Here is a 72,089-nt window from a genome sequence, read left to right on the forward strand (position 1 = left end):
AGTACACTACCTTTGAGCAAAGTCCTATGGGCCCTGGTCATAAGTAGTGCACTGTATAGGATAAGGTGTCCCCTTTGGAAAACTGGGAGGAACAAAAGAGCTGCTGAAGATGCCGCCATGCTTGCCCTCTTTTTTTCTCTCTTTTTTTTCTAGACACGACGTCAGCGGTGCAAGGGAACATTTTCCCCAGTCGTATCCTGGTATTTACTAAATTACGAGATGTGATCGTAGCATTAGTCCAATCTGATCCTAGGAGAAATGGACTAATGCTGCGATCACATCTTGTAATTTCATAAATACCAGCATACGACTGAGAAAAATCCGCCTGAACGTCCCTCCAATGCACCGCTGACGTTATTTGTCTACAAAAAAGAGGGAAATCATGGCGGCATCTTCAGCAGTTGTTTATGGTGAGAACAAAATACTAATTGTTGACAGAAAATGAATTGTCTTAATCTTCCTTTTGATTTAGATAGTGAACATCTCTGGATATACTTTAAGGGCAAAAAAGAGCAACACAATCACAAGCCTTCTAATGACCTCCATGTTTGATGGTATTCATATGTAAATGCACCCAACTCGTATTTACGACTAAACAACTGGTAATTACCACCTTCTCACTTGGTTATAAACACAGCATTGTACCTCGCAAGCCTAATTATAAATTCTAGTAAACATACAAATTAAATAAACTTTTTTTTGAGGGGAGGAGGATGATTTCAATTAGTGTACAGAACCCACTGGGTCAGTTCAACGTGGATAATTGGGTAATATTTGGTTGAAACTGGTCAACGAGATTAGAACCTTGTCACCCACTCAAAAAGACAGCCAGAAGTTAGTTGAATTTCCTATGTATTATCACTGCGCTTTCAACCATCTAAAAGCACAACCAAAGTTCAAATGGGAATACAATGTGATATTTTGTTTATTTATACAGCATATTAATGTGATGTCACTGTGCTTCATCTAATAGCAGAACCAAATTAACTGGATTGCAGTTGAAATTACGTTAAAAGTTAATTGTGCAAGTGATCAATGACATTTGAGATTCTGCACAGATTACCGCAATTGTGAAGCTCTCCACAGACCTGTGATGACTTAGATGTTGGATCTTGATTTGATCACCTTGTTGCAGGACATTCAAAACTTGTGTATTTAAAAAGGCTTCTGAAGTTTAATTTCCATTTAGACATTTTGGGATTTATCCCAAGATCCCAGATTGGGATTTTTTTTTGAATGGTCATCCAAGTCGGGAGTCTTGTCACGCTACTGAAATGGACAAGTGTAGTGTTTGTAATGCCTGTCTCTTGTCAGAGATTGCATTTATTTTGGGAGATTGCAAAATGACCCTTTCATTCAAGACATGATAAATACACTCAGTGGCCAGTTTAATTAAGTACACCACCCCGTTCACGAAAATGTTTAGCTCCCACAGTCAGTGAGTCACGTTGCCATGGCTTGCTATATAAGGCAGGCAGACAGACAGACATTCAGTAACTGTTAAATCTAACATTAGAATGGGCAAAATGAGTGACCTAAGCGACTTTGAGCGTGCTATGATTGACGGTGCCAGGCGCACTGGTTCCAGTATCTCAGAAAATGTCAGTCTCCTGGGCTTTTCCACACATGAGAGTGTTTAGGGTTTACCGAGGATGGTGCGACAAACAACATCCAGTCAGCTGCAGTCCTTGGGGCAAAAACAGCTCATTGATGAGAGGTCGAAGGAGAATGGCGAGAATCGTGCAAGCTATTAAGCGAGCTGCAAATAGCGGCGCACCACGGAACGCACAACTCGCCGATTCTTGTCACAATGATTGCAAGAACAGCTGCTCACCGATTTGACAGCTCCAATGCATTTCCACCACCAAAGCATCCGCTATGCAGGTGTCTGCTATCGCCTGTTAACGCTTGATCTGATTTTTTTTTAAATTCTAGGCTTTGATTTTCTCTTAGGAAAATGTATAAATGCTTAAACATTTCCATTAATTGTAATCCACATAAATCCATTCCTGTTGCTACAGGATTATAATTTTCCTGCTGTAGCAAACTGACTCAAATTAAGATCCTACATCTGTATCTACTGCTTTCCACATGAGCCGCTGGCTTAATCCCATTTATTTTTGGTTGAGTTGGAGATATGAATCAACATATCATTTGTTGACAAGTTAATTGGCTATTTATCAACATTTGTATCTTCTGCTTGGATAGTTCCATCTGGATAGTTCCACTGACTTAGTCTGGCTTTAATTCCAGTTTGTCTACAAATTAATCAATTGTATTCACGTCTCCATCTCAACAAAAAATCTAAATTATAGAATAGGACTAAATCAAATCAAACTTTAAATGCACTTTTGATTAAACACACAAGATCGCCAGTTCGAATCCCAATGCACCTTTTGTTTTCCAAACTTACTCATCATATTAAAGGGCAGCTGAACTCAACAACTAACTTATCTGGTTGAGAATGGCCTGTTACATCAATATTAGTCAGAAAAATGTATTATAGTGTAGAGATGTACTACTAAGTGTAAATAGCATAAATTTGGTTAGTATCTACCAAAACGGATATTTGAGAGAGATAGGGAAGCTGTTATATTCTTATCTCCATTTCCCGAGCTAAGCTTACACACAGGTGTTCAGAGCATGCTAATTAGCACAGGTGTTCAGAGCATGCTAGATAGCTAATTAGCATAGGTCATCGCCTCGTCTTCTGTCTGTTTTGCCGTAAACAAGTGCTGTAACATGGAGATATGGCTGAGTGGGAACACTAACCCAAACTATGCACTCTATTCAATCATATGGCAAAACCTACAGCCAGTGAAACAGAACTGTCCACATTACGCAGTGCCTCGGCCTTGTTGACATAAGACAACACATAGTCAATGTATTATTTTAGTTAAACTTGGGGAAATGCGCACTTCCATCCCAACTGTCACTTGATAATATTAAATTCAAAACCCATTTCTCTAGCATTGTGTACCGCTGTGACCTGTTTCGTAACATGATTCGCTATGAAACACGGACTCACTCCAGTAATACATAGTGAGAAAGTTGCACCAAAGTACTTTGCCACTCGCCCGTGACTTGTTAAGCTGATTTAGCCTGCTCAATGTGCCTGCTAGCTACGTTGACAAACACAGAGATGGAACTTAGCTAGCTAAGAAGTCATTTAGGTTACTAATAAACACCATGTAGCTTTGCTTTATTTACGATATTTTGACAGCTTGCTGATGACGTTGTAGACATGTTCTTAGAAATCAGTAGAGAGCGCAGCAGCAGCTGACTCGATACTGTCTGCAGTGCACTACTAGCATTCATGCACATCGTTTTACTTGAGAAGTAATACACCAAACACCTTAGCTAAATGTAAAATTGTGCGACAAAGACCTCTGCAAAAACGTCCAAATTACAGATTTCTTGAATTATCATATTCAGAGGTCGAAAGGTTTCTACCGGGACTCAAGAGGGACAAAACAATAACTGCGGGTAAGATATAGCGAATATAAGACACCCTCATCCAATCACACCCCCAAGACGCAAATCCTATTTTTTTGATGAGCAGCAGAAAAACATACGTAATCAGTGAGTTCAGCTGCCCTTTAACTAATCACATTTCTCATCTACTGACGTTCCAATGACTGATTTAACAGCTTTATGTATGTGGAAATAACAATGGTGATGCCCTCACCCCTACTAACTCAGTGGACTAGGCACCGGGATAGGGACCAGAAGGTCACAGGTTCTAACCTTGCCCATGCCCTTCCTCAAAAAATGTATATTTATAGCCCTTTTTACACCTTTAAATTAACACCCGATTCTCTAGATCTGATCAAGATTGTGTTTTAATTTGTTTCTAATCCCTTTAGTCGGTCTGTTCAGTCCATATGGGTTTCCATGATCTAAGCCTTACAATTATTCGTCATCCTTTCGATACTTATTAGATGCAGGGGTGCAACTTTCACTAGGGACGGGGGGGGACAACATGTCCCCTCCACATTCTGAAATTGCATTTTTGTCCCCCGATGTTTTATCATTTGAATGTGATACAAAACAAGGCAATGGTCTGCTTCATGACCATGTGGATGCCTCAATGGAGTGTTTATCCGACTGGATAAAAAATAATAATAATTGTCCCCCCCACTTCTAAAACCAAAGTTGCGCCCCTGATTAGATTTAATATAACATGTCTGGAGCCAAGGCCATTATTATTCAGAGCAGATGTGAAATTGGAGGAAAACCTCCAGACAGAATCATGGGATGAAATTAATTTAATAAAGTGTAGAATCATACATTGCATCAGCCGAGGTCATGGCTTTCTTACATTTATTAAAATATGCAGATCCTGAGTCTAAATAGACGCAAACTAAGCATTCTGAAATCTGTAAATGTGTTGTTTATAGTCAAATAATCTTTCTTATTGCACTTATATCTTGTTGCAATATTTCTTATCCTAAATATATACCAAAATTATAATGTTTTAGGTGTTTTTTCCCTTAAAATAATAGCTTTATCATACTGAATATGTGAGAGAAGCTTTCTCCCCATGCTGTGCTGTAGGGCTATACTCCTGTGTTGTAGGGCTTCTATACTCCTGGGTGAAATGTCCTTTGACCACAGATAACATGTGTTTTTATATTGTGGTCAGCTCTACACCAGTAATGTCAGCAAAAAGACTTCTGCAGCTGTCTTATAAAATCTTGAACACACTCTGATGGACAGAGCTATGGAGGTTCACAAAATGTTGGAGCTCCTTTTCTTCTTAAGCTTGAGAAAAGCGTCCCATCCCTGTTTAGATCCTCCAGCTTTAGTATGAGTTTCCCACAGTGCACTCCACACCCCCAGGCTCTCACGTTGCTCACACACTCAGTCTTGAGTCTGCATGGCCCTCCTCTGTGACGCAAGGGCAATGGACTTCCTGCGTAAAGCAGAGGCGGCGACTTCAGTGATGCCATGTTAACTGTCCGTCTCGGCCGAGTCCTCGCTGTTCTGAGACTTGCTGGAGTCCTGGAAGTCGGGTTTCTGTCTCAGTGTTCTGTTCTGCTCCTCCTTCAGCTCCAGGTAGGACCGAGAGAATGTGTGGAAGATGGAGGTGACGGGGAACGCCATGAGGAGTATCCCACTGAGGATGCTGCTGAGCGCCACCACCTGACCCGGGATGCTACGCGGCACCATGTCCCCGTACCCCACCGTTGTCATGGAGATCACCGCCCACCAGTAGGTGCCGGGGATGCTGGTGAAGTCGTACTTGGCGCCCATCTCGCTCTCCGCCAGGAACACCAGCGGGGAGAACAGTGCCATGGCAACACACAGGAACAGGAGGAGCAGGCCGAACTCGCGGGTGCAGCGTCGGATCGTCAGGCCTAAGGTCTGCAGCCCCAGGGAGTGGCGCGCCAGACGCATCACGTAGAAGATCCTCAAGGCCCGGAGTACCCGCAGCACCAGGCCCACCTTCTCCAGGTAGTTGTTCCCGCCGCTGGGCTTCTCCCCTCCCTCAGACAGAGAGTCTACGATCACAGTGATGTAGTAGGGCAGGATGGCCACCACGTCGATGATGTTGAGAGGCGTCTTCAGGAACACACACTTACTCGGCGTCTGGATGAAGCGCAGCAGGAACTCCAGAGAGAACCAGGCCACACACACCGTCTCCAGGACAAAGATATTGTAGCACCTCTGAGAACACTCACCCTGGAAGACAGAGGAAACAGTGTGAAGAAAAACTCACAGTAGAAGAGAGTGAACACACAGTGTTAAGGCGAGCAACAATTATAATGCAAGACATTGGTAGGAAACGACAATACATTCACTATTATAAAATATTCTGGATAACTGTTTCCTAATCACACAAGTTGTCAGTTGTTCCTATCCGGCTTGAAGGACCAGTTCAACAGCCACCAGTGGCGTCAGACTCCTTTACACCAGCAGGGGGCTCCGGGGGGGGGGGGGGGGGGGGGGGGTGGTGAGGGGGAGGAGAGGGAGGGTCCTAGAGCAATGTTTCGAAGGAGAGCTGGAGAAGCACATAAACCATCTGAACATCCCTGTTAGTTGATTGGGATCATAAGGAAAAGAGATGAGTAACTTTGATCATACAGCCTGAGGGATGTTTTTTTCTTCCTGTGTATTATAAAATAGACAGGCAGTCTGTCAGCAGTACTTTACATGATTTATAAAACTGAGGAGAGGCTTTGATGATTCCTTCCTTTAATTGGCAAGGCTAAGATGGGCTGTACAGTACAATGTATTTATATTATTATAGGCTCTGTTTGCAGACTGTCAACTCCTTTAGACAAATCAACCCTGGTAGCAATATCTGGTCATACATTCAGAATCTTTGTACCCAAAAAATAAATTACTGGTGTCCATCCACAATAAATAAAGTCATACAAGTGTGCCATGAGACAGATCCATAGAACTCATGCAGACACAATGTCAACAGCAACGTGAAGCTGAGGAGAAACCATTGATTCCTTCCCTTTCTCTCCAATCTGACTGTTATTAATGCAACTTCATTAAAGGAAATTAATTTCCTTCCTGGGATCAGCGGGGACTAAGCTAAAGCCAACCTCGACTACATTATAAATATATTATAAATACTTTAATTTACTTCTGGCATGATGAAATATCCTTACTTCCTGTAGTGTAATCAATTTTCTGTCTGCTCTAAATGGGCCCATAAATATTATATAACTGTTTTCACATGTGATTATGAAAACAGACCCAGAAGGAGAATGAGGAGCAAGGGGGGATGTGTAAAGGTTTATACTGTACAAACATCTATAATTTATTTGTATGAAAGAAAGAAGCCAAGCTGTCGGCCTCTTTTTATTGCACTCTCGCTCTGGGGAACCTAGCTACGCTTCATCAACATGTTTAGGAAGAAGTAAGCATGAAATAATGTCTTAATTACTTTTGCCAACTTTTAGTAACTTTCCTCCAGTTAGGACATCCTTCCGTTCCATCATAGTCTCCTAAATAGCTCCTTAAATGTTATTAGGGAACACGTGTTTTTGACCAGCGGTTGAGCTCTAACCTGTTAGAGAATCATCACTTGTGAATAAGATGCTCGAGGTGCTTAAAAAAAACAACCAAGAGAATATGCATCTTAAAAACCACTCCAGTGTATCCTTGGAGACATGCAAAGTATTGGAGTGAGGAGGGAGTGTAAGAACCGGGCTGGGTGACTTTTAGCCTCATTATTCTAGTAAATATACTTTAATCAAAGCAAAGCTGTATTTGAAAGACAAAAGGCAGCACAGAAATCAGCATTCAAAAATATAAACCAGAGGAACATAAACCTTTCTTCCACGTTTACTAATCCAAACAACATGCAACTGCTTCACTATGCTTCCTTATTCACAGAGCACAACAAGCACACAACAACCCACTGGGCCCAGACGTCAGTTCAACATGTAGTTTTGATTTACATTTGGTTGAGTTACCAACTAACGTGAATTCAACGTGAAATCAACAAAAGATGTCACCATATCATCAATTTTCAATTCAGGCTGTAACACAACAAAATGTGGAGTACTGTAAGTCAAGTGGTATGAAAACCTTCTGAAGGCACTGTACATGGCTACAGTGGATCAAATGAACACACACACAATAATCAGATTCAGCAAACACGCTACTCTGACCATATCAGAGCTCCAGACAGGTGTGTAGCAGCCATGTCGCGCGTTGACTAAACAACACGGCCAATCACCACAGGAGGACGCGGACGACCTTTGGTCCCCAAGGTGTGTGTAAGTGGGCATGATTTCAAAAACAGGCTAAGCGTAATGCTGAGCTGGCTGCTATTATAAACACACACACAGTTTTTAAATGGCTTTAGTCAATTTGTTTACCTCAGCCCTTATAACACTCATCTCATTCACCTCACTGGGCAGGGCTGGGCTGGGAGAGGAGTGTGTGAACATAGGAGCTACAGAACATGGCCATATTACATTTCAAGAGTTCCCCATACGAGAACACCCATTTCTTTGGGCTAGATTCTCCAATTGGTGTTAAATATTAGTTACCACAATAACAACACACCACGACTTGTCAGCAGTGTAGAATGTGGTAGATGATCATCTGTTAGTTGTTTCATCAAATTGCTGTTAGAGCTATGGTACATTCTCTGTGTGAAGGAGTAGCCTTCCCTGTCATTTCTATAAATGTATTTATTGTGTCTTTATATAGCTAGGATCCTAAAATGTCAATTCATTATCACATGTAAATCCAGTTAATTGATCTTTTCCAATCAGCTCAACCTCTTCCTGTTTGTTTCAATGTTAGATTGAGTGGAATCCCACTGAGCACACCACGTCATTTCAACGTGGATAAAATTTGGCTGCGACATTGATTAATGATTACAACCTATATTCACCCACTAAAAAAGAGCCAAAAGTTAGTTGAATTTCCAGTGTGTTATCACTATGCTTTCAACCATCTAAAAGCACAACCAAATTCCAATGGAAAAACTATGTCTTTATTTTCGGTTTAGTTGTCATCCAAATGTCTATCCCTACTCGTTCAACCATTTCAAAATGCACCATAATGTACATAGTGCAAGTGATCAATGTCATTCAAGATTTTCTGCAGATTATAACAGCACTTGTGAAGATCTCCACAGACCTGCGATGACCTCTGCATGCTATCCTGAACATACAAGCTTTATATGATTACATAAGTAGAAATGTATAGTTACAGTAACCTCAATGTGGCCATTTTAAGGTTGAATGTTACATTAGTTTGAAAGATAGGCTATTTACGTATTACAAAAGTAATACTGAATTGTGTTTGGTTGACAATGCAACCAAATATCAACATTTAAAGGAGATATATCTACTGCTTGGATATTTCCATCTGAGCCACTGGCTTAATCCCATTCTTTAACTTTAATTTTTGTTTGAGATGTGAATTCAACATATCATTTGTTAACTTGACAACAAGTTAATAGGCTATTTATTGTATTTCAAAAGTGATTCATATTTCCATCTCAACCAAAAATTGAAGTTATACATTAGGACTAGATCAAATCAAACTTTACATGCGCTTTAAATAATGTTAGATTTGATTTAGTCCTCTTCTTTCACTTTTATTTTTGGTTGAGATAGAGACGTGAATCCAACATATCAATTATACATTTTTAGACAAACTGGAATTCAAGCCAGACTAAGTCCGTGGCACAGATGGAACTATACAAGCAGAAGATGAATCTCCTTCAAATGTTGATATTTGGTTGCATTGACAACCAAACAATTCAACATTGCTAAATATCATACAATTTCAAATCAACCAGAGCTTGAAATCATAGGTCTATTTTATTGTCTATTTAGTTGAATTATGGGTTATATTAAAACAATAGCTGTTGTTATATAGGTCTATATAGCATCATTGATGGTATATGATTGATAAAGTATGGTTACGTTTCATTTGCACTGTTTAACCTACCCTTTGGAATGACTTTGATAGTGAATCTATTTAATTTTTAAATGGAGATCTATTAACAATCATTCTCACAATAGCACATTGGTAATAGTTAGTGACAATTTTATAGCTAAGCTGGGCTGGGCTTTGTTAAAACCCTGGATGGGAGACCAAAGGGTAGATAGATCAATTCTCCAGTAGGTGGTGCTGTCCAGCCTATTGTTGTTTTTCCTGATAGTGGATATACCTGACATTGGTTTAAAAGGTACAAATTCAACATATTTTTCTACAAGGTTTCTCTGTTGAAATTGAGTTACCATGATTACATAACCATGTGATGGAAATCTCACCCTCAAAACAATAGTTTAGACTTTTTTTTTTTTTTTGCATTGTAATTTCTGAAAATTTCCATAATATACAGTACCAATCAAAAGTTTGGACACACCTACTCAGAGATACTTTTGATGTCTTTACAATTATTCTACAATGTAGAAAATAGTACAAATAAAGAAAAACCCTTGAATGAGTAGGTGTGTCCAAACCTTTGACAGTTACTGTATATCTGTTGGTAATGATAGTGTTTCACAGTATTACTTGCCCACCAGTGTTGTGAATGGCTGTGATATTCACCTATTGATTTCTACCGCCGGCGCAGCAACTGTTGTCAAAATGGGAAAGCTGTCCTGATTTTGTGGCTGTATTATCTAGTGGAAATTTGTCATTTCCTGGTTGCTTAAATTCTACACTGTTTGCTCAATTTCAGACTGTGGGCTGACACACCGGATTTGTAGACTGCATTGTACTCAGCACTCTATTGTCCCTCTAATCAAACACTTCATGAGAGCCCATGAGCTCATGTTGCGCAACGTTTCAATAGGCGTGAGAAAACAGAGGGATGGCCTCTACTAAAAATAGGAGGCTCAGTTTTCTATAGGATAGGCCTACTATATTTGTTTCTCAACTTTCCTAATATTAAGCACATTGCTTATATTTACAACAGGAGTATAGGCTACCTGGCTGGCATGAGAATAAACCATGGGGAAAAGCGTCCTCCATTCACTATTTAAGTGCGTAGATGACATATGTTTTCCCCGCTGACCCGGTTTCGATACAGGTGCATGATAATGGTCCATTCTAAATCAAAACAAATTTCACACATTTACTAAATAATATATGTAAAGTCAAGATTAAATCAAGAATAGTCTGATGCCTGACAATATTATCCACTCACTTGTGTATTATATATTATCACGTGAATTATGCCCAGCATAAGAAACAAAGTATTTTTTATGTGACTTTAATAAAAGCATTATATGCATAATTGCATTTGCGGTTACTTTTGATAATGGTGTTTTACGCTAATGGAACATTTGTGCTTATAGCCTACTACTATCGCTTATAATGTGAAGAAATAGCTTAATAGTTTATCAACATTTTAAGCTAAACGTTCTAATCTGTTGCATCAGCCACATTGCGTAAAAAAGTTTTTGGGATGCTAGTGGTTGTATTAATGTGGGTGCATTACGGACACACAAATGGGATGTGCCGTGAAATTCTAGGCATTATCAAGTGCTTGTCAAATTGTGAATGAGTGACTGATGTAGTGTGTACAGCCTGCGCAAAAAAAACAAAGCAGAGCTCATGCCTTTCAAGCCACTATTTTCAAATCATCATTAGAGTCACATCATGCAGCCGTACAACGTATTAAAAATCAAAACATATAGCCCAATGTTTGTAGAACAAATAAAGTAAAATTAATAACTCTATATTAAGCATATAGGATTACCTATTTCTTTGTTAACAGCTCAACACAGAATAGCTGCATGTTCACACTCCCTCAAATCATTTGGAGAAAATATCCTTTCTATTTTATTCAGCTTTGTTCAATTGTATTCTTCATTACTATCAAATAACATAAAATAATGTCACGGAATTCTAAGCAAATCTTGTCTGCTAAATGACCTAGTGTCGCCCGCAGCCATTTGGTACAGCCAGATGAGGACCTAACATAGGGACAACTCAGAGTATGCTATTCTGTTCTTCTGAAATAGACTACATGTCATGCTTCTTTAGACCTGTCTAATATAAATAATGGATTTATTGGGAAGGTGTAGGCTATATTACATGGATTTATTATAGATATAGATGTTCCAAAGGTCTGCATCAGTGGCTTGTAATCCATGTGTGGAAGCCAGGAGATGCAAAATGTGTTGATGTTAATTAACGGTCAATTACTGTGAGACAGTTATTTGCTTGACAATTACGTCTGACAAAACTTAATGACCACCACAGCCCTAACCAACACACATCTATTTTTGTAACTACCTGGACCTACCATTCGGTTTCGAAGTATTGAAATTATTTGAATGAAAAGTTTGAATGAAAAGGTGACTAAGAAGTGCTCATCATTTCAAATAGGCTACATGAATGTACTAAACAGCATATAAACATTAAATAAGTCAATAGCCAGACAGGTAGCCTAATTAAATAGGCTATACTATTTAAATGATTTCAAGGTTTTAGTCTACAAATAAATATATTTTGAAGCATTTGTGAGTGTGACACACTAGGCTAGCAGAGATATTAAGCACTCAGCATTTAAACAACATTTCATTGTATTAAATCATTATAGTCTATAAATTGTGCATATAGGCTGTGACTTGCTTCCAATTAAATACAAATTAAACAAAAAATGCCTTATTAGGCTCAGTCTACAGTGTCTTTGAATTAATTTTTAGAAACACGAGTTTGACCAGAGTCTGTGGTTTCAGGCTCATGCGATGGTGCCTGGAGAGCAGGCCAGCAGTGGAGAATATTCTCTCCACACTTGCAGAGCCACTGGGATGCTAAACACCCTTCGGACTACTCTTGCCAGGCTGGGCAGGATGCGTAGTTTTTTTTCTTTCTGTAGGTAAGCCCAAAAGATTTTAGGTAAAATAACCAAATCAAAATGGAAAGCTCCTTGAAAGAGGTAACATGCCAGGACTATTGGGCCAAAATCTATGATGGCCTATTGTATAAGAGGTCAGATTTTTTTTCATAAATACTTTGCTACAATGACACATTTAGCTATCTACCCACCTCATTCCTTTCTGTTAGCATGTGCACGTAGTAAGTACACTATCCTGCCTTTGGGATATGTGTCTTTTCAGATTCCACAATGATTCTTTAGTTGTGGACACTACATCACCACACTTCGTCTCTTGCTCTTGGTCCTCCTCATATTGGTAAGTCACCTTGATCTGTCACCTGTGTGTTTTATTCGTTTCTTTATGAAAATATTTAGGATACTTGATGACAGTAGCGAAAGCAAGGGGCTATAGCAGCACACAAGTAGACTACAAATGCATGCCCTGAGCTCGTGAAGTGAGCGCTACTGGAGTGAAATTGAAGCGGACTAGAAGGCCAACGCTCCAAATTTTGGGAAACTCGCTCCACACTCCAGTCAAATTGGGCACGCTCCAGCTCCACTCCGTTCACATACTCTGACACCTGGAAGCATTTTTCCACAGCTGGCCATGCTTTCCACCTGGCTACCTCTACCCTGGCCAACATCTCAGCACCCCTTGCTATCAATGACTGGAACGAATTGTAGAAATCTCTGAAGCTGGAGTCTTATATCTCCCTCTCTAATTTTAAGCATCAGCTGTCTGAGCATCTTACTGTACATGTACTGTACCTGTATATAGCCAATCTGTAAATAGCACACCCGACTACCTCATCCCCATATTTTTACTTACCCTCTTGCTCTTTTGCACCCCAGTATCTCTACTTGCACATCAGCATCTGCACATCTATCACTCCAGTATTAATGCTAAATTGTAAATATTTTCGCCTCTAGCGCCTATTTATTTACCTACCTCCATACTCTTCTACATTTGCACACACTGTACATAGATTTTTCTATTTTTCTTTTATTTTGTGTTATTGACTGTACAGTCGTGGCCAAAAGTTTTGAGAATGACACAAATATTAATTTTCACAAAGTTTGCTGCTTCAGTGTCTTTAGATATTTTTGTCAGATGTTACTATGGAATACTGAAGTATAATTACAAGCATTTCATAAGTGTCCAAGGCTTTTATTGACAATTACATGAAGTTGATGCAAAGAGTCAATTTTGCAGTGTTGACCCTTCTTTTTCAAGACCTCTGCAATCCGCCCTGGCATGCTGTCAATTAACTTCTGGGCAACATCCTGACTCAAGGCAACCCATTCTTGCATAATCAATGCTTGGAGTTTGTCAGAATTTATGGGGTTTTGTTTGTCCACCTGCCTCTTGAGGATTGACCACAAGTTCTCAATGTGATTAAGGCCTGGGGAGTTTCCTGGCCATGGACCAAAAATATCGCCACTAAGTTATCACTTTTGCCTTATAGCAAGGTGCTCCATCATGCTGGAAAAGGCATTGTTTGTCACCAAACTGTTCCTGGATGGTTGGGAGAAGTTGCTCTCGGAGGATGTGTTGGTACCTTTCTTTATTCATGGCTGTGTCCTTAGGCAAAATTGTGAGTGTGCCTACTCCCTTGGCTGAGAAGCACACATGAATGGTCTCAGGATGCTTTACTGTTGGCATGACACAGGACTGATGGTAACGCTCACGTTGTCTTCTCAATTGAACCGCTCTCTTTGAAGTTCTTGATGATCCGATAAATGGTTGATTTCGGTGTAATCTTACTGGCAGCAATATCCTTGCCTGTGAAGCCCTTTTTGTGCAAAGCAATGATGACGGCACGTGTTTCCTTGCAGGTAACCATGATTGACAGAGGAAGCTTTTGAAGCTTCCAGTCTGTTATTCAAACTCAATCAGCATGACAGTAATCTCCAGCCTTGTCCTCGTCAACACTCACACCTGGGTTAATGAGAGAATCACTGACATGATGTCAGCTGGTCTTTTGTTGCAGGGCTGAAATGCAGTGGAAATGTTTTGGGGGATTCAGTTCATTTGCATGGCAAAGAGTGACTTTGCAATTCATTGCAATTCATCTGATCACTCTTCATAACATTCTGGAGTATATGCAAATTGCCATCATACAAACTGAGGCAGCAGACTTTGTGAAAATTAATATTTGTGTCATTCTCAAAACTTTTTGCCACGACTGTACATTTGTTTATGTGTAACCCTGTGTTGTTATTTTTGTCGCACTGCTTTGCTTTATCTTGGCCAGGTCACAGTTGTAAATGAGAACTTGTTCTCAACTGGCCTACCTGGTTAAATAAAGCTGTCTAAGGAGGCAGTAGGGGCACTCAACTCACAGAGATGCTGTTCGAGACAGCAGGAGATCCAGAGGATCAAGGTGCTGCCCGCCAGCCATGCTGTGTGTGTACGTGTGAGAGAAAGTGCTTGAGGCTAGATGGCTTCAGGATCCTAGTGTATGATCAGAGCAGAGTGATAGTAGCTGTCTCATTCCTCTCCAAAGGGTGTGTGTGTGCGTGCCTGTTTCTGTGGAAGCCTTGTCTTGGATGATTTTGTTATTGGCAAAGTGTTCCCCATATGATGACTAACACACTAATCCAATACAATGACTGGGGAACAGACTTTCTCCACGGTAGAACATTTCTTTAGACTTTCGAAGTCATTGATATTTTTAATTTGAGTGAGAGAAGTTTAATCTCCCACATTAAATCATCTATTTCCGTGGCTTCTTTTCCAGTTATTTAAAAAATGTATTATGTTTCTCAAATGTATTTGTTTCCCACTAGACTGAAATAACTCACTGGAATAATTCCCATAATTCACGCTGGCAATCAATTACATTGCAGCAGACGTACGCTCGCCTCAACCCAGGCGGTCTTGTTGCCTGTGAAGAGAGATTCTTGGGGACATTCAATGCTGCAGAATTATTTTGGTATCTGTGCCTCGACACAATCCTGTCTCGGAGCTCTACGTACAATTCCGTCGACCTCATGGCTTGGTTTTGGCTCTGACATGCATTGTCAACTGTGGAACCTTATCTAGACAGGTGTGTGCCTTTCCAAATCATGTCCAACCAATTGAATTTACCACATGTGGACTCCAAGTTGTAGAAACATCTCCAAGGCTGATCAATGGAAAAAGGATGCAGCTGAACTCAATTGAGTCTCATAGCAAAGGGTCTGAATACTTACGTAAATAATATATTTCTGTTTTTATTTGTTTTTTTATATAAACAGTCATTATTGATCATATTGTGTGTAGATTGATGAGGACCATTTTTTATTTAATCCATTTTAGAATAAGGCTGTAACGTAACAATGTGGAAAGTCAAGGGGTCTGAATACTTTCCAAATGCACTGTATTTATCAGAGAGAAGAAAACGGATAAAACAAGTCCTACATTTCCACAGACGTTTACAGGGGGAGAAATAAGCCATTTTGACATTGAGGTGTGAAAAGACTGAAATTGACACACAAACTTAGAGGACACACTACTTAGAGCAGCGTTTCCCAAACTCGGTCCTGGGACCCCAAGTGGTGCACGTTTAGTTTTTTCCCCTAGCACTACACAGATGATTCAGATAACCAACTTATCATCAAGCTTTGATTATCTGAATCAGCTGTGTAGTGCTAGGGCAAAAACCAAAACATGCACCCCTTGGGGTTTCATGGACAGAGTTTGGGAAACACTCTACTCTGAGGGGACACACACACACACTTTAATCCTCTATTCATCCAGATAGAGGCAATAAGCACACCCATAAAACTCTTCATGTGTGTACGTGCAGCTGTTATGTGGGCCTGAATCACTGAGCTGTATTAGAACAGACAAGCTAAGTGCTTTCCATCACCACCTTGGTTTTGTCCTCTAATGCTTTTACAAAAACCACAACTTTTTTTCAGTTTTAATGGATCCACAACTGCACACAGGCAAAAGGATATGAAGGTTAGAGTCTAACTGAGTCTGGAAGACAAGGGTTGTCAGAACATCTCTGAGCAGGTGAGACAAGCCTGCACTCTGGACAGAGGAACAACAAGCTAAATTCATAAACAGAACGTAACATTTAACATGGTTGAGGACGCCAACTCTTACTGTAAGACTACAAATGTATTAGATTATTATCCTGCTGGTCTAGTTGGTTCATGAGTTTAGCCTATAGCTGAAACATATCATGATAAACGGCCTCTGAATCTACACTGAGCAAAAATAAACACATCATGCAACAATTTCAAAATGTTGACTGAGTTACAGTTCATAAGGAAATCAGTGAATTAAAATACATAGATTATGGCCTAATTTATTGATTTCACATGACTGGGAATACAAATATGCATCTGTTGGTCAAAGATACTGTACCTTAAAAAAAGGTAGGGGAGTAGATCAGAAAACCAGTCAGTATCTGGTGTGACCACCATTTGCCTCATGCAGTGTGACACATTTCCTTCGCATAGAGTTGATCGGGCTGTTGATTGTGGCCTGGAATGTTGTCCCACTCCTCTTCAATGGCTGTGAGAAATTGCTGGATATTGTCTGGAAATTGAGCACGTTGTCGTACACGTCGATCCAGAGAAATGGGCGGCATGTCTGGTGAGTATGCAGGCCATGGAAAATCTGGGATATTTTCAGCTTCCAGGATATGTGTAACAGATCCTTGCGACATGGGGTCGTGCGTTATCATGCTGAAACATGAGGTGATGGCGGCTGATGAATGGCACGACAATGGGCCTCAGGATCTCGTGACTGTATCTCTGTGCATTCAAATTGCCATCGATAAAATTACATTGTGTTTGTTGTCCGTAGCTTATGCCTGCCCATACCATAACCCCACCGCCACCATGGGGAACTCTATTCACAACGTTGGCATCAGCAAATCGCTCACCCACACGATGCCATACATAGTGGTCTGCCATCTGCCCGGTACATTTGAAACCGGGATTCATCTGTGAAGAGCACACCTATCCAGCGTGTCAGTGGCCATTGAAGGTGAGAACAACACCCAACTGAAATCAGGTCAAGACCATGGTGAGGACGACGAGCACGCAGATGAGCTTCCCTGAGACGCTTTATGACAGTTTGTGCAGAAACTCTTCAGTTGTGCAAATCCACAGTCAGCAGTCATCAGCTATGCGGGTAGCTGGTTTCAGACGATCCCACAGCTGAAGAATCTGTATGTGGAGGTCCTGGGCTGGTGTGCTTACACGTGGTCTGCAGTTGTGAGGCTGGTTGGACGTACTGCCAAATTCTCTAAAATGACGTTGGAGGTGGCTTATGGTAGAGAAATGAACATTTAATTATCTGGCAACAGCTCTGGTGGACATTTCTGCAGTCAGCATGCCAATTGCACACTCCCTCAAAACTTGAGACATCTGTGGCATCGTGGTGTGTGACAAAATGGCACCTTTTACAGGGGCCTTTTATTGTCCCCAGCACAAGGTGCACTTGTGTAATGAGCATGCTGTTTAATTAGCTTCTTGATATGCCACTCCTGTCAGGTGGATGGATTATCTTCGCAAAGGAGAAATGCTCACTAACAGGGATGTAAACAGATTTGTTCACAAAATGAGAGAAATAAGCTTTTTGTGCGTATGGAACATTTCTGGGATCTTTGATTTCAGCTCATGAAACATGGGAACAACACTTCACATGTTGCGTTTATATTTTTGTTCAGCATACACCTCAATAAAGACAGCGTCCTAGGGATTTCATTAAATGTACATCCATAGTGGGAAGATCTATGCTGATCACCATCAAAGCCTCCTCCTGTTAATGAATATTAGCTAAACTAACGGAGGAGGATGGTGGGCGGACTCCATTCAAACAGCTGAGGTTATTAGCTCTCACTAATGAAGATAGTTGATTTGGATATCTCTGAAGTGTTTAGTCACAATATTGCTCTGCTTAACATTAACACATACAAAAATACAGCCCGTAGCGTAACCTACAACATGGGTCTAGACAACCCTCCTTAACATTCAAACATGGACATGAGAATAAACAGAGAACATTCCATAGATACTGCTCCCTATCAACAAGTACAGAGTATTCTTGGCCGTTTGTCAAGTCTCTCTCTCCCTCTCATTGTAACACAGCATTTGTATATATCCTTGCCTGACCTTTGTCTCCCTCAATCACTTACAGTTTTTACTCTTTTAAAGCTCAGCCAGTAACCTCACCTAATAGGAGATGAGTGCTCCAAGAGAAGGTATTGTTTGTGGAGTTAGCTCGCTAACACTAACACTCCTTGTAGCTAGCTCGCTAACACTAACACTCCTTGTAGCTAGCTCGCTAACCCTCCTTGTAGCTAGCTCGCTAACCCTCCTTGTAGCTAGCTCGCTAACCCTCCTTGTAGCTAGCTCGCTAACCCTCCTTGTAGCTAGCTCGCTAACCCTCCTTGTAGCTAGCTTGTTAACCCTCCTTTCACTATGATTTCCACTTTGAAGATACAGCACATCCTCAGCCCCCTCACCCCCTCTCCACCCTCCTCTCACCCCGACGCAGAGGTCTCTTTGGTAGCGGGAGAAGCCTGTGGAGGTTCTCTTTAAATCATTCTAAAGCTTTATTGATGTCATTCAGGAGGTTGACTGTGTTGCCCCACAAAGACACTCCAGCAGTAACACTGAGGTCTCAGAGGCACAACTACTAGACATGAAACACCCAGAAGAAGAAGATAATATAATGACTTATCTCGGTAGTGAAACTGGTACAGTAACATTAGGTGGCTACTGGCCAAGTGCTAAGCCCTATGGGACCCCTGAGGATCACAAGAGGACAACCTCTGGCCTAATGTACTGATTATTCATCTACAGTGCCTTCAGAAAGTATTCATACCCCTTGACCCCTTGTCACGGGCCTACACACACACACACACACACACACACACACACACACACACACACACACACACACACACACACACACACACACACACACACACACACACACACACACAATATCACAATGTCAAAGTGGAATTATGTTTTTAGAAATGTTTACAAAATAAGTAAAAATGAAAAGCTGAAATGTCTTGAGTCAATAAGTATTCAACCCCCTTGCAATGGCAAGCCTAAATAAAGTTCAGGAGTAATAAAGTGCTTAACACGTCACAGAGTACCACAGTATGTGTCATAATACCCATAAAACTTAGCGGTCAAACAGGGAAATGGTTCTAATTGTTTTTACACCATACATTTTTCCCATAGTGGATTTGAGAAACACTTCAAATAAGCGCTGTGTTTCATGTAAGCTCACCCTTGCCCGTTTTGATAACCATTTAAATCTCTCTCGGACAAGATGATTTTTAAAATCTATATATTTGCCTGTATGTAGCCCCCAAAATAAATTGCTAATTAGCTGCTACTGTGGATATCATATACAACTACAAATGCCATGATCTGGACGACACTGCGGAATAGAGGTAAAGTCTGGATTAACTTACTAAATGTAGTAATAAATTGGCTAGATTTACACAATATCTGTTAGTAAAGGTGTTAGCTAAAGATGATGTGCAGAAGCTTTCAAGGATTTGTTGTCTTGCATGATGTCTACTTTGATGCTAATTAGCATTTTCGAATAGAGCCAAATATATTGATAAAAATCATCTTGTTGGAGAGAGATTTACACGGTTATCAAAATGTCACGCAAGGGTAAGCCTACACAAACCACAGCCCTTATTTTAAGTATTTCTAAAATCTCCTATGGGAAAAATTAATGGTGGAAAAACGATTGGAACCATTTCCCTGTTTGACCACTAGATTTTATGGATATTACGACACGTCCACTGTGGAGCTTTATAAGTTGCATGGACTCACTCTGTGTGCAATAATAGTGTTTAACATGATTTTTTATTGACTACCTCATCTCTGTACCCCACGCATACAATTATCTGTCCCTCGGTCGAGCAGTGGATTTCAAACACAGATTCAACCACAAAGACCAGGGAGGTTTTCCAATGCCTCACAAAGAAGGCCACCTATTGTTAGATTTAAAATAATTTAAGCAGACATTGAATATCCCTTTGAGCATGGTACAGTTACTACTAACACTTCAATATACCCAGTCACTAATAAGGAAATCACTCAGGGATATCAACCTTGACGCCAATGTTGACTTCAAAACGGTTTGAGTTAATGGCTGTGACAGGAGAAACTGAGGATGGATCGACAACATTGTAGTTACTCCACAATACTAAACTAAATGACAGAGTGAAAAGGAGGAGGCCTGTACAGAATAAAAACATTCCAAAACATGCATCCTGTTTGCAGCAAGGCACTAAAATAATACTGCAAAAAATTGGTCTAAGAAATTAACTTCATGTACAAAGCGTTATGTTTGGAGCAAATCCAACACAACACATTATGTTATGGGGGTGCTTGTCATTCGCAAAGACTATGACTTTTTTATGATGAAAATAAACGGAATGGAGCTAAGCACAGGCAAAATCCTAGAGGAAAACCTGGTTCAGTCTGAAGTTGCTTACCAAGATGACATTGAATGTTCCCGAGTGGCCTAGTTACAGTTGACTTAAAATTGGGTTGAAAATCTATAGCAAAACTTGAAAATGGCAGTCTAGCAATGATCAACAAACAACTTCACAGAGCTTAAAGAATTGTTAAAAAAATGTGCAAATATTGTACAATCCAGTTTTGCAAAGCTCTTAAAGGCTTACCAAGAAAGTTTCACAGCTGTAATCACTGCCAAAGGTGATTCTAACATGTATTGACTCAGGGGTGTGAATACTTATGCAAATTAGAGATTTCTGTATTTCATTTTCAATACATTTGCTAATATTTCAGGCTGTAACAACAAAATATGGAATAGGTCAAGAGGTATGAATAGTTTCTGAAGGCACTGTATATTATATGTTAATTATTCCTTTATTGCCTGAATAAGAGCAAGACGAGAGTGCCTTAACAGCAGCAGCAGCAGATCTGGCAAATGGAATAATCTGGTATTAATATGATTGGAGTTGTAGCGTGGCAGTTGTCCCTGACAACATCCCTGAGCCATCACATTACCTCTGTGAAGATTAGTTACTATTAGAGGGAAGACTCACTATGTGGAGGTTGTCCCTCAAACATCATCCAACTAAGAGCAGAATGTAGATATGGATGTGCCCAGAGTTTCCAGGTCTGTAACTCGGTTAGGTCAAACTCCTGGCCCTATGTATAACCCACCCAAGTGTGACCCAGAAGTAAAACCCTGTGAGTAGGGAGTAAACAGGAAGTGAACTCACCCTCTCCTCCTCCTCCCTGAGGTCGGGCATGGTGCTGATGCAGAGCGTTACTGCGGTGATGGCCACAAACACCACCGACAAGAAGGCAAAGATCTTTCCAGGTAGTCCAGATTGAGGGTTCTCTACCATGTCGTGCAGCCTGCGCATACACCCCACCATGCGGGTCTCCTCCTCCTCCCCTCCTCCCTCTCCGGCGTGCCCCTGCCCATCCTCACAGCTCTGAGGGGTCAGGGTTGTGGTGAGCTCTGCCTCCTCCATCCTCAGCTGCTCCTTGAGCTCCTCCTGTCTGATGCGTAGCTTCCTGAGGCAGCACCACTCCAGCCTGGTGTCCTCCACGCCCCAGTAGACCAGCTCCTCCTGGAAGGACAGGGCACACATCTCCCTCAGCAGCCGCAGCCGCCCTGCCGCTAGGAACGTCACAATGGTGCGGAACGCAGATGGGCTGCGGTCAAAGAAGTACTCCTGGCACCCGTCGTCGTAGTCGTCACACACCTCCATGATCTCGTCCAATGAGCTGCAGCCCCTCAGCCGGCCCAGCCGCGTCAGAGGGAACTCCTCCAGAACGGACCAGGGGATACGGTACCTGGTGAGCAGAAAACACACAATGTTACCGCTGCACAACGACTTTGTACAATAGTCACTGAAATACTCTTCAAGTTATAATGCTCTTTAGCAGCAGCAAGACCAATGCCTGGATTATATGCCTTTTAAATCTTGCACCCAAAGACTTCTGATTATGGACTATTGATTATCGAGATGAACATAGCAACTCTTGAGTCTGTAGGTATTGTACCTGATCCCGCCCACGTTGATGACGGCTGATAGGTCATTCTCCTCCTGCCCCTCATTGGGCCTCCGCAGCAGCCGTTGCCGCTTGAAGAACACACCCTTCTTAGTTACCACCTCCTGCTGGTTCTCAATGGGGAAGTGGAAGGGCGTGAACTCTTTCTCCGTGCTGCCCGCTAGGAAGGCCACCTCCTGGTACATCCCTGATTCTCCTCTGGAGGACCTAGAGGGTCCTGGTTGGGAGGCGAGGGGTGGGTTTCACTGGCCGACTGGGTTGGCAGGGACCTCACCCATCCAGGAACTTGGCTGGGCTCTATGGAAACAAAGCAGATGAAAGAAAGTTTAGACACTGTTAGAAATGACTTCCACATGTTTATTGGGACGAATTACTTCAGAATCTCAGGATGAACCAGACACAAGTCACTCTTCAGGCTCCGTTTTCCCCCTCTTTCTCATCACACCAACAAGTTTTGCATCAGCAGGAACCCCGATGCAGAAAGAGGAATTCGTTAAGTTGTTGTGGTATTTAATGCATCGCTGAGGCCCTAAATGAGATGCTTCTCTTTAAAGGATTGTTTATCAAGGTTCACTAAATGAAAATAAATACAGAGCAATTAGCTGTGGAATGTCGACAAAGAAAAGAACAAACTGTTTGGATATACTTGGTAAAACTTCCGATGATTAATCTTTCATGGGCCATTGACTTTGTTAAAGACAACAGAAAAAGGGCAATTAATTCTGCAGCAATAATGTCTTGTTTTAATCTTCTTATTCCAACATAGATTTTTACATCAGTACAACCACATCTTCAGCTGATGAAACAAACCCCTAAAATGTGGCACTTTCCAATGGCACCTTCCAGTCTTAAGACTGACAGAATGCAGCTCTGTGGAGCGAGGGTTAAATGATTCATACAAAGTCAAATTAGATCACAGTGAACTACCATCAGCCACAAAACTCCTCCTCATGATGCAGCATCACACTAAAACTTTAATCAGTTTCATTCACGAGAATGTTCTGAACCTCAAAACAGGACACATTGTGACTGTTGGTTAATAAGAAGAAAACATTACAAACTCTTCCAAAATCTTTTGAGAAACTCTTATATACTGTACAGTTGAAGTCAGAAGTTTACATACACCTTAGCCAAATACATTTAAACTCAGTTTCATAATTCCTGACATTTAATCCTAGTAAAAATTCACTGTCTTAGGTCAGTTAGGATCACCACTTCATTTTAAGAATGTGAAATGTCAGAATAATAGTAGAGAGAATGACTTATTTCAGCTTATATTTATTTTATCATATTCCCAGTGGGTCAGAGGTTTCCATACACTCAATTAGTATTTGGTAGCATTGCCTTTAAATTGTTTAACTTGGGTCAAACGTTTCGAGTAGCTTTCCACAAGCTTCCCACAATAAGTTGGGTGAATTTGGCCCATTCCTCCTGACAAAGCTGGTGTAACTGAGTCAGGTTTGTAGGCCTCGCACACGCTTTTTCAGTTCTGCCCACAAATGTTCTATTGGATTGAGGTCAGGGCTTTGTGATGGCCACTCCAATACCTTGACTTTGTTGCCCTTAAGCCATTTTGCCACAACTTTGGAAGTATGCTTGGGGTCATTGTCTATTTGGAAGACCTATTTGCGACCAAGCTTTAACTTCCTGACTGATGTCTTGAGATGTTGCTTCAATATATCCACATAATTTCCCCCCCTCATGATGCCATCTATTTTGTGAAGTGCACCAGTCCCTCCTGCAGCAAAGCACCCCCACAACACAATGCTGCCATCCCCGTGCTTCACGGTTGGGATGTTGATCTTCAGCTTGCAAGCCTCCCCCTTTTTCTTCCAAACATAACGATGGTCATTATGGCCAAACAGTTCTATTTTTGTTTCATCAGACCAGAGGACATTTCTACAAAAAGTACGATGTGCAGTTGCAACCCATAGTCTGGCTTTTTTATGGCGGTTTTGGAGCAGTGGCTTCTTCCTTGCTGAGCGGCCTTTCAGGTTATGTCGATATAGTACTCGTTTTACTGTGGATATAGATACTTTTGTACCTGTTTCCTCCAGCATCTTCACAAGGACCTTTGCTGTTGTTCTGGGATTGATTTGCACTTTTCGCACCAAAGTACTGTCATCTCTAGGAGACAGAATGCCTCTCCTTTATGAGCGGTATGACGGCTGCGTGGTCCAATGGTGTCTATACTTGCGTACTATTGTTTGTACAGATGAACATGGTACCTTCAGGCATTTGGAAATTGTTTCCAAGGATGAACCAGACTTGTGGAGGTCTACAATTTATTTTCTGAGGATTTTGCTGATTTCTTTTGATTTTCTCATGATGTCAAGCAGCATACCACCCTGCATACCACAGCTGGCTTGCTTCTGAAGCTAAGCAGGGTTGGTCCTGGTCAGTCCCTGGATGGGAGACCAGATGCTGCTGGAAGTGGTGTTGGAGGGCCAGTAGGAGGCACTCTTTCCTCTGGTCTAAAAAATATCCCAATGCCCCAGAGCAGTGATTGGGGACACTGCCCTGTGTAGGGTGCCGTCTTTTGGATGGGACGTTAAGCGGGTGTCCTGACTCTCTGAGGTCATTAAAGATCCCATGGCACTTATCGTAAGAGTAGGGGTGTTAAGCCCGGTGTCCTGGCTAAATTCCCAATCTGGCCCTCAAACCATCATGGTCACCTAATAATCCCCAGTTTACAATTGGCTCATTCATCCCCCTCCTCTCCCCTGTAACTATTCCCCAGGTCGTTGCTGCAAATGAGAACGTGTTCTCAGTCAACTTACCTGGTAAAATAACGGTAAAATAAATAAAATAAATAAAAAGAGGCATTAAGTGTGAAGGTAGGCCTTGAAATACATCCACAGTTACACAATTGATTCAAATTATGTCAATTAGCCTATCAGAAGCTTCTAAACCCTTGACATAATTTTCTGGAATTTTCCAAGCTGTTGAAAGGCACAGTCAACTTAGTGTATGAAAGGCCACTGGAATTGTGATACAGTGAATTATAAGTTAAATAATCTGTAAACAATTGTTGGAAACATTACTTGTGTCATGCACTAAGAAGATGTCCTTACCGACTTGCCAAAACGATAGTTTGTTAACAAGAAATTTGTGGTGGTCGAAAAACTAGTTTTAATGACTCCAACCTAAATGTATGTAAACTTCCGACTTCAACTGTATATACATATATACACATACACACACATATACATACATACATACACTACCGTTCAAAAGTTTGGGGTCATTTTGAAATCTCCTTGTTTTTGAAAGAAAAGCAGTTTTTTGCCCATTAAAATAACGTCAAATTGATCAGAAATACAGTGTAGACATTGTTAATGTTGTAAATGACTATTGCAGCTGGAAACGGATGATTTTTAATGGAATATCTACTTAGGCGTACAGAGGCCCATTGTCAGCAACCATCACTCCTGTGTTCCAATGTCACGTTGTGTTAGCTAATCCAAGTTTATCGTTTTAAAAGGCTAATTGATCATTAGAAAACCCCTTTGCAATTATGTTAGCACAGCTGAAAACGGTTGTGCTGATTAAAGAAGTAATACAACTGGCTTTGTTTAGACTAGTTGAGTATCTGGAGCATCAACATTTGTGGGTTCGATTACAGGCACAAAATGGCCAGAAACAAAGACCTTTCTTCCGTCTATTCTTGTTCTGAGAAATGAAGGCTATTCCATGCGAGAAATTGCCAAGAAACTGAAAATCTCATACAACGCTGTTTACTACTCCCTTCACAGAACAGCGCAAATTAGCTCTAACCAGAATAGAAAGAGGAGTGGGAGGCATAGGTGCACAACTGAGAAGAAGTACATTCAAGTGTCTAGTTTGAGAAACAGATGCCTCACAAGTCCTCAACTGGCAAGACTGTTGGAAAAGCATTCCAGATGAAGCTGGTTGACGGAATGCCAAAAGTGTGCAAAGCTGTCATCAAGGCAAAGGGTGGCTTTTAACTGGTAGTGTGTGTTTGTGTATGTGTGTATATAGTCCTTAACTGGCACCTTCATTAAATAGTACCCGCAAAACACCAGTCTCAACATCAACAGTGAAGAGGCGACTCTGGGATGCTGGCCTTCCTCTGTCCAGTGTCTGTGTTCTTTTGCCCATCTTAATCTTTTCTTTTTATTGGCCAGTCTGAGATATTGCTTTTTCTTTGCAACTCTGCCTAAAAGGCCAGCATCCCGGAGTCGCCTCTTCACTGTTGATGTTGAGACTGGTGTTTTGCGGGTAATATTTAATGAAGCTGCCAGTCTAATGTCCATTGCTCATGTTTCTAGGCCAAAGCAAGTCTCTCCTTATTGGGGTCCTTTTGTAGTGGTTTCTTTGCAGCAATTCGACCATGAATGCCTGATTCACGCAGTCTCTGAACAGTTAATGTTGAAATGTGTCTGCTACTTGAACTCTGAAGCATTTATTTGGGCTGCAATTTCTGAGGCTGGTAACTAATTAATTTATCCTCCGCAGCAGAGGTAACTCTGGGTCTTCCTTTCCTGTGGCGGTCCTCATGAGAGACAGTTTCATCATAGCGCTTGATGATTTTTGCGACTGCACCAGAAGAAATTTTTTAAATTCTTTACATTTTCCAGATTACCTGACCTTCATGTCTTCAAGTAATGATGGACTGTCATTTTTCTTTGCTTATTTGAGCTGTTCTTGCCATAATACGGACTTGATCTTTTACCAAATAGGGCTGCCTTCTGTATAGCACCCCTACCTTGTCACAACACAAGTGATTGGCTAAAATGCATTAAGAAGGAAATAAATTCCCAAAATTAACTTTTAACAAGGCACACCTGTTAATTTAAATGCATTCCAGGGGACTACCTCATGAAGCTGGTTGAGAGAACCCCAAGAGCATGCAAATCTGTCATCAATGCAAAAGGTGGCTACTTTGAAGAATCTCAAATATAACATATATTTTAATTTGTTTAACACTTTTTTGGTCACTACATGATTCCATATGTTATTCCATACTTCACTATTGTTCTACAATGTAAAAAAAATGTCAGTCCCTTCTCCTGCAGCTGAAGTAGAGCGTTGAAAGCTGCTACACTAATGGCAAAGATGACAACCTAACGAGCTAGGGACAAGACTACCAACAGAGAATGATTTGACCTGGACACAATTTACTGCTGTGCCAGGACAGACAGACAAACAGAGGTGCATGGACTGAGAGACAGGGAGAAAGGGAGAGGGAGAGAAAGAGAAACAGAGAGAAAGACAGACAAGGTGACAGCACGACAGAATATATGTATTAATGCTGTAATGCATGAAAGACAACTGCAGATTTAGAAAGTCCAGAAAAAAACAAGGTTGAGCCAGGAGTATCAATCACCTGCTGATTAAACACAGTGAAACGTGTCCGTGCGCTCCAGTGCCTGGGTGGATTGGCTCAGTAACGCTCCTTTCACACGGACTGATGTGACAACCAAGGGGAAAATAAGCTCCAGATAAAATGTCTGCCTTATGTGTTCTAATGTACTTACCACATGCTCTTTGTTTTATTTTACAATGGGCAAAAGGGGCACAAAAATGGGAATGGATTCAGGGTCAAGTGCAGATAATTGAGTGTGTTTGTCCAGAGTTGGGTAGGTTACTTTCTAATTCGATACATTTACTCGTTACCTGTCATCATAGTGGTCTCTGACTTGTGGTCAGACTCGCTCATGTGGAACAAACTTACATTTACGTATTTTTTCAATGCTGAATTGAATATCATTGACAAAACAGAAAGGTGTCATCATGTATTTTTTTGCAAACATCCTTTCTGATTTTAAAAGTAATCCAAGAAGTAATACTCTAGTTTTTCAAAAGTATCTGCAATCTGCTTACAATATTGTTCCGGGTAACTTAACTGATAACAATTAATTTTTTTGTAATCAGATTACATGTAACTACATGGAATCAGTTACTCCCAACCCTGTGTATGTCAATAGATTTGCAACATACAAGCAGGTGGATAAAAGTCTTCTGTGTAGTGTACACAAATGTCACTGGCCCCTCCCTCTCTCTCTCTCTCTCTCTCTCTGGGGGCTCAGAAAATGACAGGTCGATAAATGCACAGAACACCACCCCTGAGAGGAGGAGGTTATGGACCGTAACATAACACCCAGGAGAACTAAAGACCAGACGTTGTCGTCACTTACAGGTGTAACATCTTACATTTGATCACTCTTACTGCTGACAATTTTCCTGCACTACAGGACATGCACTCAGTGATTTACATAAATTAACTGAAAACTTGCACTAACACACAGTTATATTAAGAGAGTTGCACTTTTCATGTAGCCTACTTTTGTCCAGCTAATAGCCTAACCACCGATCAAGCAACAGTATGGACCAAACGTTCAAATGCTTTTGCTGCAGGATTATTTTGCTACAACAATATTGGTCAAATTAAGATCCCACATCTTTATAATGGACCATGTATTCATACATATAGGACCTTTGACTAGTAGTCAACATAATAATGAATGCTGAGACAGTAGCCTGGTCCCAGATCCGTTTGTGCCGTCTTGCTAGTTAGACAGATCATCAATCCGAGGGTACTACAATGCTTGGTCCTACATACAGGACTACTGACACAGATATGAAACACAAGTTAAGTCCTCTGTGACTTTGCACTGATGGCAAGCTATAAGTAGCATCACTCAGGTAGTGCTCACCAGTTGTGACGGCTGGAGGGACTATACCATCCTTCTCAAAAAGGAGTCCCGTGTAGTCTATGTAGTAAGATATTGTATCATAGCAACATGTCTACTCTACATATCCTGCCATACTAGAGAGATTTGGGCTTCCAACTAAACCTGTGAAAGTGTCTGTAACAGTGCTCTGATGGTTTGGGGAAGAAGCCAATATCCATATTTGAAGGACTAAACGTTTATCTGCAGAGATAACAGAGAGCTGCTGCACTGCTCTTTCAGTCATGGCTGTTCTAACATTGTGGAATTGATTCTTTCCTTCTTAGTGCTGCTGGTGTTTGACTGAACTACTGAAACATGGAAGCATAGTCCTGCTTCACTAACCACTTTCACAAATCCACATTTCCCATAAACATTCTGAAAGCCCAAGATGGGGTAATGAAAATTACAAAACCAAAAATCCATTCTAATGAATTCACTTCAAATAAAAGTTTGCAGGTTCTAAAACTCATTTTCTAAAGTGCATTTCTTGCCCCGGGGGGTTATAGAAATGAGTTTGTGTCACTCATTTCCTTGGATGAATGATAATTGTGACCTATTTAGGCAGCCCTTTAGGGTGCATTCGTAAATTCACTCTGGCTATTTACTCCGATTTCATAGCACTCTCGTCTGAGCGTGCCAGAGCGCAGAATAACTGATGAATTTATGAACGCTCAACGCCCGTTGAATATGGCCGGTGTCAGTAAATGTCGGCAAAAAAGCATAATTAAATTGTTGCCAGCAGCACAGTCACAGTCCCCAACGCTCTGGAGAACATGAAAACAGCCTAACCAGCTCTGTTAGGGTGAGTAAAATGGTCAGAGTGAAGTGTTTTCTCATTGGTGTCTGGAATTAGCTAGCAAGCTAGTCAACATTAGCCAGTTAGCGTAGGTGCTTGACTACCGTTGTGAAGTCAGAACTCTCGGATCAACCCTGCTCCTTGGCAAGAGCGTCCAGTGTGCGCTCTGAATGCTCCTATCAAATAACATGTTATTGGTCACAAACACATGGTTATAGCAGATGTTAATGTGAGTGTAGCAAAATGCTTGTTCTTCTAGTTCCGACAGTGCAGTAATATCTAACAAGTAATCAATTTCCCAACAACTACCCAATACACACAAATCTAAAGGGGTGAATGGGAATATGTACATATAAATATATGGATGAGCGATGGCCGATCGGCATAGGCAAGGTGCAGTGGATGGTATAAAATAGAGTATATACATGAGATATGAGTAATGTAAGATATATAAACATTATTAAAGTGGCATTATCTAAAGTGACTAGTGATCCATTTATTAAAGTGGCCAGTGATTGGGTCTCAATGTAGGCAGCAGCCTCTCTGAGTTAGTGATTCCTGTATAGCAGTCTGATGGCCTTGAGATAGAAGCTGTTTTTCAGTCTCTCGGTCCCAGCTTTAATGCACCTGTACTGACCTCGCCTTCTGGATGGTAGTGGTGTGAACAGGCAGTGGCTCGGGTGGTTGTTGTCCTTGATGATCTTTTCGGCCTTCCTGTGACATTGGGTGCTATAGGTGTCATGGAGGGCAGGTAGTTTGCCCCCAGTGATGCATTGTGCAGACCACACCACACTCTGGAGAGCCTTGCGTTTGAGGGCGGTGCAGTTGCCGTACCAGGCTGTGATACAGCCTGACAGGATGCTCTCGATTGTGCATCTGTAAAAGTTTGTCAGGGTTTTTGGTGACGAGCTACATTTTTTCAGACTCCAGAGGTTGAAGAGGTGCTGTTGTGCCTTCTTCACCACACTGTCTGTGTGGATGGACCATTTTGGTTTGTCTGTGATGTGTACGCCGAAGAACTTAAAACTTTGCACCTTCTCCACTGCTGTCCCTTCGATGTGGATAGGGGGCTGCTCCCTCTGCTGTTTCCTGAAGTCCATGATCATCTCCTTTGTTTTGTTGACGTTGAGTGAGAGGTTGTTTTCCTGACACCACACTCCGAGTGCCCTCACCTCATCCCTGTAGGCAGTCCCGTCATTGTTGGTAATCAAGCCCACTACTGTTGTGTCATCTGCAAACTTGATGATTGAGTTGGAGGCGTGCATGGCCACGCAGTCGTGGGTGAACAGGGAGTACAGGAGGGGGCTGAGCACATACCCTTGTGGGGCCCCAGTGTTGAGGGTCAGTGAAGTGGAGATGTTGTTTCCTACCTTCACCACCTGGGGGTAGCCTGTCAGAAAGTCCAGGACCCAATTGCACAGGGCGGGGTTGAGACCCAGGGCCTCCGGCTTGATGATGAGCTTGGAGAATACCATGGTGTAGAATGCTGAGCTGTAGTCAATGAACAGCATTCTTACATAGGTATTCCTCTTGTCCAGATGGGATAGGGCAGTGTGCAGGCGATTGCATCATCTGTGGACCTGTTGTGGCGGTATGCAAACTGATGTGGGTCTAGGATGGCCGGTAAGGTGGCGGTGATATGTTCCTTGACTAGTCTCTCAAAGCACTTCATGATGACAGAAGTGAGTGCTACGGGGCGGTAGTCATTTAGTTCAGTTGTCTTTGCCTTCTTGGGTACAGGAACAATGGTGGCCATCTTGAAGCATGTGGGGACAGCAGACTGGGATTAAACCTGCATATTTAGTTAAAAGGAATTCATGTTTGCAGGCAATATTAACTAGAGAAATTGTTTCACTTCTCTTGCGTTCTGTGCAAGCAGAGTCAGGGTATATGCAGCAGTTTGGCCACAAGGCTTGTTGCGAACTGTGTGAAGACCATTTCTTCCTAACAAAGACCGTAATTAATTTGCCAGAATTTTACATAATTATGACATAACATTGAAGGTTGTGCAATGTAACAGCAATATTTAGACTTATGGATGCCACCCGTTCGATAAAATACAGAACGGTTCCGTATTTCACTGAAAGAATAAAACATTTTGTTTTCGAAATGATAGTTTCCGGATTTGACCATATTAAATGACCTAAGGCTCGTACTTCTGTGTGTTTATTATATTATAATTAAGCCTATGATTTGATATTTGATAGAGCAGTCGGACTGAGCAATGGTAGGCAGCAGCAGGCTCGTAAGCATTCATTCAAACAGCACTTTCCTGCATTTGCCAGCAGCTCTTCGCAATGCTTGATACACAGCGCTGTTTATGACTTCAAGCCTATCAACTCCCGAGATTAGGCTGGCAATACTAAAGTACCTATAAGAACATCCAATAGTCAAAGGTATATGAAATACAAATGGTATAGAGAGAAATAGTCCTATAATTCCTTTAATAACTACAACCTAAAACTTCTTAACTGGAAATATTGAAGACTCATGTTAAAAGGAACCACCAGCTTTCATATGTTCTCATGTTCTGAGCAAGGAACTTAAGCGTACGCTTTTTTACATGGCACATATTGCAGTTTTACTTTCTTTTCCAACACTGTGTTTTTGTATTATTTAAACCAAATTGAACATGTTTCATTATGCTTTTGAGACTAAATTAATTTTTATTTATTTATTATATTAAGTTAAAATAAGTGTTCATTCAGTATTGTTGTAATTGTCATTATTACAAATATATATATATATATATATAAAAATTGTCTGATTAATCGGTATCGGCTTTTTTTGGTCCTCCAATAATCGGTATCCGCGTAGAAAAATCGTAATTGGTCGGCCTCTACTTTGAATGCATTGCGGAAGTTAGAGTAGCAGTGATCGAGTGTATTACACCTGCGCATAGTGCCATCTATATGCTGATAGAATTTAGGTAGCTTTGTTCTCTAATTTGCTTTTTTTTCATCCTCAGCTACAGTAAATGCAGCCTCAGGATATATGGTTTCCAGTTTACATAGAGTCCAGTGAGTTCCCTGAGGGCTGTCTTGGTGCTTGCTTGAGGAAGAATGTACACCGCTGTGGCGATAACTGATAATTCTCTTGGGAGATAATATGGCCGGCATTTAATTGTAGGAATTCTAGGTCAGGTGAGTAAAAGGACTTGTGTTCCTGTATGTTGTTATGATTACACCATGAGTCATTAATTATGAAGCATACACCCCCGCCCTTCCTCTTCCCAGAGAGGAGTTTATCTCTGTCGGCGCGATGCATGGAGAAGCCTGGTGGCTGAACCGATTCCAACAACATATCCCGAGAGAGCCATGTTTCCGTGAAACAGAGAATGTTACAATCTCTAATGTCTCTCTGGAAGTTAACCCTATCTCGAATTTCATCTTCCTTGTTGTCAAGAGACGGGACATTGGTGAGTAGTATATTCGGAAGCGGTGGGCGGTGTGCACATCTACGGAGCCTGACCAGGAGGCCGCTCCGTTTACCCCTTCTGCGGCACCGTTGTTTTGGGTCGGCTTCTGGGATTAGGTTCATTGTCCTGGGTGGTGGTCCAAACAGAGGATCCGCTTCAGGAAAGTCGTATTCCTGGTCGTAATATTGGTAAGTTGACATCTCTCTTATATCCAATAGTTCTTCCCGGATGTATGTAATAAGACTTAAGATTTCCTGGGGTAACAGTAAGAAATAATACAGAAAAAAACGAAATACTGCATAGTTTCCTAAGGACTCGAAGCAAGGCGACCATCTCTGTCGGCGCCATCTTGCAATGTCAGCGCCATCTTTCAATCCTAGAGCTAAAGGCTCTGAATTTAAGATTGGACAATCTGACAACGCTCTGTATTTACGAATGCCCAGAGCGCACTGAGTGCACTATAGTACTCCAGATTGAATTTACGAACACACCATTAATTAAAGCAATTATAAACTGCACCAGGTGAAAGTAGATATTCAATTTTTTTTTACGTGTATCAGATGTGAGCTATCTAGTGGACCAATACTCAGATGATCTATTGAAACAGAAAGGAATGGAATCTTAGTAGTTGGGTAGTTTTGTTATTAAAAATGTGATACTTTGTTAATTTGCAAAGGGCTTTAGAGAGAATGCAAGGTACAGTATCAGATAAATAACCTCAAGGTAAAGACTTAGAGACGCTGTTTGATGCCCACTGAGATGCACAGTAGTGCACTGGTTTCTGTACAGGCACCGATATGAGAAGTCCATCAACAATAACACTTTCAGGCAAGTCTCTCTATTTTCCCACACATTTGCATCTTTACACAACCACACAAAACTGTGGTTGTTTTTCTATTGGTAGAATGTGATGTATGAAATGTAGGTGGTCTATAGTGGCTGTATCATGTAGTTTATAGATAGATATCATAGCTGCACTAAGACTAACTTCCCCCTTGAGGGCAATAAAGTTGATCTTACCAATAGCATCGGCCTTGAAGGTAATCATCCCTTCCTGTAAATCCTCACGTATTACATGGTCTGTCTATGTGGTTCCAGGAAACGTATAGGACAAATGGGAGAAGTGTCATGTGTACCAGCCTCCCGACCCCCAGTCCACATCCCTATACTTCCACCCTAACCCGACCCCCAGTCCAGTCCACACATCAACAAGTTAATGAAATGCGTGAGGAGTGTAAAATATATAGATAATCCATACAGGCAGTAAAAGGAGAGCCCTTCGAGAGGGTAGGGGCTGTTTTAAAAGGTTGTATAACCCATTGACTTGAAAACAACTCAATCTCCCATGTATTGACTATTCACCTGTAAAAACAAATAGTCTGTATGGTGGATCCTCTGATAAGGGTCCATGATAGGTTCAAGACAGAGTTTAGCCTAGAGGGTAACATTTAGACGCCTACAATAGAAACATCCTTTCTACTGCGTAATATACAGTTATAGCCCCATTTGTTTTGGGGTTACACAATTATTGGAATCCAGAATGCTTGCACTGAGCCAAGCTGGTCAAAACCCGAATACTCCGGTTTAAAAGCCTATATTTGAAATAATCTAGAGATTCATTTTATATAGGAGACAACTTTCAACCTGTCTCTGTCAGATTTTGCCCATCTTGCAAAAAAGAGCCGCTACCGTAGTCTATCGTGCTTAGGGATATGAGAGGGGGGGGGGGGGGGGGGGGGGGGGTAGCGTTGGACAAGTAATTCATTGTAAGGGAAGGTTTAAAATGCATTTTTTTTTTCAACCACACAACATGCACCGTGAATAAACATTAGGCTAGCCAGCCTATAATATGGACATTACAGCATTGCCGACAATAGCCGGGTAGCCCAAATTCGCCGCGCACTCAAACATTTACAAAAATAAATGCTGAATAAATATTTGTCTAAGTGTCTGTACAAACATTGAAATATCATTCATGATGATCACACCTACCAGCTGTGTTCGGCTTGTGTCCATTGGCAGAGAACTTCCCCACATTTCGATATCAGTTATGAAAGCGCATACTGGTCAACATAAAATACATGATCCAATCTACTCCGTCCTCTGTATAAATGGTCCTAACATGGTACTTGACTTTATACCAGGGCAGGTGCACTCAATCCCAGGTAACGTCACGTGCTTTACCTCCGAACCATTAGGAGCAAGTTTGAAGGTTTGGTAAACTTGCTGCACACCCGCATAGAAGAATCAAAATACTGAAAACTACTTTGATTGTTTTAAATCGAAGAAACTGAAATTAACAAAATAACCCACTCAACCGGACGAAACTCACGATAGAACAGTTGGAAAAGATGCCGCGGATTTGAGAAGAGCCCAGCGTGAATGAATGGGTGTTGCTGCTCTGTAATAATTCCAATGTTACGTCTCTTCTCTGACTGTCTTGGAGTCGGACACTCTGCTCTGCTCACGCGACAAAATCGCGCTCCGCGGTTTGCTCACTGCTCTGCTTCGCTTCTTCCCGGAATTGACTTCTGCTTCCAACAGCCAATTCAAGTAGCTCACTCTGTGATTGCAGAATTCATTTTAAAAATCATGAGGCATACAATTTATTAAATGCGCACAAGTGGATTGTGGCGTACAAATACAATATAGGTTAGGCATAATTCGAGTTTGGAACTTTCTGTGAGTTATAACATATCGACGGGATAAACACAGCTAGGAGTACTAAAGTTATGTTACTGCATTATTACATGGTTATAGCCTCCCCATTGTCCTATAATGGTGTGGGACTACCGTGGACTACGGTGTAAGCCTATGAAATAAATGGTTTAGAGCGATAGTCCACCAAATCGATGGAAACCTAATAGATAAGGGGAAGTGAAGGATGGTGAGGCAGTTGCTCCTCCTTGATTGATAGGTGTCATGATTGATGCCTGATTTACAAAGCAGGTAGCAGCCAGGCACAGAAATACATCATTTGTCTGTTCATTTCAGTGCTCGAGTCTGTTACAACATATATCAATACTATAGGACCCATCTGCGTGACAAGGCTGTTGGATGTAATTGCTTAATGTGTTTGATGGACGAAGAAACAAAGCAGCCCCGATAATGATTACATCACTAATGAGGGTCTGAAGGATGTACCTCTGTAGATGAACAGCCTGGTAACCGATGAGGGTTGACACAGGGCAGGTGATGACACTGGCATTTTTACACTGATACTGTAAGGCCTATTCACCAGCACACCAATGACTGGAATGAATAATAACCACACAGTGGTGACTGGATTGAGTTAGCCTTTCAAGAAATATTACAGTAAATACAAATAGAGAAATAGAGAGTTGGGGCCAGGAGTTTTTCCTGACCCGGTAACTCTGGACCCTAGTTATGATGAGGTGTAACTATGAGAGCTTGAGCATTGGTACCTTTCACTGTAAAGTCATCAGTCAGCAGCTGACAGGTCCTAGTCCCTCACCTCTAGAGGGAGACAGAGAAGTCTATGTTCAGTGATGATTAAAAGTGTTAACTAGCTGTTACCACTATGGCATATCAATGAAATAAAATCATTTTTTGGTGAATGATGACTCGGGTTATGATGTAATTCAGCTTCACCTGAAGATGTGAGCCCCAGTGGAATAATTTTACTGATAAAAATGCAAAACTTTGTTGAGGATAAAGTTAATTGGATTTTCTACATTGGGACATCACAAAGTCTCATCTCAAAGAAAACATCCCTCAGAAGTATCCAGCAAGAGATAATAAGTAGTTAGATAAGATATGGAGCAAATGCCTCCTTTTGTCTAGGCTTGATTCGTAATGTCCCTCAGACATTTAAATGTCTCTGTAACTTTATGGTGATACCAAAATGTCTCAACTTTGGTGAAAAAGATAACGTTTTAGAGACTGTTCCCTAAAATAAACGTTTTTTGGGGTTTGCCTGGAGCTAACCTTGTCCCCAGCCTCAAATTGCTGAGAGAAAGCTGACTTGTGGACAAGATTAACCTTGAACTATATGAAATGGGAAGAGATTAAGTTGTGTTAGAAGGAGTTATAGTCTATTGATTGTTTGTTAATTACTTCTAAATGCTTTTATGTCCTCAGGAGGTTTTCTGAGTGCACATTACAGGTTTACCTCTTCCTACCACCCTGTACAAGAAAGCAACAAATCAGCAGAAACTAGATTACACTAAAATGAGTAAATGTGAATTACATTACAGCACTATTAAACGGCCCCTACGGTTTGTGACATTGACGAATTACGGTGTTTAGAATGTGCAACATCAGCTTGGGAGGAGGTACAACATCAACTCTGGTTCCACTGTCTCTGTCACCACTCCTCCTGTCCAACCAACCCCTTTTAGGGAGAATCTACTGACTCCATGAGGCTCGTTGTGAGTTTTTAAAACCATGATTATGTTTACACACTCTCAGGGTTGTGTCGGAGGTTTAGGATGGAGGGATGGAAGAGGATGAAGAGGCAGAGAAGGGAAAGTAAGATGAGGGAAAGCCATAGACATAAAGTATAGAAGAGAGAAAGACTGTCTGAATGGAATACAGTGGTCCTGTATGGCTCAGTTGGTAGAGCATGGCGCTCGGAATGCCAGGATTGTGGGTTTGATTTCTAGGACCACACATACGTAAAATGCATGCACCCATGACTAAGTCCATTTGGATAAAAGTGTCTGCTACGTGGTATATATAATTATTATTATTATTACTTCTACCATATTTGGGCTCCCGAGTGGCGCAGCGATCTCAGGCACAGCATCTCAGCATCTCAGTGCTAGAGGCGTCACTACAGACACCCTGGTTCAAATCCAGGCTGTATCACAACCGGCCGTGATTGGGAGACCCATAGGGCGGCGCACGATTGGCCCAGCATCGTCTTGGGTTTGTCTGGTGTAGACCGTCATTGTAAATACAAATTTGATCTTAACTGACTTGCCTATTTAAATAAAGGTAATATATAATTTCTTCCTATTTTCACATGTACAAGTGTGTATTATTAAACAGGTGTGAATTGGAAATGTGCTTTTTTGCATATCCCAGAGAGTGGCTTCATGGCCATGGTCTGCCATTATCAACGGCGACCCTGGAGCAATTAGGGTTAAGTGCCTTGCTCTAGGGCACATCGGCCGAATTTTCACCTTGTCGGCTCAGGCATTCGAACAAACAACCTTTCGGCTACTGGCACATCGCTCTAACCGCTATGTTACCTACCTATTCATTTATAGTCTGTTGTGAGTCCAAAATGGCACCCTATTCCTAATATGATCAGATGGCCAGTCAAAAAAAGTGCACGATAGGGAATAGGGTGCCATTTAAACCAGTGTGTTTCCACTGAGGTGAAACATGCAGTTCTGTTTGTTCTGAACTAATGACTCATAATGATGCTGCTCTCAGTATCAGGTATTGATTAACCAGACTAGGCTGTTCCCAGCCATTACGGATCAATGATATACAGGATGAGGGGAGTTTAAACCTTTAGAATGGAACTATCACAGCAGGCTCTCATACAATGTCATGCTGGCCAACCACACTGGAAACATCTCCTAATTAGGAATAATCAAGGAAAATACTATAGATGAAGCATTAGCTTGGGGAGATAACGCAAGTGTTCAGGTCACGCGTAAATCATAAAAGCTTGGGTCACTGAACCATCATCCTGCCTTGCTGTTTGGACTAATCCCAGTTAATCCAGATATCAGATGTTTAAGTAGTCTATCCACAAGAGATTGTGTTTGGACAAACCATGTCCTCATTAGTCGTATGTCAAAATATCACTTCTTCAGTTCTGCTCTGTGCAAATGGAGAGGCACAAACACGATGACCACATTTTCACTGTAATTGTGGCGCTCTTGACCCATATTAAATTGACACAATCATAATTAGCTCCAGAACAGTGCCGACACGGTCTGGCTATGCATTATAATGTTTAGATTAGTTTGTCTTATTGGGTTGCTTTATTCTCTATGTACACACACACACACACACACCACACACCACACACCACACACACACACACACACACACACACACACACACACACACACACACACACACACACACACACACACACACACACAGTACCAGTCAAAAGTTTGGACACACCTACTCATTCAAGGGTTTTTCTTCATTTTTTACAATTTTCTACATTGTAGAATAATAGTGAAAACATCAAAACTATGAAATAACATATGCAATCATGTAGAAACCAAAAAAGTGTTAAACAAATCAAAGTATATTATATATTTGAGATTCTTCAAATTAGCCACCCTTTGCCTTGATGACAGTTTTGCACACTGAGCACTTGTTGGCTACTTTTCCTTCACTCTGTAGTCCAACTCATCCCAAACCATCTCAATTGGGTTTAGGTTGGGTGATTGTTGAAGCCAGGTCAACTGATGCGGCACTCCATCACTCCCCTTCTTGGTCAAATAGCCCGTGCACAGCCTGGAGGTGTGTTGGGTCATTGTCCTGATGAAAAACAAATGATAATCCCACTAAGCACAAACCAAATGGATTGGCGTATCACTGCAGAATGCTGTGGTAGCCATGCTGGTTAAGTGTGCCTTGAATTCTAAATAAATCACTGACAGTGTCACCAGCAAAGCACACCCACACCATCACACCTCCTCCTCCATGCTTCACGGTGGGAACCACACATGCGGAGATCATCCGTTCACCGACTCTGCGTCTCACAAAGACACGGTGGTTGGAACCAAAATCTCAAATTGTGACTCATCAGACCAAAGAGATTTCCATCGGTCTAATGTCCATTGCTCGTGTTTCTTGGCCCAAGCAAGTCTCTTCTTATTGGTGTCCTTTAGTAGTGGTTTCTTCGCTGCAATTCGACCATGAAGGCCTGATTCACGCAGTCTCCTCTAAACAGTTGATGTTGAGATGTGTCTTGAACTCTGTGAAGCATTTATTTGGGCTGCAATCTAAGGCTGGTAACTCTAATGAAATTATCCTCTGCAGCAGAGGTAACTCTGGGTCTCCCTTTCCTGTGATGGTCCTCATGAGAGACAGTTTCATCATAGCGCTTGATGGTTTTTGCGACTGCACTTGAAGAAACTTTAAAAGTTCTTGAAATGTTTCGCATTGACTGACCTTCATGTCTTCAAGTAATGATGGACTGTCGTTTCTCTTTGCTTATTTGAGCTGTTCTTGCCATAATATGGACTTGGACTTTTACTAAATAGGGCTGTCTTCTGTATACCACCCCTACCTTCTCACAACACAACTGATTGGCTCAAATGCATTAAGAAGGAAAGAAATTCCACAAACGAACTTTTAACAAGGCACACCTGTTAATTGAAATACATTCCAGGTAACTACCTCATGAAGCTGGTTGAGAGAATGAGAAGAGTGTGCTACTTTGAAGAATGTCAAATATAAAATATGTTTTGATTTGTTTAACACATTCTTGTTAACTACATGATTCCATATGTGTTATTTCATAGTTTTGATGTCTTCACTATTATTCTACAATGTAGAAAAAAGTAAAAATAAAGAAAAACCCTTGAATGAGTAGGTGTGGCCAAGCTTTTGACTAGTACACAGTCAATATCTCACAAATGCATTTCATGGTCACACATAATAATGAGAAATATTCACACAAATAAACCGACACCCACACAAACGTAAAGTACAAATCTCTATTCTAAATAACATTTATGACCAAATCTGCCTTTTATTCTGGCTAAGCTTTAAACCTTATTGCCTTCTACTTCCCGAGAAATGCATGGAGAGAAACTATCACTTAAAGGCAGGATTGAAATGAATTATAACAAGCTAATAAAAATTAATAGTCACAACCATTTGAATAAAGTGCCCATTTGGATAATGTAAGTCTGAATCATAGATCATTTCTCATTTTCAATTGCTCTACTTTGAAATGTTACTTCCGTAATGACTTGGAGCTGGGAGTGCATTCAGCAAGGATCCATCATAGACAGACCTTGGAGGAGAATTGACTGGAGCTGAGTTGAGGCGAGAAATGTTCATTCCTGCACTTTACTCAAGTTCTCCGTCCATCAGAGAGAAATTAAAGGGTGCTGAGCGAACAGCTAATGTGATTGACAGGTTCTGAGTCAGCTGTATTAGTCATATTAACTCTCGCCTCCCTACAGCAGAGGAGAGAAGAGAGGGATGTATACATGATAGGATATCTTTCCTTTCATAGCCTGCTGTGAGGTTGGAGCTCAACTAGGATGTCATCCAATGACATACTGTTGGTCTAAACAGGAAGACTGGTTGCCATTCCTTCAATTCTGTCACATGACACAAAGTACAAGGAGTGGAATGTTAGCTAAACAGAGACTGGCAACCAGGTCTTAGAAGGAATCCCCTGTGGGTTATATCTGAGATCTGAATATAATGACGAGATGCTCATGTCTCCGCCCTAACAATAGGAGTCATTGTCCCAAAGGCGGGAAGGCAGGTGACAAGTTTAGGTCCAATTTAAGCCCCATAGGAACGCATTGGTGTTATTTTGGACAGATGTTGGCGAGAGTGAAATCTTTGGCTTCGCCTCTGCCTCTCTGGTTATATTGATAAAGAGCCAACAGGCACCAACCACTAACAGAGACCAGCTTTGCATATACATCCATAACACTTGTAAATATGCCTGATAAAAAATGCACCCCATCCAGTTCCATGAAACTTTAATTAGATTAAAAGTAGGCAAACACATTCAAACACACTTTCACAAACATGGTACCATGTATAGATTCTATATTGTCGAAACCTAAGAATAGAAGTGCAAATGTATAGTAAAGATTAACAGGTATGTGGCAGCTAAAGATCTATGTTCCTCAATTGTTATTATTAAGTGTCTCGGTATTTCCTAACTAGATAACTGAATTGCCTGCACAACCCTCGTTTACAGGACAAGGAGCACAATAATGTCATCTCTTCCAAAAATCTCAGCTTCAATTCTCAGAACCTATTTATCTGTAACCTCTTCAAAGACGACGATGTAAACACACCTGACCACGGGGGCCATCGCTACAGGACTACTGAGACGCTACGGAGTGTGCGTTTGTTTTACTGGAGCGTTGAGAGTTGGAGAGCAAGAGAAGGGAAGAGGAGAGGAGCGAAAGAGAGAGATGAGAGGGGGATCTGTGGCATGTCTCTGGGAGGAGTGTGTGTGTGTAGTTTAGTGGCACATCTCAGAGAAAAGTGTGTGTGGAGTTTGTAAAGTAGACATGAAGGTGCAGAACAGATTCAATAATGCAGCATCTTACTGAGAGCATCCGTGTGATGTCAGAACACTTCATCTCCTGATTGGTCCTGTCTGAAAGGGAGACTTGTGTTGTGTAACACTGAAGAGCGTTGTCTGCACTGAGGGACGAGTATCACGCAGGAGTGATGCCATCTGACGTAAGACAATGACTGAAGAGAGAGTGAAAGAGAAGAACCCTGGTAATTAGTAGGTAGGCCTACTGTACATGTGACGTATGTAAAATAAAAGTTTACCGGGATGTACAGTATGTATATGAAGGTGAAGGTATACTGTCTGTATATCAGTATAGTAGCTCCTTTAATGGCATTTGATATCACATTAAGAACAAGCTCTCTCTGTGGCGGACAAATGAATTATATTCCTGAGATGAATCATGACTCATGTCCAGCTAAAAAGGAAAGATTGTAATTCACTCACCCAAATGTATTTACAGCAAAGTATTTACAATGAAATAAATCCAGTTAATTTACAACTCAAGCCACTACAGTAGCCTGCTGCCAAGAGGCAGTTTTTACAAGAGGCAGTTCTGACCCTCCACCTTCTACAAAAAGACAACGTCACACTAAAGGACCCAGACTTTTTGGTAGGCTGCTGCTGTGGGCATCATCATCCTCCTCATCTTTCTCCACCTCACATTTAACCGCCAAACAGTATACTGTATACTACAGCTACTGTCATGGTTCTTACGAAATGTCTTATGCTGCAGATGTTAAGAGAGTTTCTGTCTTTCTTCTGTCTTCTTGTCAGCCCACCTATTATAAGGTCCTGTAATGTATGGAAGGCGGTTGGAATCATGTATCACAGTGTGACGACAACAGCATCTGAGATGTCAGCACTGTGTACTGCTAGTTTTTCTGTGAGGCTCAAGTATTCAAGCACATACTGTGTAAGTTTCCAAGAAGCTGGGGAAGCCAACATTAATTAAGAGGCTACACAGCACTTGAAAAGGAAAACCATGATGATCTCTCACGTCCAAACATTAAAGCCTCAAATTCTCTCTAAACATCTCCAGGCGCTATGCTACCCTAGAAGCTTCTCATCAATTGAGCCGGTCTGGAGTGGTTTGCACTTTGGGGACTACGGCATTGGTTCCATTGCACTAGGAAAGCTACACTGATCAAAAATATAAACGCAACATGTAAAGTATTGATCCCATGTATCATAAGCTGAAGTAAAATATCGCAGACATTTTCAATATGCACAAAACACGTATTACCTCCCTGTAAGTGAGCATTTCTCCTTTGCCAAGATAATCCATCCATCTGACAGGTGTGGCATATCAAGAAGCTGATTAAACAGCATGATCATTACTTAGGTGCACCTTGTGCTGGGGACAATAAAAGGCCACTGTAAAATGTGCGGTTTTGTCACACAACACAATGCCACAGATGTCTTTGAGGGAGCGTGCAATTGGCATACTGACTGCAGGAATGTCCACCAGAGCTGTTGCCAGATAATGTAATGTTAATTTCTCTACCATAAGCCGCCTCCAATGTCGGTTTATAAAGTTTGGTAGTATGTCCTACAGGCCTCACAACTGCAGACCACGTGTATCCACGCCAGTCCAGGACCTTCACATTCAGGTTCTTCATCTGCGGGATCGTCTGAGACCAGCCACCCGGACAGATGATTAAACTGTGTGTTTGCACAACCAAATAATAATTTCTGCACAAATTGTCATAAACCGTCTCAGGGAACGTCATTTGCGTGCTCGTCGTCCTCACCAACTTCAGTGGGCAAATGATCATCTTCAATGACCACTGGCATGCTGGAGAAGTGTGCTCTTCATGGATGAATCCCGGTTTCAACTCTATTGGACAGATGGCAATTCACGCATATGGCGTCATGTGGGCGAGCGGTTTGCTGATCAAATCAAATCAAGCTTTATTTATACAGCACATTTCAGACATGGAATTCAACACAATGTGCTCACAGGAAAAAAACTAAATAAAAACAATGAAAATAAAACCGGAAATATTTACTACAAAACAAACATAAGAGGATAAATAACAAAAGAATAACAATGAAAACTGAACGACTAAAAAGCACCCTAAGGAAAAGCAAGAGTGAAAAAGGTGTGTTTAAAGATCTGTTTTAAAAATGTCCACAGTTTCAGGCCCCCTCAGATACTCTGATGTCAACAATGTGAACAGAGTTCCCCATGGTGGCGGTGGGGTTATGGTATGGGCAGGCATAAGCTATGGACAACAAACACAATTGCATTTTATCAATGGCAATTTGAATGTACAGAGATACCGTGACGAGATACTGAGGCCCATTGTGGTGCCATTCATCCACCCCCATCACCTCATGTTTCAGCATGATAATGTTCGGCCCCATTCCGCAAGGATCTGTATAAAAATTCCTGGTAGCTGTCCCAGTTCAAGGCCTACATATACTCACCAGACATGTCACCCATTGAGCATGTTTGGGAAGCTCCGGATCGACATTTACACCAGCGTGTTCCATTTCACGCCAATATCCAGCAACTTCTCACAGCCATTGAAGAGGAGTGGGACAACATTCCACAGGCCACAATTAACAGTCTGATCAACACTACGTGAAGGAGATGTGTCGTGCTGCATGAGGCAAATTGTGGTCACATCAGATACTGACTGATATTGTAATCCACGCCCCTACCTTTTTTTAAAACATATCTGTGACCAACAGATGCATATCTATATTCCTAGTCATGTGAAGTCCATAGATTAGGGCCTATTTAATTTATTTAAATTGACCGATTTCCTGATATGAACGGTAACTCAGTAAAATATTTGAAATAGTTGCATGTTGCGTTCCTATATATATTTTTAGTGTAAACCAAGCCCAGCTGAAGTACCGTGCCTTCGGAAAGTATTCAGACCCCTTGACCTTTCCAACATTTTGTTACTTTCCAGCCTTATTCTAAAATTGATTAAAAAAATAAAAAATCTTGAGCAATCTACACACAACACCCCATAATGACAAAGCTTAAACAAATTCATTAAAAAAATACTTATTTACATAAGTATTCAGAACCTTTGCTATTACACTCAAAATTGAGCTCAGGTGCATCTTGTTGACATTGATCATGGACTCGAATCATCCTTGAGATGATTGGAGTCCACCTGTGGTAAATTAAATTAATTCGACATGATTTGGAAAGGCACACACCTGTCTATATAAGGTTCCACAGTTGACAGTGCATGTCAGAGCAAAAACCAAGTCATGAGGTTGAAGAAATTGTCTGTAGAGCTCCGAGACAGGATTGTGTCGAGGCACAGATCTGGGGAAGGGTACCAAAAAATGTACGCAGCATTGAAGGTCCCCAAGAGCACAGTGGCCTCCATCATTCTTAAATGGAAGAAGTTTGTAACCACCAAGACTCTTCCTAGAGCTGGCCGCCCGGCTAAACTGAGCAATCGGGGGAGAAGGGCTTTAGTCAGGGAGGTGACCAAAAACCAGATGGTCACTAAGTCAGAGCTCCTCTGTGGAGATGGGAGAACCTTCCAGAAGGACAACCATCTCTGCAGCACTCCACCAATCAGGCCTTTATGGTAGAGTGGCCAGACAGAAGCCACTGTTCAGTAAAAGGCACAAGACAGCCTGCTTGGAGTTTGCCAAAAGGCACCTAAAGGACTCTCAGACCATGAGAAACAACATTCTATGGTCTGATGAAACCACGATTGAACTCATTGGCCTGAATGCCAGGCGTCACGTCTGGAGGAAACCTGGCACCATCCTTACGGTGAAGCATGGTGGTGGCAGCATCATGCTGTGGGGTTGTTTTTCAGCGGCAGGGATTGGGAGACTAGTCAGGATTGAGGCAAAGATGAACAGAGCAAAGTACAGAGAGATCCTTGATGAAAACCTGCTCCAGAGCGATCAGGACCTCGGATTGGGGCAAAGGTTCACCTTCAAACAGGACAACGAGCTTAAGCACACACGCAGGAGTGGCTTCGGGAAAAGTCTCAAAATGTCCTTGTCTGCCACAGCCAGAGCCCGGACTTGAACCTGATCGAACATCTCTGGAGAGACCTGAAAATCGCTGTGCAGCAACGCTCCCCATTCAACTTGACAGAGCTTGAGAGTATCTAAAGAGAAGAATGGGAGAAACTCCCAAAATACAAATTCCCTCAATATATAATATCTCACCATCAAGGAAAATATGATTATTCCCACTAATAATTTACACTGCAGGGATTCTTGAAAAATGTATAAGCCAATCACTATATAAAATGAAATGATCTTCATTGACTGTCTGTGTATGATGAGCTAGCCTTGTAAGAGCTAGCGGATAAAAACACAGAAGCCATCTGAGAGAGAGGATATTATAAAGGGAATGTTGTTGTGTGCTTGTTAGCTCTGTCAGAATCCTTGTGAAGCGACCTAGTGAAGCATGGTGATAGGCGACTGTGTGGTGGAACAAGGATATGGCCACCAGGACATTTACAGGACCCCTCAGACCTCTGGTTCTGCTTTGAGATAAACTTCATGATTCTAAAGGTCAAGTTCAGAAGGGGCATCAAAGACATGGCTCCAGGTTTTACCTAAAATACAGGGTTCCTGGTATTTTGGTTCAAGGTTAATCTTATTTTAAAGGGAATAGTGAATTGTGCAAAGACTAAAGGCAATTTCGATGGATTTTGTACAGTGAGAGGGAAATTGCACCACAAATAATCTAGAACATTTCGGTTGAAAATATACACAGCTACTATAAAGAAATCAAATGTTCCTGAAGGTAATATTGAGGCTAATGATCCCCTAATGTCTCTGAGATAAAGAGAAGAATGGTATCTGCACAGCACTGTCAAATCTCCAAGTCCAACTATTTCTTACTGAACCCAGTATAGTTCAGACAAAACATTTCTAATGCAACATATAGTGTTTTTCCCAGTTCCATCTGTGATGTCACAAGGGGTCCACTCAGGGCTTTCTACCTGAGTTCTGGTGACGTTATTTTATTTTAATGCCTACATTACATTGTCAATTCATGAATTTATGAAGTCAAATAGGTGCATGCTGCCATAATGTACTCCACTTTAATATTTAAAATAATCACCAGCTAAAACGCTACTCTGCAGTTGGACAAAAATACCCACAGCATTAACAACCCACCGCTGTATTACTGGAGGAGTGGAAATTGGCGTTGAGGTCTGGGATTATGAATAATATGCCCTGTCACTATGGCTGACATGAGGGACAGAATCACAGGCGGACAGACAAAGAGGGATATGTAATAAGCATGTGAGAGGGACATGACTGAGTTACAGAGCAAAAATAACAAAGTCATTTTTCATTCACTTTGACAGTAGCACCGCTGGCACGGAATAGTTGCTCCTGAACCAGCACACACACACACAAACAAACACACACGAGCTGCTGTCTTGTCTTGTTGAGCTGACCCAGTTATTACCAGCAGCACTAAACACATGATCAGCTTTACACTGCAGCTATTCAAATACAGTCCAGGAGTTATTTTGGGAACCTAAGACTTGGAAGCACTCAATAGCCCCAAAACCATGTTTTCAAAAGTTGGCTTTACTCAGTTTGCAAGCAGCACAACCAGGAAACAGGCCATCTCCAATGACACCTTATTCCCTTTGAAGTTCACATGACTTTTGGCCAGGGCCCATAGGGGTCCCACTTTATAGGGAATAGGGTGCCATTTGGGAAGCATACACAGCCCCTGTGAGAGGCAGCTGGAGGTTCACTCAGAAACTAGTCTAATCCTGATGTTAACTTGAAAAAACATTCAAACCAGAAGTTGAGAAACTTGCATGGCGGCAGTATGTTACTGATCTATGACAGTAAAGCCCGGCCGGGCAGTTTGAACACTATCGCATGATGATTGAATGTGTTCTGTCATGCGTCTGAACGGCATCCCTCCATCATCTGCTGTGTTAAGGGAGCAACACTCAGAGTTGATTTACTGTGGTACCCTCACACACCCCTGCCAACCCAACCAATTTATGCAATACATCGTCGATTTCGTGCAGTTTCGATAATTGACAATAAAGAAGAATGACGCTTTATTCAAAAGTATATGCCACACATCCCCACATATATTCTCATGACAAACCACATTAATTGTAATGGATTTGAGTAATAACTTTGATGCTCATGCTGCTATATTGGTGAACTCAGGGTGCTCAGTCATCCTCAATCTCCCGTTAACAGAACCTTTCTGTTTGAAGACCTTTCCACTAACAGCCGGTTTGGTTTCCTCTTCCTGGCCTACATACAGGAGAGCAAAGCCTGACATTCTAACAACCCTATTTAAGGGTGGTATCCTGGGATGAGGAGAGAGCTGTGGGACATAGGAGATCTGTAGGATGGCTGACTTGCTCACCAACAATATGTCTTTACTTTCAAGAAAGGTTAAAGTTCATAGGGGAAACTGCTACCTTTAAAGAGTAGAGGATAAGATACTATGAAAAGAGTAGAGATACCCTGTTCTTACAGAAGCTAAACATATCATAGTTGACAGCTCATGTAATCTCGGAATGCAGAGGCTACAGCTCATGTAGCAAACTTGCCTCCCTTGAACTAATCTCTGAAATGGCAGCCTGTCCAGTTTACAACTACAGGTATATGGAGACAGCAGCAGGTTGATGAGGCAGTACAGACGGTAAAAGAAAGAAGCAGAAGGCTTTTCACCATGTAGAAACAGAGACGGCCTGAGAGACTTCATGTTTTAATCTGTGAAACGTAACCATCAATGATAGTTTATGTAGTCTCATCTTCTCTTATATTACCAGTATTTATCCAAGTAAGACCCTGAGGTTAGAAGCGCTTCTTCTTCTGTGGTCTCCTCTTCTCTCTCTCCTCTCCACAGGGATTTACCGTCTCAAATACTCCCGCCCCCAGGGCGCCTATACCTGCTGAGATAGGTTGGTCTTCACATGTCAACCAGACCAGAGCGACCATTGGCTGGGAGTTTTGTCAGTTAGGCTGGAGACAGATGTGAGCGACATCTAAAACAGGAGAAAAGATAGCAGAACAGAAGATATGAGCAGAAAAGCCAACTCGGCAGAATCGTGTGAATGAACGATGAACCATCTGTCAATCATCTGGGACAGGGATGGAGGGATTCCGGTATGAAAGAGAGGATTCGTCTGTGATCTTTTTGCTCACCTACCCGGTCACTCTAAGACCTCCTGACTAAGGGGGGTGGATGGAGAGAGAGATAGAGGAATGGGGGGATGGAGAGAGAGATGGAGGGATGGAGAGAGAGATAGAGGAATGGAGGGATGGAGAGAGAGATAGAGGAATGGAGGGATGGAGAGAGATAGAGGAATGGAGAGAGAGATAGAGGAATGGAGGGATGGAGAGAGAGATAGAGGAATGGGGGGATGGAGAGAGAGATGGAGGGATGGAGAGAGAGATAGAGGAATGGGGGGATGGAGAGAGAGATGGAGGGATGGAGAGAGAGATAGAGGAATGGAGGGATGGAGAGAGAGATGGAGGGATGGAGAGAGAGATGGAGGGATGGAGAGAGAGATAGAGGAATGGAGAGAGAGATAGAGGAATGGAGGGATGGAGAGAGAGATAGAGGAATGGAGAGAGAGATAGAGGAATGGAGGGATGGAAAGAGAGAGCTGGAGAACCATAACCAACACCTCACCTGGTAAGATCAATGAGACCATCTCTGAAGAAGATCAGTTACAACAAAACGCTATGTTATATTCTAGGCTCTTTGTCTGGAGAGTAAGAATATGGTCAAAAGGAAAATTATAATGAAAATGCTTTGGAAGTCTCATGTTTTTCTCCCCAGTTACAGTCCCTTGGTCTCCATCCCCTTCCCATCATTACAAACTACTAATCAACTTCTACATGATGACTCCTGCTGTGTAATGTACATTCAGATAAAGAGATTGTCTCTGTGATGATGAGAAACCCAGAGGTGCATTTCAGGTTCCATACATTAGAATGGTCTCGAACGGCACCCTACTCCCTATTTAGTGCACTAGTAATGCAATATATATAGGGAATAGGGTGCCATTTGGGATGCATAGGTACAATAAACTCCATTCGTTACATATCATTACACATGCATCAATTATAAGCCGTGTGAGAAGGATGTCTGGCACAGGGCCTAATGGTCGCTAGGAATGGATTTCTTTAGATTCAATCCATTTCCATTCATCAACAATGTCAAAAGGTGCAATTAAAACCGTGTGAATACAGGTCTATTAGTGAGTAAGCATTTCGAAGACAGATTGAATTGTAATATTACTCGTTAAAAAAATCCCAAATCAATACTCATAAATCAGCCGAACTGAGGGAAAAGTAGTTTGCTGTTAAGGCATTTTTCAGTACCATGTAGGTAGATAGACGTCAGTCTGTCAGACGCCACAGAGCTTCAGTAGACATACTGACTGAAGCTAGGGATAATTAATTCACAACCCAAGAAGCCACAACAACAAAGTCTCAGTTCATATCCAATCATCTTATCATAAAGTCACATGCGGCTCACTGCCAGTCTATCAACTCACTGTTATGACCATATGTTGAAGTAATCATTTTTTTCCTGTGACATGATGGTGGGGGAATGAGGCCCAGAGATGTGAAGTAAACCAACACTAGTGCGTGTGTGTGTGTGTTTGTGTGGTGAGTATAGTGTATGTATGGTGTGTGCACGCTCCATATCTGGGCCAGCAGCAGTTCATCCAGAGGTAATGGACTGCCTGCTTTTCCTCCAACAGAGACATTGTTTGGAAAGTTTGTTAGTCTGACTGGCTAAACAAATCTCTATCCACTGCTGCTCAATGCCACCACTGAGCTTGGCACCAACCAGATTTACCTCTGGAAACTCGTTATTTGTAATTTTTCTCAACACAGACACACACACACACACACAGATTGAGATAGACACACTTCAAAGACAATTTAAAAAAACAAACAAATATTTATTAAACGAAAAGTATATTTTCTGTCAGGTCAAGTATGAAATAGAATATACAAATACATTTACACATCAGTCTTTTCATTGAAAATAATAACAAACCAAAACAGAATAGAGAAAACAACTAAGGGTGGGGTGAATGGCTTAAACACAATGAAAAAATAACTTTAATCTTAATCTATCTAATCAGGTTAATAATGAAGTGGCAGTTAATGTTCTGGGTGAGGACCTAGCATCACAGCTTTAACTCCTGACCCATGACCTCTCACCCTTGAACAATCGCAGCCCTGGATTCTAAAACGACCTAAGAGCAGGCAGGGCGCCCCGTATTGGTGATTTCTGGTATACAATGCATTCCGAAAGTATTCAGACACATTGACTTTTTCCACATTGTTACGTTACAGCCTTATTCTAAAATCATCATCAATCTACACACAATACCCCAATATGACAAAGTGAAAACAGGTTTTTAGAATTGTTTTCTAATTTATACAAAATAAAAAAGATACCTTATTTACATAAGTATTCAGACACCTTTCCATGAGACTCGAAATTGAGCTCAGGTGCATCCTGTTCCCATTGATCATCCTTGAGATATTTCTATAACTTGATTGGTAAATTCAATTGATTGGATATGATTTGGAAAGGCACACACACCTGTCTATATAAGGTTCCACAGTTGACAGCGCATGTCAGAGCAAAAACCAAGCCATGAGGTCGAAGGAATTGTCCTAGAGGTCCGAGAGAGGATTGTGTCGAGGCACAGACCTGGGAAAGGGTACTGTCTGCAGAATTGAAGGTCCCCAAGAACCTCCATCGTTCTTAAATGGAAGAAATTTGGAACCACCAAGACTCTTCCTAGAGCTGGCCGCCCGGCCAAACTGAGCAATCTGGGAAGAAGGGCCTTGGTCAGGGAGGTGACCAAGATCCCAATGGTCACTCTGACATAGCACCAGAGTTCCTCAGTGGAGATGGGAGAACCTTCCAGAAGGACAACAGCTCTCTCCCAAATCAAGCCAGACAGAAGCCACTCCTCAGTAAAATGCACGACAGCCCGCTTGGAGATGGCCAAAAGGCACCTAAAGTACTCTCAGACCATGAGAAACAAGATTCTCTGGTCTGATGAAACCAAGATTGAACTCTTGAACGCCAATCGTCACGTCCGGAGGAAACCTGGCACCATCCCTACGGTGAAGCATGGTGGTGGCAGCATCATGCTGTGGAGATGTTTTTCCAGCAGCAGGGACTGGGAGACTAGTCAGGATCGAGGGAAAGTTAAATGGAGCAAAGTACAGAGAGATTCTTGATGAAAACCGGATCCAGAGCGCTCAGGACCCCAGACTGGGGTTCACTTTCCAACAGGACAACGACCCTAAGCACACAGCCAAGACAAAACAAGAGTGGCTTTGGGACAAGTCTCTTAATGTCCTTGAGTGGCCGACCAGAGCCTGGACTTGAACCCAATCGAACATCTCTGGAGAGACCTGAAAATAGCTGTGCAGCGACGCTCCCCATCCAACCTGACAGAGCTTGAGAGGATCTGCAGAGAAGAATGGGAGAAACTTCCCAATACAGGTGTGCCAAGCTTGTTGCGTCATACCCAAGAAGACTCGATGCTGTAATCACTGCTTCAACAAAGTACTGAGTAAAGGGTCTGAATAGTTTCCGAATGCACGGTCTCATCAAAATCAATCAATCACAGCACGTTATTGGACTCATTCAGCAGTTTTTACCTGATTGCGTACAATGCCATTGGAAATGAATGTTGAAAGTTCTATTGAACATGATGCTGTCGCTGCTTTCTATTGACAAGACATTTTGATAAATAGCCCAAAGTCAAAACACTATTAAAGAGCCAAAATCAATAACCAATATGCAGTTTGTGATTTTGAAAACCTAACACAAAATGTACCATCTACAACAATAGTAATCATATGACTTGTATTTTTTGACAAGTACTGTAGCAATAAATCACTTATAGATCTGTGGGGGAATGGAGATATTTTTACATCACTGGTTAGAGGACAACCTGGAGAACACAACTGCACGAGAGAGGTGAGATGAGGTTGCACATCCTGTTAAAACTAACAGCTCAAAAGCCACACTGAATAAGGCTATAATGTGTACATCACTGGTTAGAGGAGAATGTGCAGAAGACAGCTATCTCCATTTTGAAGTGTTGCATTTTGATTCAAGTGGGTCGCCAACGTGGTAAGTGTAACGCAACACACATTTTGTTAATCACTTCCACATCACTCTGAAATCAATAGGACAGGGGGCAAACGTCTATGCTACAGCGCTGTTTAAACGAACACTACTCAAAGACCACGCGGAAACTTGGAATAACCTATACAGTGCCTTCAGAAATCATTCATACCCCCTGACTTATTCCACATTTTGTTGTGTTACAGCCTGAATTCAAAATGGATTACATATATATTTTTTATCTTACCCAGCTACACACAATACCCCATAATGACAAAGTGAAAACATGTTTTCAGAAATTGTAGCAAATCTATTGAAAATGAAATACATACATCTAATTTACATAAGTATTGACAGTCAATACTTTGTAGAAACACCTTTGTCGGTGATTACAGCTGTGAGTCTTTCTGGGTAAGTCTAAGAGCTTTCCACACTTGGATTGTGTAACATTTGTCCATTAACATTTATTCTAAATTCTTCAAGCTCTGTCAAACTGGATGATGATCACTGCTAGACAACCATTTTGCAAGTCTTGTCATAGATTTTCAAGTAGATTTAAGTCAAAACTGTAAATTGGTAAGCCACTCGTGTAGATTTGGCCTTGTGTTTTAGGTTATTGTCCTCTGAAAACTGGAATTCATCTCCCAGCGTCTGGTGGAAAGCAGACTGAAGTTGGTTTTCATCTAGGACTTTGCCTCTGCTTAGCACCATTCTTTTTTTAATGCTGAAAAACTCCCCAGTCCTCAACAATTACAAGCAAACCTATAACATGATGCAGCCACCACTGTGTTTGAAAATGTGGAGAGTGGTACTCTGTTGTATTGGATTTGCCCCAAACTTAACACTTTGTATTCAGGACTAAAAATAAATTGCTTTGGCACATTAATTGCAGTATTACTTTAGTGCCTTGTTGCAAACAAGATGCATGTTTTGGAATATTTATTTTCTGTACAGGCTTCCTTCTTTTCACTCTGTCAATTAGGTTAATATTGTGGAGTAACTACAATGTTGTTGATCCATCCTCAGTTCTCTCCTATCACAGCCATTAAAATCTAACTGTTTTAAAGTCACCATTGGCCTTATGGTGAAATCCCTAAGTGGTTTCCTTCCTCTCCTGCAACTGTGTTAGGAAGGACGTATGTATCTTTGTAGTGACTAACTTCACCATGCTCAAAGGGATATTTAATGTCTGTTTTTTTTCTTATTACCCATCTACCAATAGGTGCCCTTCTTTGTGAGGCATTGGAAAACCTCCCTGGTCTTGGTGGTTGAATCTGTATGAAATTCACAGCTCGACTGAGTGACCTTACAGATAATTGTATGTGTGGGGTACAGAGATGAGGTAGTCATTCAAGAATCATGGTAAATACTTATTGAACACAGAGTGAGTCCATGCAACGTATTATTCGACTTGTTGAGCACATTTTTACTCTTGAACTTATTTAAGCTTGCCATAACAAAGTGTTTGAATGCTTATTGACTGAAGACATTTCAGTTTTTCATTTTTAATTACATTTGTAAAACATAATTCCACTTTGACATTATGGGGTACCGTGTGTCTAGACCAATGCATTTCTGAAGGCACTGTACATGGTTGGTTAGATGAAGACTTGTAGAAGGCTTATATCTATATTTTGGAATATCAGATGTTCATTTCAGGAGGCTGCCATCATGGAAAAGGGAACAAACCACTTTATCTGTTAGTTAACTTCAATGAATCACGATGCAGCATAGGATATCGACAGTGACAGCGGTTGGCTGCTATGTAGGTGATAGTCGGACTGTCAAATCCGTATATTGGTGTGTGGCCAGCGACATTTATAGATTTTATGGGGTGTAAATGCAAGCTTGTGTAAGGTAGTAACAGAAAGTGTCCACATTAGGGAAATTAGAGGAAAATAAAATAATTTAATATGGCAAAATAATTCAACATGTCAATTTAAGATGATATATACACTGAGTGTACCAAACATTAGGAACATCTTCCTTATATTGAGTTGCACCCCCCCCATTTTGTCCTCAGAACAGCCTCAGTTCATCGGGGCATAGACTCTACAAGGTGTTGAAAGCGTTCCACAGGGATGCTGGCCCATGTTGACTCCAGTGCTTCCCACCCTTTGGGTGGTGGACCATTCTTGATTCACACAGGAAACTGTTGAGCTGAAAAACCTGTCAGCGTTGCAGTTCTTGACACAATCAAACTGGTGCGCCTGGCACCTACTACCATACCCTGTTCAAAGGCACTTAAATATTTTGTCTTGCCCATTCACCCTCTGAATGGCACACATACACAATACAGGGCTCAATCGTCTCAAGGATTAAAAATCATTCTTTAACCGGTCTCCTCCCCTTCATCTACACTGATTGATTGGATTTATCAAGTGACATCAATAAGGGATCATAGCTTTCACCACGTTATGGAAAGAGCAGGTGTCCTTAATGTTTTATATACTCAGTGTTATGTTTCCTACTCACAAACTATTGCAACAATTACATCTATTTCTTACGCATTTCACAATTTAGAGTTAAAAAATGCTCTCAAACACAATTTAACCAGGCGCCCTAGACTAGAGCCTCCGTAGTGTCTGTGCAGCAGCCTGAACGTTTGATGTCCCTACTAAGAGCAGCTGACACAACGACACTTGGTGAACTCTATAACCTGGCTGAAATGTAGCCGTTAGCAAATCATTGACTATGCAACTGACTAAAACATAAATCGCCTGATAGAAGTAGCTGTAAGACCTATTAAGAATGGCATAAAGCAAAACGCATCCACCATCACAGGCTCCAGTGAGGGGAGGTGGTGGCAGTGACCTGGTTGGTGGGTCTCGACCATAGACTTAGATAGACATGGCATCATTGTGTTTGTCCCATTATTGCGTCTGAGAAAACCTGCAGTGCCATTGAGTCCATTTTCTTCTACTACCATTTCTATAAGTTGGCAAACTAACTGAAAGGGGTCATACTGCTACCTGGAGTGTGTTGCTTGAACAGATATAAAGCCAAGGTTGCCGATTTATCGCCACCTGAGTTATGGAATGCTCGCTTTACCAGTATAATTCATTGGCTGATCCCTCCTGATGACCTGGATGGAATTATGTGATCCTTCCTTAACCCATAGGAAGTCCCACCTAGTTGACTAGTTCAAAATGGTGAGTCGTCAATGACGCTGCCCATGTTAAAATGGGCTTTTGGGCACTAGTCATCTATGGTCTAGACCAGCTAACCTTTCGAAGTAAAACACATATTAGTTGGTGTTGGAAATGTTGGTCAAAACCATTGTTGGAGCCAGGTGCTGATTGGAGCTATCTCCAACCATTGATGGAGCACCGCTGATTGGTAGAGCCAGGAGGACCGGCAAATCTCATTGGTGGAGCCAGGAGGACTGCCACAGTGCAACTCATATACTTCCTGCTTGGAGCTATCAGCCAGGTCAGTCAAAAGATAGACTGCTGATAACTAACGGTGGTATGATGAAGATGAGGATGATGTTGATATCGCAGTGCATTCTGGGTGTTTGTCTCAGATAGCTCAGTTGACTTTATAAGGTACCAACCAGAGTCATACATACATATCGATCTCTATATATGTCTCTGGTACCAACGCCAAGGTAGAGAAGAACAGAGGAAAAGAGCCAATAGGACACATTCAGGCATCTTAGTCTTTCTACCGGTAACAACGTTTTAATGATCAACCCCTACAAAAAAAAACAGGAAATAGGATCACAGAATGTGACGTCAAGAGTAAAATGTTTAGCTGCAGGCTCTGATTGGCCTAGTTCAAACTCTTTGGCATCATATAACCAATGAATAAAGTTAATAATCTGTTGAATTTATATAAAAAAGTCTTCATAGAAAAACAAACTCAAGTAAAACATCCTATTTTTTATCTCACAATAAAACAACACCACAAACGTGTTTGTCGAAAGTTTCTATATTAACCCTAAAAATGATCTACAACTATATTTACACACCAACGTTTTCCTACCGTACTAACCTACCGTTTCATTCTGTACAACACATTCACCTCTTTAAAACACAAGCACGCACACAGCGTAGAGACAGAATGATTCTCAGGTACCACGTAGCTGGAAAGCTGCTGGGATAACTCGGGGGGAGTGTTTCTGTGAGTCATTGTTCACAAACGTCCAATCAAACATCCAGTTCATTTGTCCAATCAAATTCATCGTTGTCACATGAAGTCGTTAAGCTCCGCATCCAGGGCAGCGGCCATCTCATCAGCCTCTGAGCTGCTTCCTTCCTCTTCCTCGTTAGAATCCTTGGTGGACTCGTCCGCCGACTCCCCCTCTTCCTCCTCAAGCTTGCGCTTCTGTCCCCTGGAGAAAGAGGGAGAGATTGGTTGATTGATGAGTAAAATCTTATGGCTTGACACTCACATACTGCCATTGTTACAAATGGAATTTTCTACTAATATGCATGATGTTATATCATGTGTATAGATCATACTGAAGGCATGTCATTTAGCCATTAGCAGAAAGATCAATACAGCAAAACACAAAGGCAACAATGTTGAGGAAACTTACAGACTTGAAGACTGAACAGTATTGCAGCCATGTGGTGGTCTTTGGTAACTATTGCATGCATGATCTTATCGCAACAATATTCAGACAGAACAGGGAGTTACTGATGTACCAAACCGCATAGCTCCCTTTCCAACATGAAAAGGACTCATCGCTATATTAATAATTTGCATCGATCCACATAAGACTGCTCTAACAGTAACACGTCTGATGTAATGAGAGAGTAGGACTCTTCTCTTCTCTGGAGCTAGTTTTATTCTACTGGAGCTGTCTAGTTACTGCTACCGTGGTTCCATTCTCCCCCAGCCGACGCCATTCACAATAGGCTAAGAAAGAAAAAGACAACTGCTAGGAGATGTGAAGCCTCGGTTATGTTATAAGAACCAAACTGGGCTGTGGTGATGACAGACAGAGAACAAAGGAGAGAGAAAAAAAGAGAGAGTCCGTAACAGAAAGTCACACATACAGAGCACTCTGTGTGTGATACAGAAAGAGAGAAAGAACACTAGACAATAAGGAACACAAAGCTTTTACTATCTCATCCTGGAATATACAAGGTCTGAGGTTATCTGCCTTTGGCCTAAAAAGCAGGAACACAGACTTCATCAAAGAAATTGGAAATACAGACATTGTCATCCCACAAAAAACATGGCATCGAGGAGACGGACCCACTGGTTGCCCTCTAGGTTACAGAGAGCTGGTAGTCCCATCCACCACACTACCAGGTGGGTGGTATAGAGGAGACGGACACACTGGTTGCCCTCTAGGTTACAGAGAGCTGGTAGTCCCATCCACCACACTACCAGGTGGGTGGTATAGAGGAGACGGACACACTGGTTGCCCTCTAGGTTACAGAGAGCTGGTAGTCCCATCCACCAAACTACCAGGTGTGAAACAGGGAAGGTACTCAGGGGGTATGCTAATTTGGTATAGAGCAGACCTAACTCACTCTATTAAATTAGTCAAAACAGGTCCATTTGGCTCGAAATTAAGAAGGAAATTATCTCAGAGAAAAATGTCTTCATGTGCGCTACCCATATCACCCCAATAGAATCCCCATACTTTAACAATGACAGCTTCTCCATCCTAGAGGGGGAACAACCAGTACATCACTGGGGCTAAGCTTCCTGCCATCCAGGACTTCTATACCAGGCAGTGCCAGAGGAAGGCCCTAGAAATTGTCAAAGACTCCACAGCCACCCTAGTAATAGATTGTTCTCTCTGCTACCGCACGGCAAGCGGTACCGGAGAGCCAAGTCTAGGTCCAAGAGGCTTCTACCCCCAAGCCATAAGACACTTGAACATCTAATCAAATGGCTACCCAGACTATTTGCATTGCCCCCCCCCCCCCCTCCTCTGTTTTATGACGCTGCTACTCCTGTTATTATCTATGCATAGTTACTTTAATAACTCTACCTATATGTACATAATAACCGGTGCCCCCGCACATTGACTCTGTACCGGTACCCCCTGTATATAGTCCCACTACTGTTATTTTACTGCTGCTCTTTAACTACTTGTTACTTTTATTTCGTATTCTTATTCATATTTTTTTAAAGTGCATTGTTGATTAGGGGCTTGTAAGTAAGGATTTCACTGTAAGGTTGTATTTGGCACATGTGACTAATAACATTTTATTCATTTAAGTTTTATATTTTATATAAATTAGCTAAAAACCTGTTTTTGCTTTGTCATTATGGGGTACTGGGTGTAGATTGATAAAAAAATATATATATTTCATACATTTCAGAATAAGGCAGTAATGTAACAACTGTGGAGGATGAATCAGAATTAGTTGGGTAACATAGATAAATAAGATGTTTTATTTACATAATATGCTTATGTGAGATACTTGTCATTAGAATGTCTCCTTTTGGACTATACTGTTGGCAGTTGCACTTTTCCCTTCTCAGCTAGGGAAGTCACTTGGGGCCCAGAGAGGGGAGAGGTCAGAATGGAACATTGTCTTCATATGTGAATGTATCTGTTAAACCATGTGAAGGGATGGTGTGATTAAGGAGGAACCAATTATCTCTTGGCTCCACAATGTCTGTGCGCAAGTCACTCCCCTCAGTGAGCTTGTCCAGGAGTGGGGAGAAGAGGGGGTTTACTTGAGATGGGAGAATATAGAGTTGACAATTGAGGTATGCCTTGGATGAGGTAATGTTTTGGTACTATGAAGTACCAGGAACGAGATTAGAACCTCGTCTTAGAGACCAAAGTGAACGATAATTTATAGCTAATGCTATCTGGCTATGGAATACTCCTTTCTCAAGTAGAAGGCCCTTTGTGAAGAGTTCCTGAGATCTGTGGTTCATCATGTAAGTTGAGAGGGGTGGATCTTTGCTATAAAAGATCTCAGTTGCCATTATGTTGACACTCAACTATTCATTAGAGATATGACGGTATGATGGCCTTCTACACCATCAAAAGAAACAATAACTTCGATATCCCAATTAGGATCGGGCTTAAAATATTTAGTCTGACAGTCTGTAATAGGAAGGTTAGCAATGCTAACAAATACATGTAAAATCCCATAGAGAATGCTAACTAAATGATAACCAGCGCGTCACAAATATTTTATACATTGTCTGACCTAAACTGTACAAGTAACTCAAAAATACTACTCACAGTTTGCGGTACGCACGAAACAAATATTAGCCAGCAAGGCTCTTGATCCAGGAGTGGAATCTCTGCTGTTACCAAGCGAATGCTTGATTTTGGAAAAAGCTAACCACTTAGCTAGATAGTTAACTACTAAATTAGCAAAACAAATGTACAACTGCAGAGCATTTGACCATTTTTTCACTGGACAGTTAACTTAATAGTTATATCTAGGTGGCAAACATTTAGTTGTGAATTCCATACTGAAATTAGATAATTTGAGTAACTCAAAATGCTCTGGACTCGTCATTGTGTGTTTGTAAACAAGCTCTATTTAAAAGTGACTGGGAACTAGAGGTCGACCGATCAACGCCGATTCCCGATTAAATCTGCAGATTTTTTAAGAATGTATTTGTAATAATGACAATTACAACAATATTGAATGAACACGTATTTTAACTTAATATAATACATCAGTAAAAATCTATTTAGCCTCAAATAAATGAAACATGTTCAATTTGGTTTAAATAATGCAAAAACAAAGTGTTGAAGAAAGTAAAAGTGCAATATGTGCCATGTAAAAAAGCCAACGTTTAAGTTCCTTGCTCAGAACATGAGAACATATGAAAGCTGGTGGTTCCTTCTAACATGAGTTCAATATTCCCAGGTAAGAAGTTTTAGGTTGTAGTTGTTATAGGAATTATAGGACTCTCTCTCTCTCTCTATACGATTTGTATTTCATATACCTTTGACTATTGGATGTTCTTATAGGCACTTTAGTATTGCCAGTGTAACAGTATAGCTTCCGTCCCTCTCCTCGCCCTTACCCGGGCTCGAACCGGGAACACATCGACAAAAGCCACCCTCGAAGCATCGTTACCCATCGCTCCACAAAAGCTGCGGCCCTTGCAGAGCAAGGGGAACAACTACTCCAAGTCTCAGAGCGAGTGACGTCACCGATTGAAACACTATTAGCGCGCACCCCGCTAACTAGCTAGCCATTTCACATCAGTTACACCAGCCTAATCTCGGGAGTTGATAGGCTTGAAGTCATAAACAGCTCAATGCTTGAAGCATTGCGAAGAGCTGCTGGCAAAAAGCACAAAAGTGCTGTTTGAATGAATGCGTACGAGCCTGCTGCTGCCTACCACCGCTCAGTCAGACTGCTCTACCAAATCATAGACTAAATTATAACATAATAACACACAGAAATACGAGCCTTTCGTCATTAATATGGTTGAATCCGGAAACGATCATTTCGAAAACAAAACGTTTATTCTTTCAGTGAAATACGGAACCGTTCCGTATTTTATCTAACGGGTGGCATCCTTAAGTCTAAATATTGCCGTTACATTGTACAACCTTCAATGTTATGTCATAATTATGTACAATTCTGGCAAATTAATTACGGTCTTTGTTAGGAGTAAATGGACTTCATACAGTTCGCAACGAGCCAGGTGGCCCAAACTGCTGCATATACCCTGACTGCTTGCACGGAACGCAAGAGAAGTGACACAATTTCCCTAATTATAAGAAATTCATGTTAGCAATATTAACTAAATATGCAGGTTTAAAAATATATACTTGTGTATTGATTTTAAAGAAAGGCATTCATATTTATGGTTAGGTTTGGTGCAACAACAGTGCTAAATCATCACCCGTTTGGCAAAATAGGCTGTTATTCGATGAGAAATTAACAAGCACCGCATCGATTATAATCGACAGGACACGCTAGATAAACTAGTAATGTCAACCATGTGTGGTTAACTAGTGATCATGTGAAGATTGATTGTTTTTTATAAGTTTAATGCTAGCTAGCAACTTACCTTGGCTTCTTGCTGCCCTCGCATAACAGGTAGTCAGCCTGCCACGCAGGCTCCTCGTGGAGTGCAATGTAAGGCAGGTGGTTAGAGCGTTGGACTAGTAACCGGAAGGTTGCAAAAACGAATCCCGAGCTGACAAGGTAAAAATCTGTCGTTCTGCCCCTGAACAAGGCAGTTAACCCACCGTTCCTAGGCCGTCATTGAAAATAAGAATGTGTTCTTAACTGACTTGCCTTGTTAAATAAAGGTGTAAAAAAATAATAATATATATACAGTGGGGAGAACAAGTATTTGATACACTGCCGATTTCGCAGGTTTTCCTACTTACAAAGCATGTAGAGGTCTGTAATTTTTATCATTAGGTACAGTTCAACTGTGAGAGACGGAGTCTAAAAAAAAAAAATCCAGAAAATCACATTGTATGATTTTTAAGTAATTCATTTGTATTTTATTGCATGACATAAGTATTTGATACATTAGAAAAGCAATTACAGAGATCATACGTTTCCTGTAGTTCTTGACCAGGTTTGCACACACCGCAGCAGGGATTTTGGCCCACTCCTCCATACAGACCTTCTCCAGATCCTTCAGGTTTCGGGGCTGTCACTGGGCAATACGGACTTTCAGCTCCCTCCAAAGATTTTCTATTAGGTTCAGGTCTGGAGACAGGCTAGGCCTCTCCAGGACCTTGAGATGCTTCTTATGGAGCCACTCCTTAGTTGCCCTGGCTGTGTGTTTCGGTTCGTTGTCATGCTGGAAGACCCAGCCATGACCCATCTTCAATGCTCTTACTGAGGGAAGGAGGTTGTTGGCCAAGATCTCACGATACATGGCCCCATCCATCCTCCCCTCAATACGGTGCAGTCGTCCTGTCCCCTTTGCAGAAAAGCATCCCCAAAGAATGATGTTTCCACCTCCATGCTTCACGGTTGGGATGGTGTTCTTGGGGTTGTACTCATCCTTCTTCTTCCTCCAAACACGGCGAGTGGAGTTTAGACCAAAAAGCTCTATTTTTGTCTCATCAGACCACATGACCTTCTCCCATTCCTCCTCTGGATCATCCAGATGGTCATTGGCAAACTTCAGACGGACCTGGACATGCGCTGGCTTGAGCAGGGGGACCTTGTGTGCGCTGCAGGATTTTAATCCATGACGCGTAGTGTGTTACTAATGGTTTTCTTTGAGACTGTGGTCCCAGCTCTCTTCAGGTCATTGACCAGGTCCTGCTGTGTAGTTCTGGGCTGATCAATCACCTTCCTCATGATCATTGATGCCCCACGAGGTGAGATCTTGCATGGAGCCCCAGACCGAGGGTGATTGACCGTCATCTTGAACTTCTTCCATTTTCTAATAATTGCGCCAAAAGTTGTTGCCTTCTCACCAAGCTGCTTGCCTATTGTCCTGTAGCCCATCCCAGCCTTGTGCAGGTCTACAATTTTATCCCTGATGTCCTTACACAGCTCTCTGGTCTTTGCCATTGTGGAGAGGTTGGAGTCTGTTTGATTGAGTGTGTGGGCAGGTGTCTTTTATACAGGTAACGAGTTCAAACAGGTGCAGTTAATACAGGTAATGAGTGGAGAACAGGAGGGTTTCTTAAAGAAAAACTAACAGGTCTGTGAGAGACAGAATTCTTACTGGTTGGTAGGTGATCAAATACTTATGTCATGCAATAAAATCCAAATGAATTACTTAAAAATCATACAATGTGATTTTCTGGATTTGTGTGTTAGATTCCGTCTCTCACAGTTGAAGTGTACCTATGATACAAATTACAGACCTCTACATGCTTTGTAAGTAGGAAATCCTGCAAAATCGGCAGTGTATCAAATACTTGTTCTCCCCACTGTATATAAATAAATCTGTGTCCAAAAATACCGATTTCCGATTGTTATGAAAACTTGAAAATCGGCCCTAATTAAATCGGCCATTCCGATTAATCAGTCGACCTCTACTGGGGACTACCGGAAAGCTTCATAATGAAAAATTATGTGACAGGTGAAATCAAGAATGCAATTGACTTTATCTCCTAACGTATTGCAGAAGTTGACTGCAGGTATTTACTTAAAAAAACAAAAAACATCCCCAGGCCTTTTCCAGATTACCATATATACCTTATACCAGGGTTACGGCCCAACTACCCTACAACCAATCAAATCTACAATTAACATTTATCAAATGTATTACATTGTGGTGTTTTCATTGCGAGATAAACAAAAACATATTTTAGGCCTGAAGAGTAGGCAAATACAAAACGGATCAATAGGCTACTGTACATGCAAATAAAACCAACTGTTGTACATCTATAATTGACTCTTCTTTCTATATAATTTCAAGGATATATTTCCACAAAGGTTTCTTTATACAATTAATCTTTTACATTTGTGTTTTGCATTATTTATCAAGTGTTGGTGATTATGTTTACGGCAAATGATTTGACTGTGCGCGCTTGAGGGTTGATGTTCTTCTTGCTTTGTGAAAAGAAGCCGTTACTGGTTTCTATTACTTACTACTAATAATCAAATCTACAAATACAATCTATAAAATGTATTACATTCTGATGTTTTTATTACAAGAAAAAAGAAACTACTTGTTGCAGTAGTTTTTAAATGGTATTTATTTAGGTTGATAACACAGCAGAGGAATCTGATGCACAGGTCATCTAACATTAGTGAAAGAAAAGCTCATCAAATGGCAGTATAGTATGCATGCTGTGTAAAAAGTTACTGTCTCTCTAAACTCAACCTCAATCACTATAGGTGTCGCCTAATGGTGTGGAAGTCTTGTCTAGCTTCCTACTGAATGACTTACTGGCACCACACTGTTCGATTTGCAACTATAGAACAAATATTAGGTGTAATAGTAAGATCATGTGGTGAACACAGTTTAATGAAGTCTAGTATTATAGTTGTTTTATCACAGCAGTTACATGAGGTTTTATTATTGTCATCTTATCAAAACAGGGCCATCTCAGCAGGCTGTCATCTGAGCAGTAGGGTAATCAAACTGATCCCATCAGTGAAGGCTGGCTGCTGACAGCGAAATGTGTGTGTGTTCATTTGTGTAACCGCTCTACCTTCAGACATTAATAGGCAGACTCAGGGGGGAGTCTGGCGGTGTGTGTGTGTGTGTGTGTGTGTGTATACAGTGCCGTCGGAAAGTATTCAGACTCCTTAACTTTTTCCACATTTTGTTATGTTGCAGCTACGGATGCACAATATCTCGGTGAACATATCGGAATCGTACGATGTTAGCTAACAATGCCAACATCGGTATCGGCCGATGTCTAGTTCAACACTGATGTGCAATACCGATGCAAAGTGCATACCTAAACTCAGCAACAAAAGAAACATCCCTTTTTCAGGACCCTGTCTTTCAAAGATAATTTGTAAAAATCCAAATAACTTCACAGATCGTCATTGTAAAGGGTTTAAACACTGTTGCCCATGCTTGTTCAATGAACAATAAACAATGAACATGCACCTGTGGAACGGTCGTTAAGACACTAACAGTTTACAGATGGTAGGCAATTAAGGTCACAGTTATGAAAACTTGGGACACTAAAGAGGCCTTTCTACTGACTGAAAAACACCAAAAGAAAGATGCCCAGGGTCCCCGCTCATCTGCATGAACGTGCCTTAGGCATGCTGCAAGGAGGCATGAGGACTGCAGATGTGGCCAGGGCAATACATTGCAATATCCATACTGTGAGACGCCTAAGACAGCACTACAGGGAGACAGGACTAACAGCTGATCGTCCTCGCAGTGGCAGACAACGTGTAACACCAGCACAGGATCGGTACATCCGAACATCACACCTGCGGGACAGGTACAGGATGGTAACAACAACTGCCCGAGTTACACCAGGAACGCACAATCCCTCCATCAGTGCTCAGACTCTCAGCCTATTGCGGACAGAGGCTGGACTGAGGGCTTGTAGGCCTGTTGTAAGGCAGGTCCTCACCAGACAACAACGTCGCCTAGGGCCACAAACCCACCGTCAAAAATTGCTCTACAACTCATCCTGACATGACCCTCCAGCATGACAATGCCACCAGCCATAATGCTCGTTCTGTGCGTGATTTCTTGCGAGACAGGAATGTCAGTCTTCTGCCATGGCCAGCGAAGAGCCCGGATCTCAATCCCATTGAGCACGTTTGGGACCTGTTGGATCGGAGGGTAAGGGCTAGGGTCATTCCCCCCAGAAATGTCCGGGAACTTGCAGGTGCCTTGGTGGAAGAGTGGGGTAACATCTCACAGCAAGAACTGGCAAATCTGGTGCAGTCCATGAGGAGGAAATGCACTGCAGTACTTAATGCAGCTGGTGGCCACACCAGATACTGACAGTTACTTTTGATTTTGACCCCCCCTTTGTTCAGGGACACATTATTCCATTTCTGTTAGTCACATGTCTGTGGAACTTGTTCAGTTTATGTCTCCGTTGTTGAATCTTATGTTCATACGAATATTTTCACATGTTAAGTTTGCTGAAAATAAACGCAGTTCACAGTGAGGACGTTTCTTTTTTCGCTGAGTTTATATAACGAAGGTACATGCCACAATGACGCCATGTAAAATGTTGAGCTACACATGCCACACAGCATTCATAACTTAGCCCACAATGTCTGCTGTGTGGATCGAGCAGTCAACAAGTCGAGCAGTCATTTGAAGGAGTAAGAACATTTCAGCGAGACAACTCAAAAGGCGAAATCCATTAAAGCCAAGGTAATGGAATTCATTGACAATCAACCGTTCTCTGTCGTGGGTGATGTTGGCTTTCACCGACTGGTCGAGCACTAGTACACACACTACCAAGTGCGCTATTTTTCAGATGTTGCCGTACTGGAGTTACACAGTAATAGCGTCACTGCTATTAGCTTCAAGACATACATACTATGCAATGCCGTTTGGGTCTTTGTGTGTCAAAAAAGGTACAGTAGCACTGTCAAAGCTGTACAAAAAAGTCTGCAAACAAGCAAACACCGGCCACGAACGATGTGTTTACAATACCGCGCTGGTAATAAAGCATAATTTGTTCGACCGCAACTTCTGGGGTAGCTAGCTTTAGCTTGGTACCTAACTAGCACCAATACAACCAGCTTGAAAACAATGACCAGTAGAAACTGCAGTCATTTTCATTATTCTTAGCAATGATTTAGGAATCCTTGTGAGTAAGTGTTAGCTAGGTTGCCACTTGTTGTTCACATATTGAAATTGAACTTCAGTTCATGAAAATAAATAGCTAGACAGCTACTTAACCCTGTTGTCCAAAGCTAATGTTATAAGCAGCCAACTAGCTTCATCTGGCTAGTGAGCCTCGTCCGGACTTGGTTATGTGTTGTGAAGCTAGCCACAATAAGAATTAAGCACAATAGCGGAATTTGCGGTTTGCCTTCAAAATAAAAGTATGTCATTAACAGTGATGCAAATGAATACAAAGAGTATAATTATGCCATACTTTTATTTTGAAGGCTAACTGCAAAGTCCACTATTGTGGCCAATCTTTATTGTGGCTAGCTTCACACAGATGGATCTCACCACCATTAACCAAATAAGAACTGTCATATAAATGAGGGTTATTTTAGACGATGACATCTAACTTAAGCTACTAAAAAAGATTGGAGTTTTGCTGTTTTTGGGGAAGAACATTGTTCGCATCCATGAGCTAGGTAGCTTTTTCTATGACCAACATTGTAGGTGCGTGAGACAACTTTACCAGCATCATAGCATATGCATCGATGATTCGTTGTGACATGAAATACAAGTGATAATGTAATAAATGTGCAATAACTACGTAAAAAATTTATGAACGCGTTCAATTATTATGTGACGTGCAGTCATATTCAGGTCCTGATTGGTCAACAAGCTAATCTGACATGTCAAATAGTGTTATCTACTGGTCATTGTTTTATTTTTTGACACGCAAAGACCCAAACGGCATTCCATAGAAATCCTGGTTGAGAATGAAACGACTGAACAACGAAACAGCACAGCAAGTAAGTGAAATAAATAGGTTTTGATTATGTTTTACTGGTAATGGAGACATACGTAAATGCCAACAAAATAACTTGGTCAGTGTGGTGTGTGTGTGTGTGTGTAACCTTTATTTAACTTGGCAAGTAAGTTAAGAACAAATTCTTATTTCTAATGACGGCCTACCCCGGCTAAACCCAGACGACGCTGGGCCAATTGTGCGCCGCCCTATGGGACTCCCAATCACAGCCGGATGTGATACAGCTTGGATTCGAACCAGGGCGCCTCATGCACTGAGATGCCGTGCCTTAGACCGCTGCATCCATGTGTGTGTGTTAACTATTTAACTGTACTAGAACGCTTACAAGGCTGCTAAAATGTTAAATATCGGTATCGTTTTTTCCCGGAAAGGAAAATATCAGATATCAGTATCGTCCAAAAATGTCATATTGGTGCATCACTAGTTACAGCCTTAATCTAAAATTGATAAAATCAAATCTTCAATCTACACAGAATACTCCATAATGACAAAGCGAAAACAGCCTTTTCTAATACTTTTTTTTCTTCTCTTACAAATAAAATACCTTATTTCCATAAGTATTCAGACCCTTTGCTATGAGACTTGAAATTGAGCTCAGGTGCATCCTGTTTAGATTGATCATCTTTGAGATATTTCTACAAATTGAAAGGAGTCCACCTGTGGTAAATTCAACTCATTGGACATGATTTGGAAAGGCACAATTGACAGTGCATGTCAGAGCAAAAACCAAGCCATTAGGTCAAAGGAATTGACTGTAGACCTCCGAGAAAGGATTGTGCCAAAGGCAGATCTGGGGAAGGGAACCAAAACATTTCTGCAGCATTGAAGGTCCCCAAGAACACAGTGGCCTCCATCATGCTTAAATGGAAAAAGTTTGGAACCACCAAGACTATTCCTAGAGCTGGCCGCCCAGCCAAACTGAGCAATCGGGGGAGAAGGGCCTTGGTCAGGGAGGTGACCACCAAGAACCCGATTGTCACTCTGACAGAGCTCTAGAACTCCCCTGTGGAGATGGGAGAACCTTCCAGAAGGACAACCATCTCTGCAGCACTCCACCAATCATGCCTTTATGGTAGAGTGGCCAGACTGCAGCCACTCCTCAGTAAAAGGCACGACAGCCCGCTTGGAGTTTGCCAAAAGGCACCTAAAGACTCTCAGACCATGAAAAACAAGATTCTCTGGTCTGATGAAAACAAGATTAAACTATTTGGCCTGAATGCCAAGCGTCACATCTGGAGGAAACCTGGCACCATCCCTACAGTGAAACGTGGTGGTGGCAGCATCATGCTGTTGGGATGTTTTTCAACAGCAGCGACTGGGAGACTAGTCAGGATCGAGGGAAAGATGAACGGAACAGAGAGATCCTAGATGAAGTCCTGATCGCTCTGGAGCAGGTTTTCAGACTGAGGTTCACTTTCTAACAGGACAACGACCCTAAGCACACAGCCAAGATAACGCAGGAGTGGATTTGGGACAAGTGTCTGATTGTCCTTGAATAGCCCAGCCAGAGGCCAGACTTGAACCCGATCGAACATCTCTGGAGAAACCTGAAAATAGCTGTGCAGCAACACTCCCCATCCAACCTGATAGAGCTTGAGAAGATCTGCAGAGAAGAAATGGGAGAAACTCCCCAAATACAGGTGTGCCAAGCTTGTAGCGTCATACCCAAGAAGACTCGAGACTAATCGCTGCCAAAGGTGCTTCAACAAAGTACTGAGTAAAGGGTCTGAATACTTTTGTAAATGTGATATTTTATGGTTTAAAAAATATATAAATTAGCAATTTTTTGGAATAATGCTGTAACCTAACAAAACGAGGAAAAAGTCAAGGGGTCTGAATACTTTCCGAAGCCACTGTGTAAATATCAGCAGCAGGGGGAGTTCCTTTACTGCTCTCCTCTCCACATGATTACCACCCATCTCAGACACAAGCGCCATGGCTATTATTCCAACACACACACTCAAGCAACACCTCACCCTTTAAAACCAACTCCCCATTAATTAAACAGGTTTTTAAAAAAATCAGGAAACTACTTTGTTTCATTAGACAATTTAATATGTTCTACCTACTGTTCATCTTTCTCTCCCTTCCCCAATTCCTCCTCTCCTGTTCCTCCCTATCCCTTTCTCATCATCAGCATCTCAAATTAGCAAGGGGCTCTGCCCTTAAAGTACTCCTTAACTAGCCCAAACACTGTGGTATTCCGCTCTCTAACAACCTGTTACGTATTGAGTAATGGTGGCTTGGCTATGGTTAAAGCTCCAGTCATCTATTCATCTGAAGGTCTGCACAGAAAGGTCAGGGGCTAAAGTCTAACTCTTTCCTCTGAGGATTCAGTCCAGGCAGAGGGAGGGACAGAGCCCATCAGAGTTCAATTCAGTTGAACACAGAGAATAATGCCAGTTCTATATCCAAATGTTTCTTTCCTCTGTATTACAGAGTATATCAATTTAGGGAGATGACCAATCAGCATGATTCTATTAAAAAGACACCCCATGGTTTCTATTCAGATAGAGAGGGCGAGAGAGATGGAGGGAAAGGGGGGAGGAGCGGAGAAGGAGAGAGAGAGAGAGAGAGAGAGAGCAAACTCCAGAGCAAGAGGGGGGCGGGGGAGAAAGAATGGAGAGAAAAGATGGAGGATAGATCGGTTTTACTTGTCACTCTCCTGTGTATGTCTGTCCAGTTCCACAAACTGCTCTGCTGCAGCAGGGTTACCCAACTCTCTAAATGGAGACTTTCCCATTATTCCTCCCAGGCTCTGCTAGACTCTGTTAGAACATGAAGATGATGGAACCCTCTGAAATAGCTCCTTCATTTGCATTTCCTCATTATAACCTCTGAGATCAGCCAATGACAGAGCACCACTAATGTGCTTCTGAACCACTCAGCTAGAGAAGGACGAGACAGAGAGAGAAACAACACTATACAACTCCTAGAACTACGCAATGTAATAGTAGCAGGGCCCAATAGGGACACAAAATGGGTTCCTTACATTTCCTTGAGTTCAACATACAAAGCTTCTGTATTGGAGAGAGACCACAGGACCAGACTGTCAAATGAACACTTGAGTAGAAATGGTCACTGGCTGTTACCATGGTAACTTACAGATGTATTAACAACTCATTCTGCATTGCATGCATCTTTAAATTACCAATGTTAGGTCGAGAAAGCTATCTTATTAAAAAAGTAATCAAAAGCCCAGGTCAACTTTAAAATGAGATTGGTGCGTTCATCTAAATGTAATCTAGTGAACCTGGGTCTGTCCCACATGTCAATAACATTACGGTCTGGTTGATCTAATTAAACACAGTCAGAGACCGCTTCACACATGGATGATTCAGAACAGAAGACAAACAGCTTTCTCTTTTTACACAAGGCGCATCTCAAATCACTTCCTAATGCTATTATCTGTGAGCTGTGACGAGGCTGTGTGTGCTGTGGTGTGTGTCCTGAGGCAGTGTGTGTGCGCGCTGTGACTAATAAGCGTGTGTGTGTGTG

The 72,089-nt window shown here is 41.6% G+C and overlaps 2 protein-coding genes across 4 annotated transcripts in view; both read right to left on the minus strand.

The window, feature by feature from the left end:
* Positions 1-4,250: 4,250 nt before the first annotated feature.
* On the minus strand, positions 4,251-36,100 carry LOC129819998 (potassium voltage-gated channel subfamily G member 2-like). The gene is made up of 4 exons (XM_055876777.1): positions 35,265-36,100; positions 22,352-22,657; positions 21,559-22,141; positions 4,251-5,685 (listed from the first exon to the last, which is right to left on the minus strand). Exons 2-4 carry the CDS (start codon positions 22,543-22,545, stop codon positions 4,954-4,956), a joined length of 1,509 nt encoding a protein of 502 aa, XP_055732752.1. The 5' UTR covers positions 22,546-22,657; positions 35,265-36,100; the 3' UTR covers positions 4,251-4,953.
* A 12,444-nt stretch (positions 36,101-48,544) lies between these two features.
* LOC129820000 (RNA polymerase II subunit A C-terminal domain phosphatase-like) overlaps positions 48,545-72,089 on the minus strand; it is a 131,695-nt gene continuing 108,150 nt past the window's right edge. For 2 of the 3 annotated variants that reach the window (XM_055876781.1, XM_055876780.1), the window contains one exon: positions 51,393-57,950. In XM_055876781.1, the coding sequence (XP_055732756.1) occupies positions 57,806-57,950 (145 nt within the window). In that variant the 3' untranslated portion in view covers positions 51,393-57,805. Of the gene's footprint in view, positions 49,479-51,392; positions 57,951-72,089 lie in introns of those variants that run through there. The other variant, XM_055876782.1, reaches the window with a different exon arrangement.

Source organism: Salvelinus fontinalis, chromosome 22, assembly GCF_029448725.1.
Source record: "Salvelinus fontinalis isolate EN_2023a chromosome 22, ASM2944872v1, whole genome shotgun sequence".
Classification (NCBI taxonomy): domain Eukaryota; kingdom Metazoa; phylum Chordata; class Actinopteri; order Salmoniformes; family Salmonidae; genus Salvelinus; species Salvelinus fontinalis.

What these genes read in the sequence shown, in the direction of transcription:
- LOC129819998 (XM_055876777.1), bottom strand. Translation starts at nt 22,545, where the DNA reads ATGTACCAGGAGGTGGCCTTCCTAGCGGGCAGCACGGAGAAAGAGTTC. An exon ending in ATCAACGTGGGCGGGATCAG is followed by an intron (nt 22,142 to 22,351) that starts GTACAATACCTA and finishes TCTGCTCACCAG; the next exon opens with GTACCGTATCCCCTGGTCCG. An exon ending in TCAGGGAGGAGGAGGAGAGG is followed by an intron (nt 5,686 to 21,558) that starts GTGAGTTCACTT and finishes TCTGTCTTCCAG; the next exon opens with GGTGAGTGTTCTCAGAGGTG.